This window comes from Ipomoea triloba, chromosome 13, assembly GCF_003576645.1.
Source record: "Ipomoea triloba cultivar NCNSP0323 chromosome 13, ASM357664v1".
Classification (NCBI taxonomy): Eukaryota; Viridiplantae; Streptophyta; class Magnoliopsida; order Solanales; family Convolvulaceae; genus Ipomoea; species Ipomoea triloba.
Window position 1 is genome coordinate 26,392,731 of NC_044928.1, and position 72,089 is coordinate 26,464,819.

At 32.4% G+C, this 72,089-nt stretch overlaps 6 protein-coding genes and 1 non-coding gene across 7 annotated transcripts; 4 read left to right on the forward strand and 3 right to left on the reverse strand.

Annotated features, from left to right (window-relative positions):
- Positions 1-8,620: 8,620 nt before the first annotated feature.
- LOC116001570 (nitrate reductase [NADH]) lies at positions 8,621-13,394 on the forward strand. The gene is made up of 4 exons (XM_031241454.1): positions 8,621-9,765; positions 10,340-10,480; positions 11,550-11,782; positions 11,877-13,394. Exons 1-4 carry the CDS (start codon positions 8,739-8,741, stop codon positions 13,212-13,214), a joined length of 2,739 nt encoding a protein of 912 aa, XP_031097314.1. The 5' UTR covers positions 8,621-8,738; the 3' UTR covers positions 13,215-13,394.
- Positions 13,395-26,729: 13,335 nt separating this feature from the next.
- On the forward strand, positions 26,730-27,865 carry LOC116002083 (histone H2AX). The gene is made up of 2 exons (XM_031242095.1): positions 26,730-27,013; positions 27,427-27,865. The coding sequence occupies exons 1-2, from the start codon at positions 26,807-26,809 to the stop codon at positions 27,646-27,648; spliced, it is 429 nt and encodes a 142-aa protein (XP_031097955.1). The 5' UTR covers positions 26,730-26,806; the 3' UTR covers positions 27,649-27,865.
- Positions 27,866-28,452: 587 nt separating this feature from the next.
- On the reverse strand, positions 28,453-36,013 carry LOC116002082 (dymeclin). Its single transcript, XM_031242094.1, has 18 exons — positions 35,608-36,013; positions 34,598-34,837; positions 33,662-33,725; positions 33,451-33,580; positions 33,221-33,365; positions 32,518-32,760; positions 32,347-32,431; positions 31,671-31,773; positions 31,398-31,523; positions 31,215-31,328; positions 30,796-30,914; positions 30,632-30,716; positions 30,458-30,550; positions 30,265-30,354; positions 29,704-29,823; positions 29,527-29,618; positions 29,383-29,440; positions 28,453-28,883 (listed from the first exon to the last, which is right to left on the reverse strand). Exons 1-18 carry the CDS (start codon positions 35,795-35,797, stop codon positions 28,800-28,802), a joined length of 2,181 nt encoding a protein of 726 aa, XP_031097954.1. The 5' UTR covers positions 35,798-36,013; the 3' UTR covers positions 28,453-28,799.
- A 4,041-nt stretch (positions 36,014-40,054) lies between these two features.
- Positions 40,055-41,353, reverse strand: LOC116000930 (subtilisin-like protease SBT3.14). Its single transcript, XM_031240804.1, has 3 exons — positions 41,157-41,353; positions 40,455-40,552; positions 40,055-40,335 (listed from the first exon to the last, which is right to left on the reverse strand). Exons 1-3 carry the CDS (start codon positions 41,339-41,341, stop codon positions 40,262-40,264), a joined length of 357 nt encoding a protein of 118 aa, XP_031096664.1. The 5' UTR covers positions 41,342-41,353; the 3' UTR covers positions 40,055-40,261.
- A 1,720-nt stretch (positions 41,354-43,073) lies between these two features.
- TRNAN-GUU lies at positions 43,074-43,147 on the forward strand. The gene has a single exon. It is a non-coding gene; the product is annotated as a tRNA-Asn (tRNA).
- Positions 43,148-46,682: 3,535 nt separating this feature from the next.
- LOC116002720 (ABC transporter G family member 25-like) lies at positions 46,683-54,943 on the reverse strand. The gene is made up of 3 exons (XM_031242886.1): positions 54,719-54,943; positions 53,613-54,459; positions 46,683-47,897 (listed from the first exon to the last, which is right to left on the reverse strand). The coding sequence occupies exons 1-3, from the start codon at positions 54,812-54,814 to the stop codon at positions 46,873-46,875; spliced, it is 1,968 nt and encodes a 655-aa protein (XP_031098746.1). The 5' UTR covers positions 54,815-54,943; the 3' UTR covers positions 46,683-46,872.
- A 15,693-nt stretch (positions 54,944-70,636) lies between these two features.
- LOC116002910 lies at positions 70,637-71,608 on the forward strand. Its single transcript, XM_031243093.1, has 2 exons — positions 70,637-71,356; positions 71,474-71,608. The coding sequence occupies exon 1, from the start codon at positions 70,666-70,668 to the stop codon at positions 71,347-71,349; it is 684 nt and encodes a 227-aa protein (XP_031098953.1). The 5' UTR covers positions 70,637-70,665; the 3' UTR covers positions 71,350-71,356; positions 71,474-71,608.
- The last annotated feature ends 481 nt before the right edge of the window (positions 71,609-72,089 follow it).

A 72,089-nucleotide genomic window follows, 5' to 3' on the forward strand; every position in this document is an offset into this window, starting at 1 on the left:
CAACACTAAATGTCTAACGTGCCATAATCTCAATGGGAACCAAGTGGATGGCAAAAGAGGGCAAGATTTTGTGTGTGTGTATATATATATATATAGGGGTGATGAGAGAAACTCGCAATTACTACTTGATGTGCACTAGTAAATTTTGCTCATGTCATCTAGTGTTATAGCTCACAAATTATACAGGAGAGTGAAACTATCGTGAGTCCCTTAATTAAAGAATTACCTACACAAATTTAGCTCAGTGGTTTAGTAAGCAGTATTTGAGAGAAAAGAATAAGTAAGTTTGCTAATTGATTGTCAAAAGGGACATAATAATGATCATTCATCCTTTTGAAAACTAATCATTTTAATAATAATAATAATAATAATATAGGTATCAGATAGAACAAGTCCTTAAGAGAAAATTAAGAAATAATCACAACCTTACATAGTTACATCTAGAACAATCATATGGATCAGATAAGATTAAAAGAAATATGGTGACATTTTCCTAATTATCGTCAACTTTACTATGCAAACTTGAATTGAATACTAAAATCTGCATTTCTCAGAATTTTCCAGAAAGCACATTTAGTTGTTATAGAATGCACATTTAGTATTAAAACATTGTACTTGCTAAAATGTAAAAGTGCATTGCACACAGGGTTTGGATTTTAATTTAGAGTTTATGACTAAGCTTTTGATTTTATTTGGTTTAGGGTTCACTTTTGATTGCTTAAGGTTTAACATTTACTATTTAGATTTAAAATTTAGCTTTTTCATATTGATTTTTAAAAATTTATTCAGGAATTCATATTTAAGTATTCAAGTTTGCAGTGAAGTTGACAATAATTATGAAAATGTCACCACATTTTTAAAAATATGATTTGATTCGTCTGATTTTTACAGATGTAAGCATGAAATTTGTTCTTAGTTTTCTCTAGAGGGGTGTGTTCTAAGGCGAGAACGGGCGCCCAGATGAGGAATTAGAACCAATCACAATCATCCATCTGTCCAAATCTAACGAATCAAATATAAATTATATATATATATATATATATATATGGGTTCCTGTGCGGTTCGCCTTCTCAGGTGCGGTTGTACGATTACTTAAGTGCGTGATTTTCCTTCTTAAGGTACGTGGTTTGCGTGTTTAAGGTGCGTCAATGTTGAAACTTAAAGTGCGTAAACCTAAAGTTTTAGGTGCATGATTTGTATGCTTAAGGTGTGTTAGTGTTGAAACTTAAGGTGCGCCATTTTAAAACTTTAGGTGCATGGTTTGTGTTCTTAAAGTGCTTTGTTTGTATGCTTAAGGCGCGTAGTTTGTGTACGTACTGAAGGTGCACCATTTAAAAAACTTTAGGTGTTTGGTTTGTGTTCTTAGCTTAAGGTGCGTGATTTGTGTATTTAAAGTGCGTCATTTTAATGCTTAAGGTGCGTAACCGCACAACCACACGAAAAGCTATATCCGCACCTGAACATTTCCACATATATATATATATATATATATATATGATTTTGTTTAAGAATTTTCCATGGCTGAGGACGGACCAAAATCCGAAACTACCTTTTCAGTGGTTGTATGGGCATATAAAAGTTATGAAGCATGCAGGTTGTGACTGGGGAAGTTTTTGTTATCCCAAAAAGGGATTTTTACTTTTTGACGTAAAGGCAAAGACTGGCAATCATAAGGTGTATATGGCTGCATATATTTTTACACATTTGGTTTCCGATTTGGACTTCACATTCTCATTTTTTGTGTGGTTACATGTGCTAGGGTTTATGTAAATGTAACAACAAGATTATATTATTGCTTGGGATTTAAAAAATAAAAAAATTATTAGGGTTTATAGTAATAGAGAGAAAATGATTTCTACTGTATACACCATTAGTGTATGCAAAGTACAATAGTGAGGTTTTTTTTTCTTCTTTCTTTAACTCATAATATTATTGGTTATACTTGTAGCTTTAATTTAATATTTATTTAAAATAAAATTTATCTTATTTTAATTTGTTGGATGGATAATATAAGTATATGGAATTTTTATTTTTATTTTAGAAAAGCTCTAGACATAGGGAGAAACTGGAATTGCTTTTTTCCTTTATCTCTTTTATTCTAATATTAAAAAAAAAATGAATGAAGGAGAGACTAAAGAATAAAAGGTACATTGGTTAAAAAATTCAAAGGCATATTCCAAAATAAATGGTATAAATTCATAGGGACAGCCACCATCAGAAATAGCATGATGAATTATATATTGATTTTAATCACTCATTAAGTGTGTTGTTTGTGTGCAAATGTCGTTTGAATGGGGAGGCAATATCTGGACTAGATTTGCTACAACTATTATCCAGTTTTGTCCTATGAAGCTTCCAACCAACCAATATATATTATTATTCTACTTATAGTGGCGGTACTCAACAAACATATATATCACTAGTTCCTAAGTTATTACTCCGTGTATATATATACCATTTAACTACAATACTACAGTACCCAGAGCTTAGATAGATAGCCGCCTATACGTTCGACTTAAGCGTAGTACCTTTTTACAACATTGCATACAACTACAATTGAAACCTCAATCATATCTGCAAATAAAACCTCTGAATTACTCTATTGCCTCAGTCGTTATACCATGGACCATGGATCGTGACTGATACTGCAGTTGTGTTGAACGGATGAATGTGCTTTGTTCCACGCAACTGCAGTTTCCTTTCAACACAACTGCAGTATCTTTTTAACACAACTGCAGTATCCGTTCAACACAACTATAGTATCAGCCATGATCATGGTCCACAATGCATTGTGGACCATGGTCCACCATATAATTTGCGCTATTACCTATCATTAATTACTATTCAACAACATTAGTAAGCTCATTATAAATTTATTATAGACATGTCATTTTAACCCACATACATACACAAAAAGACTCATCAATGATCATCAATACTACTCTTTACTTTTACTACGAAATTGTTAGGACATGTTTTTTTTTTTTTTTTTTGTTCCTAATTATCTACGAGAATATTCCTCTTTAATTTACTTTTATCACAAGTTAAAAATATTTATTTTGATTATATTGAAAATAGTCAATTCTATTTTATATTGATTAACTTTCATAACAAAAAAAGTATATTTACTATTTACTTATTTTAATTTTTACATTAAACATTAATTTAATCACACAATGTGCATACTAAAACTACTATATTTCTATTATTTTATGTGTGTGTGTCTCTTTTAAAAAATATATATATAACTCTAAAATTCTTCTAATATAATTTTGTTTCTTAACTAAATATAATAATATATAAGTATTTCTTAAATATATTTTCAAAATGATCGCAAAATATGAGGCTAAATTTTTTTTTTTTTTGAATAACGAGGCTATATATAAACTATAAAGTAACCAATGTTATCTTATATAACTTGGACTCTTGGAGTAAATGTAGCCTAAAAGAAAATTTACTTTTAGGAATCGTTTAGTGAAGGTTGTATTGAATCAAATATTGAGGTAATCCATATAATGTGACATTACTGTGATGCGGCACTTAATCAAATATGTTAACTCCACTGCAAAAATTAGCTCATGAGTGTATGTTTGGTCCTAATTTAAGTACCAATTTACGATTTCTTGTAGAGTCAATATGGGATCGTATGATCCCTAGATCAGCACCGGACGAATGGACGGCTTCATTCTGGATAGTTTTTACTCTAGACTCTTCTTGATTTCATTTTAGCCTTCAAGCACCAAGTAGCCCTTTTTCACCCTGCGTCAGCCTCTTAACGAGAGCGCTTAATGATATGATCATCAAGTCAAGATCCTAACTCAACCACAAATCTAACTTATGTGTGGAGATTTGACCCCAACTTAGTACCATACACTACACAATCTCTTGTGGGGGTGGCCTAGGAAATTGCTACCTGTGCTTGATAAATTAAAGTAGAGAGTGAAGCCATCTAATGGGCTAAAGGGCCGGGCACCTGTTGCTGAGAATAGCCCAGAGTGTGAGCCATCTAGGGTAAGCCGCCGCAAACATCGGCTTCTCAAAAGGTGGTAATGATACGATCCACATTACCTTCACAAGAGATTGTGAAGTGATACTTAAGTTAGAACCAAACCTCCATCCATGAGCTAACTTTTGTGTTGGAATTAAAGTTTTGGCTTGAGTGTTGTAGTAATGTCACATTACAAGAGGTTATGATGACTTGGTTATCTTATATAACTTGGGGTAAATGCAACCGAATATATAGAAATTTTTTTAGCCAGCAAGGTTTTCATAAATTTTTATATCATATCAAATTAATCCTCATTTAGTTCAAGTTATGAGATAACGTTATTATAGTGTGACATTACTATGATACGACACTTATGTCAAGATTCTAACTCCACCACAAAACTAGCTTATACATGAGCGTATATTTGACCCCAACTTAAGTATCACACCTCAACCTTGAGTGGCTTAATTGCTATTTTTTAAATAGTAAAATGATTTATTTATACTTTATCCCTAATTTTAATATTAAGCATTAATGTTGTGCACTTATTTTTGTGCATTGCGTGATCTATAAATAATACTTCGTAGTAACAATTATAAACACAACCAATCAGCCTATTGATAAGAATATGTCCAAACTTAACATTATTAATTCTCCGTGCGATTTAAACTCTTAAAATTAAGTGAAATAATGTTTTCTCATTTTTTTTTTAATACAAAAAATGTTATTTGTATTTATTTATTATTTTATGTAATATGTTTTTTTCGTGGCCACGGCTCTAAACCACTGCAAAACAAGAAACAGCTGTAACTGAAGGTCAGAACTGAGACGGGCTGTTGCCTACTTGTAAGCCATACATACATGTATACTAATTACGACCCCAACAAAATTCCAATTTCCAAACTCACCCCTCCCACCGTCCTTTCAGCTTTTGTTCAAAGAACACAAATCTCATGTCCGCCATCAAAATAGTTATCGGTGTTATTTGGTAAATAGATGTTAGATAAGTAGATGTTAGATGTTAGATATTAGCTGTTAGCTGTTAGCTGATTGAGCTAGTGTGTTTGGTTACTTCATAGCATTAGTTGATTGTAGAAAAATGTTTAGTAAAATAGCCGTTAGCTGATATTTTTATTTTTATTTTTATATTCATCGGGTCTTTCTCTGTCCATTTAACGGTTCAGGTCTATATCCGTTAGCTGATACTTGATTACATGCAAAATGGCTTTTTTAACAAGTTTATCGGAAAAGTTATTATGAGCAGTTTTTTGAATTTTAGTATTTTAGTATTTTGGAACAATAAATTGTTACAAAAAAACTAATTAATCAAACATTTATATTGAATGTTTAACCAAGTCAAACAACTAATAATGGTCAAATAAGTCAAAATTGGATGATAAACTAACTATGTTATCAAACATGGCCATTATCTAGTATTGATTACGGATTTGTTTCTTATCACAAAAAATATGATTACTATTTTATTAATAAATTGTCACATATCACTAAAATTTCAATTATTAGAAGGTAATAAGTGTTTAATTGGAACAATCTCTAATATCGACATTATCCAGGCCAGCTAATTAGAACCAACCTTAGTCATATGCAGTCAGGGCAACACCGTCTTACATGTTTCAATCCATAAGATGGGTCGAATCTTTAATTAATGAGCCAAATCTTTGATTAATGAGTCGGATCTTTGACCTCATTAATCAAAGATTTGACATGTGTCACAGAGTGAGACCCGTGAGAAGGCCTCACACAAGTTTTTGCTAATTTCTTAAAGAACAAATAGTATATATAATTCATTATTTTATACTTGATAATTATGTATTTAAAATTCATAGATTGATTTTAATTCCAATTAAAAATAAAATTTTAGAAGAAATTAACATCAAAATTTTGGTGAATAATTTTGTATTTAAATGTGCACAAAAATGTCACTTTTAAATTACATTTTGAATTGTATTTTTTTAATTTTTTTTGAATATTTATGCATTAAATTTTGACAAAAAATTATTATAATTTTTCTTTTTGTATAAAAAATGCAATAACTTGAAGTACAAATGATATGAATTTAATTACCTCAGTTATAACGATCTTTTGGATCACTTCTATATTTATCTTTGAATTTGAAAGGTCTTCCGAGATTATGCTTCTTATATCTATAAACATAAACATAGACCTTTATGCATCATTGCAGCAGATAGTCTAAATGTAAATATATATAATAATTGGTTTTATAAAGAAAAAATATTATATACAATTTATTATTTTTATACTTGATAATTGAAAATAAAATTTTAGAAGCAACTAACACCAAAATTTTGGTGAATATTTTGTACTACTGACTCGGTTACAATGTAGTATCTGTTCATAAACTACTTTCTCAACCTACTGAAGCACAAAGAGTCAGCATTGCCTCCCTGAGGCTTGAACCTGCCACCTCCATCATGGGGTGCAACCAAATGCCACTATCGGATGCCACTAGACCACAAGGCCATTGGCAGTGAATATTTTGTACTTAAATGTGCACAAAAAAATGTCACTTTTAAAATACATTTTGAATTGTATTTTTTAAATTTTTTGAATGTTTATGCATTATATTTTGACCCAAAAAATTGTTATATTTTTATTTTTGTATATCGAATACAATAACTTGAAGTACAACTAATATGAATTTAATTACCTCAGTTATAACGATCTTTTAGATCACTTCTATCTTTATCTTTGAAAGGTCTTCTGAGATTACGTTTCTTATATCTATAAATAAAGATCTATATTTCTCTCAAAAAAAAAAAAATAAATAAAGATCTATATGTAACATTGTAGCATATAGTCTAAATCTTTTTATATAAAAGAAATTAAATCCATCTTCCCCCTATATTCTTGTCTCTCCGATCTCCATTGTATCTCGGAACAAGAATAATGAAAGTCCAAATGGCCCCTATTTTTTACGGATTAACATTGCATTTAATTCCTAAAATATCACTGATTTTCAAATGCATTTTAAATTACTAAATACATTTCAACTCATTTGAGATGGTTCAAGTTCAATGGTAGTCCAATTCAATAACAAATCTTTGATAAAATCAATGATTTTTTTTGAGTATTAGTGATTCTATTATAACGTATAGCTACAGAGATGCTATTGGGCTACGAACTATTGGCTGATAAATATCAATGATAAATAATCATCACTTTATGCGGAATATTATCTTAAGGAAATTTTATAAACTATATTACATCCTTACTAAAATCATTCTATAATATTCGTTTATTAAATATTATTACTACCACAAAATTTTTATATTTAATTACTAAATAAACTCCTTATTAACTCACGATGTTTCAATTAATTTACATTTATTTAAAAATGAAAATAATGAGTTTTTTTTATTATAACACTTTATAGATAATATCACCGATTACAGGCTTACGTGTCGGAGACGAAGGGGAGATTTCTTTGTAGATAATAATCTAAAATAATTTTTTAGAAGTATGGGGCATGTGAGGGTTTGAATCTCAATCCCACTGGAAACATGTTGCGCGACTCACAATTTACTTCAAAAATCGGTGGTCTAAGCACTGACTAGGCCGTTAATTACCTAAAAATTGGTTAAGCACACTGACTAGGCTGTCTAGTCGGCCGATTAGCTATTATTCGTTTTTTAGTGAAATATTTCATTCAAACCGACATCGTTTTGAGCAAAATAATCCTAAATTTTTCAAACGTGAGATATTTTTTAGGTTAATATTTACTCCGTAATATTTTAGTATTAACTATTAACGTATTAAATAATTTATAATTATTAAGTTTTTATAAAATAATAAATAAATAAATACATAGAAGCCATACACGGATTAATCGGCCCCTAAATGTCCGAGTAGCGTCTAACGGTTTTTTAAACCATGGCTGGCAGTGACGGAGCTGCCCTGGGGGCAGTGGGGGCACCTGCCCCCACTCACCCCACCCCTACCCCATATATAGCTTTGTATGTATATATGTATATATATACCTGTTTTAGATATAAATATATAAAGACAAATGCATTAAACAAATTGTATGCTAGACAAGATGGTAAAATTGTGTTTTGCTGTAGCAAAGGTCGTGTGTTTGAATCCTATGGGAAGCACAATTGTTTATGCGAATCCTGTAGCTTCTTTAGTGATTTTTTTAGGTATATATATATAAGGTATATGTATCTTAGCCCCATGAATTTTTTAATATATATATATATATATATATATATATATATATATATATATATGTAATTTATAATTTGTTTTCTATTTGAATTAATTTATCAAATTAATTATGTTTCATATTTTGTTATAAATATTTATAAATATTTTTATAAAGTTTTGATATGTTTTATTTATCGCCTATATCCAACAATATTTATGATTATATTTGTTAAGTATTTCTTCTTCTTTTTTTTTAATATTTTGCCCACGCTGGAACAAATTTCTGGATATGTCCCTGATGGCTGGAACACCTTAGTATTAAAAGAAAATACAAATAAAATAAATAAATAAATAATAGTGGGGTCATGGACTCATGGAGAGCAGCCGAGAGCATACGAATCTCTATATAACGGCAGCGATGCGCACTCATAGTTTTCCGTGTTTCTCAACACACAATTGAGAATTCATATAGTTGAAGAGAAATTCCGTTTTACTTCCTATACTGAGAGGCCTAAATTAAAAGTCTCTCTTTCTCCTCCATTTTCCTCACCTCACCATTTCCATGGCGGCCTCCGTCGAAAACCGGCAGTTTAGCCACCTTGAACCGGGTTTAACCAATGTCGTCCGCTTCAAGCCACGCTCCGACTCCCCGATCCGAGGTTTCAATAATTTCCCCCTCAATTCCGAGCTCAAGTTTCCGAAAATCCCTAATGGTAACAAAAACGTTTCTGTCGACGATTATTCCTCCGACGAGGACGATGATGACGATAACTTCTCCGAGTATGCGGTGGCGATCCGGAAAGGGAAGGCGGAGCTGGAGCCGTCGATTCACGACTCCAGAGACGAGAACACTTCGGACCATTGGATCGTGCGGAACCCGTCGTTGATCCGGCTCACGGGAAAACACCCCTTCAACTCGGAGCCGCCGCTGGCTCGGCTCATGCACCACGGCTTCATCACGCCGGTCCCGCTCCACTACGTGCGGAATCACGGCGCGGTTCCCGCGGGCGCGTGGAACGACTGGAGCGTGGAGGTCACGGGCCTCGTGAAACGCCCCACGAAGTTCACAATGGAACAGTTAGTTACGGAATTCGCGTACCGCGAGTTCCCCGCCACGCTCGTCTGCGCGGGAAACCGCCGCAAGGAGCAGAACATGGTGAAGAAATCCATCGGCTTCAACTGGGGCGCCGCCGCCATCTCCACCTCCGTGTGGCGCGGCGTCCCGCTCGCTGCCCTCCTGAAACGCTGCGGCATCTTCAGCCGCAAAAACGGCGGCCTCAATGTGTGCTTCGAAGGCGCCGAGGACTTGTCCGGCGGCGGCGGCTCGAAATACGGCACCAGCGTTAGCCGGGAAGTGGCCATGGATCCGTCCAGAGACATAATCCTGGCGTACATGCAGAACGGAGAGAAACTCACGCCGGACCACGGCTTTCCGGTCAGGATGATCATTCCCGGCTTCATCGGCGGCAGAATGGTGAAGTGGCTCAAGAGAATTATAGTCACCACAAAAGAATCGGAAAATTACTATCACTTCAAGGACAATAGGGTCCTTCCTTCTCACGTCGACGCCGAACTTGCAAACTCAGAAGGTACAATAAAATCCAGTCAAATTGGTCAGGTTATTAACCACAAAATTATAAATTCAGAAGTGACCTATTAACATTCTTAATTTGAGTATATGAATTGATTTACATTATTATGGTACTTTGTTGACTGGTTAGTGGTTAGTGTCAGGAATTTACCCTTAAATAATGATGGTAGGATAAAAAAAAATTTGAGTACTATTGACTCTTACCATGTAGTATCTGTTCATAGCTACTTTGTCAACCAAATGAAACACACAGAGCCAATATTACCTTCATCGAAGTTTGAACCTACCCCTCTTCATATTAAAGTGTAACTTGGTGCCATTAGATTTAACTTCTTTACCTAAAATTTATAAAATATTGAAATTGAAAAGTATTTTGTTTTATAGTGATTGAGAAGTTATATATGGTGGCAAATGGCCAAAACTACCACATGACGTTTTGGGAACCTTGACTTGACTATGTGGTTTAAGATGATAGGGGGCAAAGTGTCAAATTCCACGTTTATATACTGTGCCGTATATATGGTTTTGTTATGGAATATTCTGATGAGGATTTGTATTGGTACGTGTTGCAGCGTGGTGGTACAAACCAGAATACATAATCAACGAGCTCAACATCAACTCCGTCATTACGACGCCGTGTCACGAAGAGATCTTGCCCATCAACGCTTGGACCACCCAACGTCCTTACATGTTGAGAGGCTACGCTTATTCTGGTATTTTTTTTAGACCTTTCCTTTTTCTATATATTTCTTTTACTTTCGGTTCGATTCGCAAAATATAATACATATTGACATATCGTTATTGAAATGACATAACACCAAAACAAATTAAAATTTCTGGCTCAGAAATTAAAGTTCTCCTTAATTCTATTCCTATTACTGAAGATCATTTCGTGCCACTAGATTATTAAGTGATTGACAATATATAAATTACTTTAAAATCCTATAAATGATTATGACCTATTTTACAATTTACCTTCTTGGCAAGACTTTAAAGTAGAGATCATTAAGTGGGTCCTTAATTTAGTGAAATTATGATACTGCTGTTAAGACTCATTTTACAATTTATTTTTCTGTTACGACTTTAAAGTAGATCGAGATAAGTAGATTCTTGGGATTGGAGTCTGATTTAATTAATAATGAAAATAGTGAATATAATTGGGTGCAATGGATTACTATTGCCAAGAAAAGATGGTACTTGGATGCCTCTTGGTGCTAGGAGGGTATACCTCTCCTAATTCTGAAGAGTCACCCCTGTGGAAAAATAAATAAATAAATAATGAATAGTGTAAACTACCTATATTTTCACCGAGTTGCTAGTTTTACGAGAACATGGGATGGACGTACATTAAATAAAGGAGTTGTGTTGGGGGAATCATTAGCAGTGACGACAGATAGATTTACTTGACCTAGTACAGTTCCAGCATCGTGGGTTGCTTAAACAAACCAACTTTGTCGCATCATTATTTTATGTTATCATAAGATCGATCAACTCTTCATAAGATGCTTTCATAGGTCGCTTTCTTATTTGTGGATCCACTCAAATTAAAAAGCTTGTTTGACAACCACTTAGCCTCCGTTTTACACTAAAACTATGTGCAAAAGTTTGTGATTTGACGGTGTGTATTTGGAGGCTGGAAATGATTATTAAATGACTAATATTATATTAATTATATTCTTACTTTTTACTCTTTACTAACATAACATGTTGGGATTGACAATAGAATAATAAGATTTTTATATCTTTAGGAGCGAAATTCACTTATTATTTTTTTAATCGCAGGTGGAGGAAAGAAAGTGACACGAGTGGAGGTGACGATGGACGGAGGCGAGACGTGGCTCGTCTGCGACCTCGACCATCAAGAGAAGCCCAACAAGTATGGGAAGTATTGGTGCTGGTGTTTCTGGTCACTCGAGGTTGAGGTTCTTGACTTGTTGAGTGCTAAGGAAATTGCGGTTCGAGCTTGGGACGAGACTCTTAATACCCAACCAGAAAAACTCATTTGGAACGTCATGGTAATTAAGCGGTTTGCTGTAATCTAGGCGTATAAGTGTGAGATTTTGATCGAAATTGATTCCCTAATGTTATTATTGTGTGAATATTGAATAGGGAATGATGAACAATTGTTGGTTCCGAGTGAAGACCAACGTTTGCAAACCACACAAAGGAGAGATCGGGATAGTGTTCGAGCACCCGACCCAACCCGGAGCCCAATCCGGCGGGTGGATGGCCAAGGAAAGGCACCTAGAGATTTCCTCGGACGCGACACCCACACTTAAGAAAAGTGTGTCGTCGCCCTTCATGAACACGGCGTCTAAGATGTTCTCAATGTCGGAGGTGAAGAAGCACAACACCGCCGACTCGGCTTGGATCATCGTCCACGGCCACGTGTACGACTGCACGCGCTTCCTCAACGACCACCCGGGCGGCACGGACAGCATCCTCATCAACGCGGGCACGGACTGCACGGAGGAATTCGACGCCATCCACTCCGACAAGGCCAAGAAGCTTCTAGAGGATTACCGGATCGGCGAGCTGATCACCACGGGGTACACGTCGGACTCCTCCGCGTCCTCCCCCAACAACTCCGTCCACGGCCCGGGCCACCTCGCCCCCATCAAGGAAATCGCCGCCCCCAACGCGCCCCAGCGGAGCGTGGCGCTAATCCCGCGCGAGAAAATCCCGTGCAAACTCGTCGACAAGATATCCATCTCCCACGACGTTCGCCTCTTCCGCTTCGCCCTCCCGCAGGACGACCAAGTCCTAGGTCTGCCGGTCGGCAAACACATCTTCCTCTGCGCCGCCATTGACGATAAGCTCTGCATGCGAGCCTACACCCCGACCAGCCACGTCGACCAGGTCGGCCACTTCGATTTAGTCGTGAAAGTTTACTTCAAAAACGTCCACCCAAAATTCCCCAACGGCGGCCTAATGTCCCAATACCTCGACTCCCTCGAACTGGGGTCCACCCTAGACGTGAAGGGCCCACTCGGCCATATTGAATACCAAGGCCGCGGCAAATTCCTCGTCCACGGAAAACCCAAACACGCCAAAAAACTCGCCATGCTGGCCGGCGGGACGGGAATTACGCCGATCTACCAAGTCATGCAGGCGATCTTGAAGGACCCGGAGGACGACACGGAGATGTTTGTAGTGTACGCGAATCGGACGGAGGAGGATATTCTGCTACGCGCCGAGCTGGACGCGTGGGCGGAGAAATATCCCGACCGGGTTAAGGTTTGGTACGTGGTTCAAGAATCCATTGAGGAAGGCTGGAAATATAGTACGGGTTTCATCACCGAGGCCGTGCTGAAAGACCATATTCCGGCGGGGTCTAAGACCACGCTCGCGTTGGCGTGTGGGCCGCCGCCGATGATTCAGTTCGCCGTTAATCCCAACTTGGAGAAGATGGGGTATGACATCAAGGATTCTTTGCTGGTGTTCTAGATGCATGGAGGCAAAATAAAGCAATCATAGTTGCATGCATGGCCGAAAATGGCGATAGAATAAAGTTATTTTTTTGTTTTTGTTTTTGTTTTTGTACATATATTGTACCATTTGTACGCTGTGACAACTTGTATTATTAGTATGTAGTAACTTCTTTTCTTTATTTTTTTATTTTGTCAATATTCCTTTTTTCTTTTTAGTTTTGTTAATAGTTGTTCCAATGAAGACGATCGTCTTCCATTATATTACTCTATTATGAAATTTAATTTGGTATTTTTTGTCTTAATTAGAAAATTTTTCTTTACCATCATAAGTTTTATACAAAACATCTTATATATATATATATATATATATATATATATATATATATAAAGTAAAAAAAAAATCGAACTTATAAGTATTTACATCATTGAGAATTGATAAGACCCGCAAAATAATTAAACCAATTAGGTAAAAATCAAACATGTGGAGACCAAAGAGGAAAAATGAATAATTACTCAAATCAAGAAGAGCAAATAAAAGACTCCCTCAAAAAGTTAAATTTAAAACTTTTGAGTTGCCAAGCTAACTATCAAACCAACTTTGCTAGAATTATTATTCCATGTGTCATACCTACCACCTAAGAGCCGACTAGCTAAGTTGTCCAAACGGGCTAGTTGCTTCCTATTGACATTTAAAAAATCTATAATAATAATAATAATAAATGGTTAACATGTAATTTTATTATTCAATTATTATAAGAGTTTACTGGGAAGAGAGACTGTACTTGTCACGTACCGTACAATTAGGTAAAAGGTTTGAATGATATAATTACATGTTATTCACTTTTATTAAATGATTGAATAAAAATAGTTAAATGGAGAACTAATTGTTGCAAGTAAATGAAAGTGATGTAATTAGACAAAAATAAATATGATTAAATATTGTAATATGACACTAGCGAATAACTAAAAATGAAATTTGTTCATTAGTAAGAACATCTCCCATGTGTATTTTGAGGGAAGAATACTACATGTAGAGAGAGAAAACATATGAGTTGGTACTGCAGACTGCAGTGATTACTACAACAATATAATGAAAAGGAATTGGAAGAAGAACAAGGGAGATAGAATATTATAGAAGACAAGATAGATGGAGATAATATAGAGAAACACAAATTAAAGCGGGAGGTATATAATATATAGAAAGAAATATAAAATTCTATGAAAAACTTTTAATTATTATTAGTTATACTTGTGTGAACGGTCTCACGAATTCTTATTCGTGAGATGGGTCGAGTTGGATCGATATGAAAATGTAATTTTGAAAAATGTAATACTAATTACTAATTAATTAGGACTAAAGTGTGTGTTACTTAAAGAAAAAATGTAATATTTTTTTATGTAAAAATATTGCATTTTTTCTTATAAGTAATATTGTTGGCAAGTGTTTGTTACTTATAAAGGGAAATTATATTTGAGGAAAAATATAATACTTTACAATCAAAATGTATTTGAGAAAAAAATATAATACTTTCAAAAATGTTATTACACTTTTCCATATAAGTAATAAACATTTTTTTTCATTATTAGTATTACATTTTATAAGTATTACATTTGATATTAACTCAACTCATCTAACGCAAGTTTTTGCCATTGTTATTTTGATTACCAATTAATTTTTTGTTACCCTACATATAAAGTGTATTATTAATTATAACATTGTATTTAATTTTTAAAGTCTATTAATTCTAATAATATAATAACTGTTATTATAATATTCATTTAATTCGAATAATATAATAATTTATATCTATATATTTAATTATTCATGTACAAACTGCAAAGTAATAAACTTTTTTTTAAATGTTTTGTTTTAAGATGATAGGAAAAAGAAAACATGATATCTTCGACGAGAAGTAATATTGGCGGCGCCCAAAAGAGTACGTGTAGATAGATGCATGCATAATATAATTGGAGAAATGCGAAGAAGTTAGTTATACGTAGTATCTACATACTATACGTGTCTAGCTACCGAAGTGAAGAGGTTGCCCAACACGTACACCCCGACTCTCTCACAATATACTACGGAGTAGCAAATAATATAGGTATCTACATACCTATATTATCCTCTCGGTCCAATAATACTGCTCAGACTTATTTTTCGTATGAATTATTATTTTTTACGTCATTTGTGAGATTTTTAGAGACCAAGGAAATTTCATTGAGATCTGAGAGTGTGTATTAAATAAATTTTGGCCCTGTTTGGTAAATGGTTGTTAGTTGATTGGGTTGGCTGTTTGAGTTAGAAAGTATGATTTGTTGATAACATTAGCTGATTGTTGAAAGTTGTTTGATAGATTAACTGTTTAGCTGATAGTTGTTTGGTATAATTTCTTTTCTCAAAAAGCTAATTGAAAATGCTACTTTGAGTAGCCTTTTGAATTTTAGCATTTTGGAGTTACAAAAAGCTTATTAACCAAACAACTAATAGTAGTCAAATAAGTCAAAATTGGCTGATTGGCTAATTATTTACCAAACAGGGCCTTTATCTTAAATTTTAACTAATAAAAAATTAAAAAAATAAATAAATTGTTTATAGCTAATCAGTTTAAACCAACAGGATTAATAAGTTAGGCCGACTCTTAGCTGAAGTTGTACAAGAGTGTGTTTGAAACTAGGAAAATGATTTTTGAAAATTATTTTCTATGTTTTAAGTGTTTGGCGACAAGAAAAATTTAAAGTCAATATAAAACAATTATTTGGTCAATGAAAAATAACTAACATTTTCAAGAAAAATGACTTCTCCTTTTTTTGTGTACTACTGACTCTGTTACAATGTAGTATATGTTCATAGCTATTTTCTCAACTTACTGAAGCACAAAGAGTCAACAGTTGCCTCCACTGAGGCTCGAACCCACTCCATCCATGTGGGTGTGTAAACCGGATGCCACTAAAGTAACCAATCACCCCGTGTCGCCACCACCACCCACCTCCCCATCACCCCACCAGGCCACCCACCTCCACCGCCACCACCCGCATCTCCACCATCACTACCAATCCAAGACAAATTTCTGGAATGCAACCAAACATGGGAAAGAAAAATATTTTTAGAAAATGACTCATTTTTCAGAAGTTATTTTCCTACTCTCACAAACACATCCTAATATAATAAAACTTGTTCGATATACACTGCCCATTCGAATAGTGATGGTGGGTTTGTTATCAAAAAAGAGAAGGGACATGGTGGGGGAGATGGATCTTAGGTTGGTGTGTCTGAAGCGTGAACATAAGCAGTAGTGGTGCAAGTGGGCGGGGCGGGGGGGGGGGGGCCGAAACAAATAAAAAGCCACACGCCGCTAAGGTGAGGCAGGCAGGCAAGGCAGTCCCCCGCCCCGCCCCTCTTTGTTTGGAAAGGTCGCTCTTACTCTTACACTTCTCCGCACCACAGTGCCTTGACCTTTCCTCCCCTCCATTTTTAATTGCCTCTTTGCTTCTTTCTCTTTTGTCTTCTTTTTCTATTTTATTATGCATTGTTTTTTTGTGAAAAAGAAATGTTTGTTTAACAACTCTGATCTAGTTATCAATTTGGAGTTGCCTTACTCTGCTGCTAAATATGCCTTCATTTTTTTATTACCCACCAAACCACCCGTCACCAAAACCTAGCTATACCTAGGGTTTTCGTACATTGTTTATTTGTTTGTGTTTTTAATACTCCCTAGATTCTGATATGATTCATGGTACGTCACGTTATCATTGGATGGCAACTCAAAACAATTCTTATTTCTATTCTAACGTGCGCTGCACTGTAGTTTCTGTACATTATATGTACTCCTCGTAAATCGGTGAGGTTTTTTTTTTTTTTTTTTTAATCGCACAATCAATCCACCAGTCAAATCCTAGTCTACCTTTTATCACTATTTTGGCCGCCTCCAGTTATGACTTTTAAGTAAGGCGACGAAACAATTACGCTAAGCTTCGCGGCAATGAGTTTTTTTTTTTTTTTTTTGAAATAGTTAATGCATGTTATAATTTTAATTTTATTTAAGTTAGTATTAGTTAGGATATTTAAGATTTAACTTGGTTATAAACTATAATATTATATTGTTCTTTACTAAGTAAAAAGTGAATCGAAATTTTTGCTTTAATTCTATTCACGAGATTTCACATACAATACACACCAGACAAATATCTAACGTTGCAATAGGAAGTAGATATTTTGATCTTTAAAAGAGAACTAGCTAGGTTTTTGCACATAAACAGACAATTAATGCAAGAAATTATATATATATATATATATATATATATATATATATATATATATATATATATATTTATTTATTTATTTATTTATTTATTTATTTATATAGGTTGGTCCAAGTAAAACCACATGTACCATGTAAGAAATATGAATTAATCTCATATATTTATTTAGGTTGACAATCAAATGTTAGGAAATTGAAATGACATTTCTATAATTATTACAACGGTGATTTCGAAAACACTTGATAATGCATCTACGGATAATTGATAATGCACCCATGTTTATAATACTACACTCGTGTATATACACTATTAGTTATCCACGAATTTACTATCATAATTATGAAAATATCATCACATTTTTTCACCCTTATCAACTAAATGATATTAATATGCACTATTTACATGAGACATTTGTTCTCATATATGATTCTTCATCATATAATTATGTGAATTTGTAAAATATTTAAATAAATATACATAAATATTAATTATTTACTAGTTTCTTTTTGAAAAATATTCTTTTAAAATATTAAAAGTAAATAAAAGATTTTATGATGTTTTTAGAAATTTGTTGGAGAAAACATTTTCAAAACACTGACTCTTATGAATTTCCGTGGAACATAGAAATGGGCAATTCCATCCCTTATAATTAAGGTCATACAGATATTAAAGTCCAAAAATTAATTATATGTACTCATCAACTTTGGTTTAATTCCTTAATTGGTCATTTTTAATTTACTCCTTGTAAATAGCTGAGGTTCTTAGGTATCAAGTGACCCCTAGCCTCCACTGATGAAAATTTTGAAAATTTTTGCTCTATCTTTTCTAGCTGTATAAACATCTTCTATGTGATAAATGTTAATTAAAATTTGTACTTTTTATTCTATTCTTTTTTACCAAGTATTTGATACTCATTCCGATTCCGATTTACATTTCTATTCTCATTCTCATGTGCGTACCAAACACACCTTTATTTTGACATTTAAAAAGGGCAATTCAACTATAATATAGTCTATAGATATTAGAATCCAAGAATATGGAAGGGATGACTTTTGCAAATTAAAGCAATATATACCTAAGAAGAAAATGCAATACTGAACGTAAAAAATACTGATTATTGTAAATTAAAAGAACTAATGTCATGTTTATAAATAGTGAAAATAAAACTATTATATATTTATATTAAAAAATATTACCGTCCTTTCTATTTTATATAATACTCCTTTGTTGACATTTTATAATATGGTACTGTAGGTTCCCAAACTAATCCCATCCCTATATACTTAATATTAGATTCTTTAATTTCTTTAATTTGAATATCAATTATATTACTTTTTCCAAGTCAAAAAAACTAAATGCACACTCTATGAATTTTGATTATAGGTAGCAAGATGATGGACAAAAATTTATCATTCCTAGCTATTGGATGCTTAAGTTTTACTTTTGACTTTGTTATTTGGTAAATTAAAGTCTTCCATTATATGCATTTATGCAAACAACATAAAGAATCAACTTATGTGAGCTGTACATAATTCAATCTATCGAAATTTAATTGAATTAATTTTATACAGTGAGATACAAATATCAGTATAATATGATTATTTTTTAATGAATCATAATATACTAAAAAGATAATTTGTGTTTAATTTCTTCTTCTTCTTTTTTGATTACTATTGACTCTATTACAATTGGTGTTTATATAGTCTGAATATGAAACTAGTCATATTACATAAAGAGATCAGATGAAATTAGAAGTAAAATTGTGTGTCAGGATCAAGCACTGTGACTAGTAGCGAAAGCAAAGGGGGAAAAAAAAGAAAAAAGAGTTTACCATTATATCAAAAGTTATACTTAGTAACGAATACATAATTTTATTTTTTATACTTGTGTAGCCGTCCGTACGTATCACATTTCAAGTGACATGGTGTGGAATTAGTCTTTCCAAGCCTTCACCCTACATTATGAGGTTTTGTTTTTAAACACCTTTTTTTTTTATTAGTAATACATTTTGTTTGGCCTTAAAATCCTTTGGTGGCTAAACTAATACATATACTAATTGAAAATGTTTGTTAGGGGAGGCCAAGGCTACGTAATACGTATATGTATGTATTTATTTATTCATCTTTTGTTAATAGGGATAATATTTTCACTATATAATACTTTCACAAACCAACAAATTATATTAGCATTTCTACCAACCCAAAATTAAATTCATGATTGTAGGGTCCATTAATTTTCATTTTTCAAATCATTTTCTTATAGTTGCAATATTATCTTTTGAATGTAAATTTGCCCTTCAAGTCATGTAAAGTCGGACGGTTAAAAACTTAATGATAAAAATTGTATATTATATGTATGCAAGAATGCAAGGGTATAAGTGAGATTTGACTAGACTAGTCTTATCTACTATGATACGGGGATTAGCGTATGTAAAAAAAATTAAATTAAATTATCTTTTCACAAGTAATTAAGAACATTGTTGAACGTGTGTACACTCACAATCGCATATGTAGTTTAACCTACTAAAAATACTACCAAATCATTGATTCATAGCAGTTGAAAGATGTGTTCCGCCTCAATAAAATGTCTAACATAACATAATCGTGAAATCTCAAACGTGTCATGTTATAGTATGGACTAATCCAATAACAATATCAACAACAACAACAATAAGAAAGTTAAAATTAACTCGAGTAATCTAGCTGCCCACATAACCCTCAAAACCCCCAAAGCCCTCATAACCCTCAAAGCTCTCATAACTACTCTCAAAGCCCTCATCATAACCCCACAAAGCTAAGCATCCCCAATTTGACCCCTAAAAAGATATATCTTTGGCATTTATCAAATGTTTCCACACTTTAACCTTGCTTGAGAAAATCGAATAGAACCACCGACAAGGCAGATGCTCATTCGTGTTGAGGTTAAAGAAGGCAAAAACAATTGATCAGCAACAAAAAAATGGCATCACGTTAATAGAAGCTCCCTCAAGCCCTCAAAACCCTTTGACATCTATCCATTTAGAATACTTTGAAGTCTTTGTGTGCAGCATGAGCTAAGAAAATCCTATTGCTTTTGGTTTGAGGGTTTTGATGGTTATGAGGGGTTTGAGGGTTATGAGGGCTTTGAAGGTTACGACAGAGGGCTTTGAGGGTTATTAAGGTTTGGAGGTTTATGAGGGGTTTGGGGGTTATGAGAGTTTTTAGGGTTACGAGGGCTTTGAAAGTTTGGGGGGGGCGGGGGGGTCATGAGGGTCCTCATAACCCTCAAATCGAAAGCTTACCGAACACGAACACGAGTAGTTTACCGAAAATTTTGTTCGTTAACATCCATATTTTTGAGGAATCATCTATCAATTGGATGATTGATAAGCAAACTAATAAAAGTCAAACTTGCACTGTTCAACCCGTATTGAATTCAGATCAATTTCATAGTTATGAAAAATACTATATAACGTACATAAAATTAAAATTATAACCCAAATCCTATAAATTACTCCAACATCCCTCAAAAATGGATGTGAAACACATCAAGTTCAAGATAGGACAGAAACCTTCTATCCAATTATATATGTTAGGACTCTACAGTGTTCTAGGTGTATGTGTTTTTCAGTCTTTGTACTGTAAATTTGTGTGTATTGTAAAACTATTACATTTTGTGCTGTAAATCTATGTGTATCGTAAAAACTGTTTCAGAATACAAATTCTCATCTTGTATCAATAATCTAGATTTCCTCATGACACGACTTTTCTTGACTGTAGTGTGGATCGTGTGTATTGTAAAACTGTTCCATAATTCACGTCGTTCTCTTCATATCCACATACAACTCAGATCATATAAGCACCACAGCCACATCCATAGAAATATCCAAACCATTGATTCGACCGCAACATTGTTAACCTCCACAAAACCCTCTTCCTAAAATGGAACCCTTTCTATTATTTAAAAAACTAATTATAAATCAATCAAATCCATGTTTATTATCTGCATTTAGATTATTCGAATTTCTTTCTTAGAAACCCTTAATTTCGTCACTACAAATTTTCTATTTGCCGGCCATTTGACATGCGAAACCCTTAATTTCGTACGCATGAATTGAAGGTACCAATAATATAATTTGTGTTGATTGAGGCGCTTCATGATAAATTTTTCAAAGATTCTTTAATTTGAAGCCGTACATCTTTAGATATTTTTTATTTTTTGTTATCTTTATTAGAAATTTGAATGCGACATTCAAAATTTTTTTTATTGAAATATGTAGTAACTAGTAAATTATACAATATAATATAATACAATCTCAATTAATTAATAAATATCTTCGGAAACTACAATATTTAGACCTAGCTAGTTGCTCATGCCCACAAGGTTCTTACCAACTCTGCGAGATTTCCAGAGGAGAACCAAAAAAAAAAAAAAAAAACATAGAAGGAGAAGAAAAGAGAGGTTCAAGCAACCACGTGGATCATGGTCTTTTTTTGTTCGATGATTCGGAGATTCAAATCCATGATATTTGAATTATACATTTAATTTATGTTTATATATTATATGCTCAACACGTCTCCTTATTTGTGGAAAATCGGTTACTTCTCAAAGCAACACGTGAAGCATAGTCTCATAGTATCTTTTTATTAGGTGAGTATGTGGGTTCGAACCATAGTCTCTTTTTATGAGGTGAGTACGTGAACTCGAACCTTGACCTTTAGCATGAAGTTGGTTCTGATACCAAATTGAAGCATGCGTTCTATTTCAATTAATTAAAAAGCTAAACTAATAGTTAGAAATTTATATTTATATTATATATATAATCAACAGCGAAATCAACTAGTTATTTTTGTTATAGGCTGAGTTGACACCACTTATTTGCCGATTAGCGCTAGGAGCTAACAAATTCTACAAGACCTTCTGGCATTATAATTATAAAACTAAAACTATTTGGATCTTTTTTTGAGTACTACTGACTCTGTTACAATAATATCTGTTCAAAACTATTTACATCTAAACATAATAATTAAATTAGTTTGTGATACGCTGGATTATGATCAATGTTCAAAAATATAACAAGTTTGAAGGATAATGGCACAAATCACAAACTATATATGAAAAATAATATTCCAATTTTTTCTTCAAATAGAGGTTTCCTAAATTTTTTTTTAATGATATGGCATTAATTTATAAATATAAACAAGTTGATCATAATCTATTCCAAAAAGAAAGTCAAATGGTACATTACTTAGATATATAACCCACTTGTGCTTAATCAATTAGAAAATAAATATATATACACACATATACATACAAGTTGGAAAAAGCCTCCTAAGATGTTGGGGGTGCTTAACATTAATTTAATGTTAATGAAAATTAATATTTGTTTAATTAGCGCATAGTATGTGCAAAGCTGTCTTTGATTCAAAGACAAAACTGATTTGTGCTGTCACTCTCCACCAAACTGTGGGCTTCTATTCTATGATAAAGAATGACACCCTCTTCCACTTTTTAATTAATTAATCTCTTAATTTTTATTTTTATTTATTTTTCTAAGAATCTAAATGTCAATTTGGCTGGGGTCACAATCGTCACTTTATTTAGTTGTCCTTTAACCCATTGGATTTAACCAAGTTGTGTTCCATCTTGTATTGTATTGTCAAATGCTAGAAGCCAGATATCATTGTCACTACTCTATGATTTTTTATTTTTTATTTTTCATTTTTGAGTTTATTTTCTTGACGGCTACATACAAAGAACGATTCCAATGCGGAGAGAATATGTACTTGCAAGTTTTTGTGGTTTTTATTTGCCCCATTTTGGTCCTTTTTTTTTAAAGTCATATAAAATATATTATTATTATTATTATTATTATTATTATTATTATTATTAGAGTTAATTTCTTTTTTGTCTTTAGATTTATAGATAATAGTTCACTTTAAGTCTTTTATATCAGAGCATCCACTTTTGGTCTTACTATTACTGTGGCATGGTCATTTTTAATTTTTTTTATCAACAAAACAGTTTAAATATCGTTAAATACAATGGTATTTCTTCAATTATGGATTTAAAAAAAAAAAAATAGAAGTAAACATAAAAAATATAGTTGTTCAACCTACTTTGTATGTATATATATATATATATATATATATAAGATTAAAATGTATTTGTATTTAGCGACATTTTAACAATTTTATTAATAGATGACTAAAAATGATCATACCACAATAATACTATGATAAAATGAGGATATTCTAATAAAAAAATGATTAGAAATGGACTATCACCTATAAATCTAGGACCAAAATGAAATTAACTCTTATTATTATTATTATTATATAATAATATAATATGTATGTATACAAGTAAGACTTTTTAGTGAAATGAATAAATCTCTTTGCCAAGTATCTTTTGGTCCAATGGCATTACTTTCACTTTCTATGAGGAAAATTTTAGACTTTCATGTTCAAGTCTTATCTCAATCATGGTTAGTTTTACATTGAACATATACTTACTAGTTACCACTAATAGGTTCTTCGGTTTATGAAAAAGGTTGCAGCGATGAGGTAAACCCGACAAGGCCAATAATTACATGTGCCTAATCAAACATATTGACGAAGAAACAAATTTATCACCCACTTGATCTAACTCGTCATGATTTTTGAATAGTGACAGCAAATTTTTCTCGTCATCTAAAAAATAATAAAAGAAAAAGAAAAAGAAAAACAACAAATGTTGTTGGGCTGATTTTGTTTGTTTTGCCAGTTAGCTAAGTTGTGGGTTGTTATGCCGTGGACCCAGGTCCACCTTGCAATGTGGACCTGAGTCTTTATTCACATACACTATACTCTACATTCACATACACTATACTCTACGTTCACAATTTGTAAACTCCACATTCACACATTACAGGATTATATGTTTAGTACTATACTCTACATTCACAATTTGTAAACTCCACATTCACACATCCAAAACTCTATATTCACAGGTCCTATACTCCACATTCAGATATTACAGGGCTACAAGTTGCTAGAACTTCTTAATTCTATTACAGATTCACACATGCATAGCTCTATATTCACGATTTCTATACTCCATATTCACAATTTGAAACCTCCACATTCACACATTTTTGAGCAACTCTAATTCACACAATCATAAATCTACATTCACGATTTCTATACTCTACATTCACACTTTGAAACCTCTACATTCACACATTTTTGGACAACTCTATATTCAGCATTACATTTACTAATTTAAAATAAAAAAAATAAAAAAATAAAAAAAAAGACAAAAACGACGTAGTTTTAGACCCAAGTGGACCTGGGTCCACAGCATAATTTGCCCTAAGTTGTTAGTTTTCTATGTTGAAATGGAAATAGAGCTTGCTGGCCCAACTTCTGGGTTATTAAATTTGGGCCAATAATATGCTAAACTTCATTGTTAAAAACCCAATTATATTCTTAAACTAGTTACTTTTGGCAGGCTGAAGTGTCCTTGGGCGAAAGGGAATCAAATTGCTCTGAGAAGCCATTTACTACTTTCCTACTAATTAAAATTTTTATACAAGCCAAAGAGCTTGTGGTCTAGTGGCACCCGGTGTCCCGGTTAACACTCCCACATGAATGATGGGAGTGGGTTGTTGACTTGTTGTGCTTCAGTAGGTTGAGAAAGTAGCTATAGACAGATACTACATTGTAACAGAGTCAGTACTATTCAAAAAAAAAATTATACAATAATTCTAAGAAATGTATTTATTAGCTATAACGTAAAATAAACCGGGGTCTAGAAATTTGCTATGGTGTATATATGTGTGATAGAGTGAACAAGGAAAAGATGTTGATCAAGTATTTGTTAGGATATTCTTATCCCTAGCCTGCAAGTTTATCTCACTTTCAAAAGTGAATTCTACATTCACATCATCAAATTTGAAATTTCTTTATTATTGTCTCTGTAATACTCTCACACTCTAAAACATTTTATTATTATTAGTAAATAATACTCCGTAATAATAAAATATTTTCAAAAACAACTTTTGCTGTCATATTTGGCAGCAAGCTACCATGCAAACAATTGTTATACAGTGGGCCATGGTCTACATAGTGTTTGTAGACCATGGTTACCTTGTCGAATGAAATCGTAGCACAATTAAAATGATATTTTAGTGTTGCTGTATTGAAACTAGTGTGTATGGAAAATAAAATTAAAAAATAGAGCTCGTTTAACAACATATATTGTCAAATGAAACTATAGTATAATTAAAATGATGTTATATTATTGTAGTGTTTTTATATATGACTAGTACGTGTGCAATAATCATTTGCACATAATAGTCTTATCGTCACACACATATATATACACGCATAAATATTTTATCATAACTAAAATCATTAAATAAATGCATTTTATCATATTAGAATAAGATGAGGCAAACCTCTTCGGAGTACGGTTAGAACTCTAATATGATATTTTAATAATTCATTCTAGTTGTACTCATATGCTTGATCGTCCATAATCACGATTATTGTCACAACAACAACCACGACTCTTTGTATTTTCATTATAATATGACATGCCATTCACTTCAAGGAATGATATTGAACCAGTGGGACTAGGACGTGCCTCATGGTGTTTCATCAACGACTCATTATTTTGTTCAGTCACAAGAATGTATGAAATCAATCAGGAATATTTTGTAAAACATTTCTCTCTATATTTTAATTTCATGTTGAAGCACCATATTGGATGCATGAAAAGTAGGGAAGGTTTTCTTGAACATATCCTTATCAGTATTTTTTTTCTCCACATGATAACAACTGAGAGCTAATTTTAAACATAACATAATTATATTCGCTCACAGTTTTAAAATCTTGCAATAGTAAGTGAAGTTAGTCTAAGGGACTTCCGAGAGGATTATTGTCCTATGGTGATCATATCTTTCTTTAAATTTTCTAGCGTTCAAAGGATATTCTTACGGTGAGATACTCTTCTTTTAACTCTAGATCACGATGATGATGAATGAAAATCTTCTGCTAAAAATAAACAACTAATATATTAAATATTTTTCTATAACAAATTAATAATATCAATTAACACAATCAACTATTAGCAAACAAATTAACATAACCGTAATATTGAGAGGAGGAGTTTCCAGAAACGTCTTCCCGCGCATTGAAAAATTTGCGGGCACTTGGGTGCCAGGCTGGCGATCCGTGCATCCCTGTATCTACGGACCACAATACTCAACCGATTGCTATATATACACTTCTCTATTTTCTTCTACCCAAGAGGCGAGAATTTCTGTGGGTTCGACTCTAGAATTTCAGAGAACCGAGCGTTTCAATTAGGGTTACGTAACTGAAAATGAGTAGCGGCGGGGGTGCAGGGAAGGGCGGCGCTGGTAGAGGCAAGGCGAAAGCCACGAAATCGGTGTCTCGATCTTCTAAGGCGGGGCTCCAGTTCCCGGTCGGCAGGATCGCTCGATTCCTCAAGGCTGGAAAGTACGCCGAGCGTGTTGGTGCCGGAGCTCCGGTTTATCTCGCTGCTGTTCTTGAATATCTCGCTGCTGAGGTTACTTCCGTGCCCTTTTTGATTAAGCATTCAATCTAATTGATCTCGATTGATATACGTCTCAGTGTGATCTCTTATCCATTATTACGGCTTATACATTGCGTTTTATTCCCAATTTTCAGTGTTTTGTGATTTGGGACTTAGGTTTCAGGGTTCACTTATTATCTTTCTAGGTGATTAGTGAAATTTGCATCCATCAGATTGTGTATCGGATAAATTTGGCCTTTTTTTGCCCTATCAAGGATCACAAAATTAAACTAGCTTAGGTTGCCCATTCATTGATTCAAATCAAATCAATAATGTCAATTGGCTTCTTACTGAAATTTGTAACTTTGTAGTTCGATGAATTGGTTGTATTGGAATGCAGGTTTTGTTAGTGGAGTGTTAAAAATTGATTTGTTGATTGTATATAGGTGTTGGAATTGGCTGGGAATGCAGCAAGGGACAACAAGAAGAATCGCATAGTGCCAAGGCACATTCAATTGGCTGTGAGGAATGATGAAGAGCTTAGCAAGCTTCTGGGTGATGTAACTATTGCCAATGGGGGTGTTTTGCCCAATATCCATCAGACTTTGCTGCCAAAGAAGGCTGGCTCTGGAAAGGGTGAAATTGGCTCTGCTTCTCAGGAGTTTTAGGGTGTTTTTTTTTGTTATGCCCCTTGGTAGGGGTTAAGTGAAGGTGAAAATGGAAGTTTATGTATATTAGCTAGCTACTATTGAATGGTTTGAAATCAAGAAATGCAATGAAATTGCAATTTTGGCTCTAAATATATTGTTCTCACATCTGATTAGTGTTCATGGAGGTGCCTTTTGTTTGGATATCAATTGCATTTGTTTAATGTGTTGATTGGAACTTCTTTGTGCAAATGCAAGATTATTTGTGGTATTTTGTTGGTGAGTGTTTATGTTTCTTGTGATAGTGGTATAGCACTGGACATTGTCTCAAAACCTTAGACAATGCTAAGACAATTCGGACCCACAAAATAACGCTGAAAAGTTATTTTCAGCATTATTTTGTAGTTTCCAGTTTATTACGGAGTATATTTAATAATGGTAGTTTTTAGTTCAAATTATAAATTATACTCCGTAATAGAGTACTGAGTTCATTGATTGATTAAATGCGAGTAAATTGCACTTTTTGTCTAAGATAATTATAAAATTAAAATTTATCTTTAATGTTCACTTTTTGTTTTTTATTATTAATGTTACACTTTTCATTCTTTTATGATCACTTTTCGTCCCTGAGTTGTATTAAAATTGCAAATATCATCATAACTTAGAGACGAAAAATTGCAAATATCAACATAACTTAGAGACAAAAAATGAGTATAACCAATATTTAGAAACAAATTCTACAATAACCCTATAATTTAGAAACGAAAAGTGTAATTTTTTTATTAAATATCCAAACTAAATTCATCCATTAATTCTGGGGGTTTACTTTTAATAGTAAATGCATAATGCAGCCTCGGTTGAGCCAAAAGAAAGGTCGTGTTAAATAGCACAACAATGGCTATAAATTTATATCACATGCCTACCAGAAAACTTTTAACGCCCCTGAAAAAGACTAGCCCTAAACTTTACCAACACTCTCATTCATTACACAGTTTACACTGGTAAAAAATCTCAACAAATTCAACTTTAAGTAACCACCTCTACACTCTTGAGCTATAAACATATTAAAGAATAAGAAGAATACATATCTAAGACGATGTATATATATACACATGTATATGCGTATATATATACATATATACATACAACCAACCAACTTTAGGGGCCCACGATCATTCAACCCAGATTCCGACATGTCTACTTCCATCCAATTCGCCATTTTGTAGCTTGCTTGCATCTGAACCAGCAAATCCATCCTATTTCAAGCAAAACAATAAATTCTTTGAAGGTAATTCAAGACCATGCTTTAAGCAAAGCAAATAAATGTTGTGTGCATTAATCAAAGCCCACTGTATATAGATAGAGAACAGAGCTGTTCTTGAAAACCTATTGTCGAAAGGGGAATATCTGTAAGACTTGCTAGTATACCTAGTAGGGGTATGGGGGATAATTCATAGGGGCATACTATGAGATGAAGTTGGAAGAAGCATAAAGCAAATGCAAAGGCATATTCATAGGATAAAGCAAATGCAAAGGCACATGCATCTTTCAATGTTAAGCAGTGTTGAATTATGTTGGAGATGATTCTTGAGGCATGTGGGCAAGGTTATAATTGATCCTGATGTAGTCAGATTGATGTGTTCTGAGCAGAAAATGGAGTCCAGAATTGCAATCAAAGTTCTTTTAAGAGCAAATACTAAAAGAGATTTAAGACTAAGAAAGCACAATAAACCGAGGAAAATCAAGAGCACTTACTTCCACAGGGAGGTCAACTGGAAAAAGATTTATACTGCTAGGAGAAAAATCCAAACCACTGCTAACAAAAATTAGAATAGATTCATTAGGTTGAGTAGCAATAAAAGTGCTTAGTGGTACAGTTGCTTTGTATACCAACCATACCTTCGAGACAGAACCAACTGCCATACATAAGGTATGAAAAACTCCTCTGGATGACTCTCTTGTTCATAAGTAAAGCGCATTTGCGTAAACATCTGTCAAACCAAATTTTTTATCTATAAGAATTATTATGCAGGCATTCCAAATATTGGAGACAGTTATGTGTGCATCTGCTCTTACCTTCATGCCTTCACCTCTCCAAGATCGGCAATTAACAATTATGATCTGAAGTACTTTCTCCACTGACCATTCACCAACTATATTTTGTGCATCCATGCGGCTGTTAAAAAAGTCTAAGACCTACACATTCGAAAAATCATTGAAACAAAAATAAAGCACACTTCAAGCTAAATAACTGATATTCAAGTGGGGACAATATATAACTTAACTCAACTATGCTATACCCTATTACTATTTACTACTACAACCATGCTCTCACTCTCTCAGACCAGCACATCTACCAGTCTACATTGAAGTATTGAACAATGAACATGCTCAAAACACCTTATATCAATTCTCCCCATTTGTCATCCTTAGGCATCAACTATATCTTGTTTCAGATAAAAGACAAGTTAATATGGTCTTTTATTTTTTGTCTTCCAACACGTTAACACATTCATCTTAAGATACTAATATCAGCTGGCATCTTATAGACATATTGCATCTTCAAACTCTCTACTTGGTAGCCAAAGTATAGCTGGTCTTTATGAGAATAATGCATTAAGATAAACCCAAGCATACCGTAAAAAGGTTATCAAGCAGCTCATTAAACCGTGGATGACTCTTAAAAGGATGGAAAACCTCCTGCCTATGCAAAATTGCATAAACAACCTGCCAGGTAAAAAAACCAACCAAGATAATTGAAGCAGGGGACGTACTATTGTATATATAAAATAATATGCTGCACAAATAGAATATGAAAAAATAATGATACCTCAGGATTTCGAGGGAGTGCATAAGTAAGGATTGCATTCAGTATTTCTAAAACAATCCTCAGGAAGTCAGTGTATATATGCAGCTCAGCTGACTGCAACAACAAAATCCACCATATATGAGCAACTCAAAAGGCAAGCAAGAAAAAGGAAATCCTGATGGAAGTTTGCCATACACTGTCCTCTGGTAGATTGTCTCCTATGGATTCACCATTGGAAAAACTCATCTTGTCATTTTTCATCTCAGCTAATTTGTTGTACCTAATTCCAATCATGCCAAAGCAATAGTTAACAAATAGTATTTGAGAATCAATCAGATACACAGAGATAGGATACCTACTTGCGCGAAAGCATATCAAAAAGGCTAACCAAACGCTGTGATGCATAGGCACTAAGGCGATGGACATGAGGTGCCATATTTGCCAAAGTTGCTAGACAATTTGTATGGAGATAAACATCCTGTTCCAATCAAATACATTAGAAAACAGCGGTTGGAATAGGTTTTTGATGCCATATGTTTCAAGGCTTAGTTTCTCAGATGATCTACATCTACACAAGATGATATGAAAGGGAAGCACCAAATCTTTGTCAATAAAAAAACAATACAGGATATTGCAGTGAAGCCTAAATGAAAAGTGGTTTTACCCCAGAAAATAAAAAAATATTAGCAAATATGGAAACAATCCCAAAGGATAAATAAATGAGTACCATGAGAGAATCAGGAACAATGAACCAACAGAATGTCTTATTATATCATACCCGAAGTTTAGATAGATTATAGTTGATAATCCTTGTCAGGATTATGACCATGAGAGAACCTAGAGATGTCTGATGAAGGACACGCTCTTTGTACCATGGGACACTCTGCAGCATCTGCAGAAAAATATTTGATCAACATGGTATTCTATTAAGTAACTAGGGAGACTATGGGAGTTCAATTACCAGTTTGTGTATGCTAGCATTGAAAGAGGAATCTTGACTGAGTATAAGAAGGATAATTAGGACCATGTAGATTTGGTTGGGTGCCCTTCTTGGAGCATTATACAGTGTTTCCAGCAAAGGCATCAACTGTTAATTGATTAGAAAGACACATATAATAAGTTTTTGTAGCAATAATGTCAAGCTTAGCAACTGGGAACAGACTAGGAAACATAGCAGACAGCAACTTCCCTTCTCATAAGAAGAAGAAAAGGGAGTAAAAATGCTTATGCATACCAGGGTATCAAGATCTGTCCTGACCAAAACATATTCTAGAAAATCTGAGTTCCCATGGACAAGTGAATAAAGAAGGAGAACAGAAGTCTCATCAGCCAGGCACCTAAAAGTAAAGTATCCATCAGACCGAACTGCTAAAACCAAATCACACATTCACACATGCATGTTATTGATCAAGCACTTGTTCAAGATGCTCAGATCTTAACATCAATGTCTTCAACCGTAAAGCACCCAGAAATGGATTTAAAAAATATTAATGCACATATGTACAACTATTGACAGATAACAGCAAATGAGCAATGCGTAATTTAACAACGAAGCTGCTACTATTAAACATAAACAATGAGTAGTTAAAAGGAAACAAAATCCAGAGCACCTCAAGACATTGTTTAAAAGCAGAACATTATATTCTACAACAGCAAAGTCTATATGTTATCAACAATCAAATTTTAATGAAGATTTTTCCCATTAATTGTGTTTATGAGACCACAGATATGAAGTGGAAATGAAATTTTTAGTAAAGCAGCTCAGGAAAGATCACTTAAAACCATTAAGACAAATGAAAAACTGGAAACAGGTCCAACTATGTAAGCAGGAGTATCAAAAGAAAAAGAAAAGTTAAATATGGATGTTTCTTCCTAGAACTGCTTATACTGGATAAATTCAGTGGACTTACATCCCAAGGGTATCAAAAAGAGAAGCAAAAGGCAGTCTCACAAGTGGACCATTTTGTGCAGTCCCTTCTATATCAACACGATCAACTGCATTTTTGATAAACTCAGAAACATAGAACATTTTATAGCATAAATTCAGAGAAAAAAACATAGGCATCAGAATATGATCCTACATTCAGTATCCCGAGCGTTATCCAAGGCCACGCAGTAAGGATTTTCAAAAAAACATGTTTCTTCCTTAGGAAGAGGATCTGAAATACTGTAATCACTTTCATCTTTTCCAGGGTCCACATTGAGACACTTGCGGTAGTGAGTAAGAATAAGTAAAATATTCAGACTGCTGTCCGCCAATGGACTTTTAGAAGCTTCAGCACTGGAGCTGGCAAAGTAACTTAATGGCAATAGCACAAGGTTTGCTGCAAATCAATACAAATAGAAAAAGTTTCATTAAAGTGAAGATAACCAATGTGACTATACAGACTAGTAAAGTCAATGAATCACAAAGTTATTGTTAGAAGGGGACATTAAAGTAGAGGAGCTTTTACAATTGAAAGAGGTAAGAGAACTTCAAATACTTGTGGGAAAGTTTACTGTTCTAATCTATAACTCTAATAGGACACCAAAACGTTTTATGAAACTAGGTCACACATCGTACATTGATATTAGTAGGTAAAATATAACACCGAAGAAATCAAAACATGCATAGACTTCTGCAATAATCTGAGAGAATCCACAGTGCATTATGGAAAAGATAAAACCAAATAAAAGTCCAGCTGTATGAGCAACAGAAATGTAGAGGTAGAGGGTGGGAGGGGGCACAAAGATACCAAACTACCAAAGTATAGGGAGGGAGGGGGAGGTGTGATATTATCCTACCAGCTACAGAGCCAACTCTCTGTAAAACACCAGGCTGATTTCCTTCAGCAAATATCTGATAAGATAAGGACTTTGCAGGGAAGCGTGGTCGCGTGATGTAATTATGAAGCAGTTTTTGAACAACCATATTCACCAAAGAGCTTTCCTGCATAAGAACAGGAAGTTAACAATGAATAATTTCTTGTTTTAATTTATATCCCATTTGGGGTAAAAAAAAACACTCATATTACCTGTAGCATTGCAGCATCAATGAAAGGATGAATATCACTTGGGCCAGGTGATGGCCCCGAAAGGAGTTGTGTTGACATGGCAACAAGCATGAAGTTAAGCAGTTCATAGTGCAGAAGAAATGAGTTGGTACTTGCAGGAGAAATACAATTATCAGCAAAGAAATAATATTAAGTAATCCACAGAAAAATGATAGAAGAACCCATGATATACCTCACGTCTACTTTTCCAACAAAGCTAAACACACTATGGACAACGAGATGCTCAATCCTCTGATCTGTAACAAGAGATGTTGAAATGAGCCTATACATTTTGAAGGTTTTATTAGATCCATACCTGGATAATTCCCAATCTATTACTGAAAGGGTTTTAGAGATATCTTAAATCATGTTTATAAGTTCTAGAAATAATTTGATAGGCAAGACATTATGTTATTACAAGTAGCAGAAGAGGTGTGCAACCTACAGACATAGAAATGTGCATATAAAAAAAGAGCTATATAGACCCTCAATTCTTAATAAAAACAAATGAAACCCATAAGTAGCAACCCATTTTCCAGACCATGAAGACTCCTACAGCGCAAACCAAACAAACTAGCATCTATAACCAATTTCCATACCATATCTACGGTCCCCATGATTTCCTTCACTCTTGTTCTTTTGCTTCTTTTTTTTTTTTCGTAATCCAATCTATATTCCAACAGCTTAAGTTCTGTTATTTTTATTTTCTCATTTTCCTAGTCACATGCCATTGTCCCACTTTTACTATGTTCATCACCTGACCAAAAAAAAAACAACCTCCAAAAAATCTCTGTATTCCTTCACTTATTCCCATTCTTTTTAAAAATTAAAATTCTGCTCTGTTCATATTGATAAATTTAGAAGCCATTGCATTTTATTAGAGTATATGATATTTCTAATATTTATTTCCATTCATATTTTTCTTAAATTCCAATGCTAATAAAATCTCCGCGAACTGTACTTTGGCAAAAAACCTGGCATATTCTTTTGGATCACTTTGATTGAAATACAATTCTCAATCATTTTCATGTCTATTCAGTAAACTCTCAATATTGAATTGATAAAGCATGGTAGCTACAGCATTATGATGTTGAAGATCAATAATTAAGCTGTGGAATGAGCAAGTCACCTGTTGAGAGATTATGTGGTATCTCCTCGCTTTCATTTAGAGATATGTACAATTCTTCAAAGTTATCAGTATTGGCATTCTCAATCAGGTATTTCAGAAAAATAGATGAGATGTACACTGCATTGAGGGCTTTCATAAAAGACAACGAAGGTACATCTGATGCAGAAACACACTCTTGCAAACACCAACTTAGATGAACTAGGATCTTGGCAAGGTGCCTCGTGTTATGGTTGTTCTTTGCTGCAGAAAACAATAAAGGTATTCAGAATGACAAGTCAGTGTGTTCTAAACTGTTTTTCTGGTTTATATTCAACTTATTCAGACTACAGAGTACTGATTTCAGATTTTGTCCACTGTGAGCAGATTCCATGATATGATCCCAAGGAACTAAATTTTGATCCTCAAGTCTCAGTTATGATAAGTACAGGTGACATAGTAGTAGATACAAATTACTTAAAGTTATGGAACTTTTCCTCATTTTTTTCCACATGGCATATGCAATCTTAAAGGGATGACTTCGTACATGTAAAGCAAATGTTACAGCTACTGCGACAAAATGTGGTATGAGAAAAATCGTTAAATTGGCACTTTGACAGCAGCGACATTATCTTTAGTTTGCTTTTAGTGTACCTCAAATATTAATTGTTAATTATTGATTTCATACACTCACAAAGTGCACAAGCCAAACGTATACACAATGCCAACTACTCTGCTATAAAAAATATCATCTTAGCATGTGATCTCAGAGAAATGAATGGCAAACCATTAACAACTAAACTACTATTGTGAATTGTGTCTGAATTGTTGAGTAGTCAAAGTAGCTTGAAAAATCACCAGGCCTTAAAATGAAAGCATAAGTAAGGTTATCAGACTACAAGTCTACAGCTGCTCTGCCCTTTCAGAATCAAATTACAACTCCGAACGGAAGAACAATCTCGTAAACAATTAACAAAAGGTACAGTAACGAAGGAGAAAATTGTATTATTTGAGATTTTTTTAAAATGATGTACCGAAGAGGCGGCAAGCTTCGTGAACACGGTCGGTGGACCAATGGAGGTAGAGTGGGTGCAGGAGAAGCTTCTGCCAGTAATCCGAGGTAAGCGGATATGATTTATCGCCGATAAACGCTCCAATTAGGTACTCCGCCGTCTCCTGCCGCACAGCGCCGGTGAACCGCGGCGTTGATGGCACCGCCCCCATTCACACCGCTATATACGCGTATGTATAACGAAGATATACGATATTACTGTCTCCAGAACGAAATTCAACGGATCCTTCTTGCGAGTGAAGTATAAGCTCGGAATGACATTTCAGCGACGACTCGCCGGAGCTATGGATCTGTGTGACTGTGTGTGTATGTGAGAGAGAGAGAGAAGAGAGAGAGAGCTTGGAAATGAAGGTTTTAGACTTAAGACGAGGACCTTTCCCCCGAGTGAAATTCTCCTTGGATTGTAAAGCAAAATCTTTCAAACGATTTATTCAATTACGTAACTGCCCTTGTGTCTTATTTTTCTAGACAAAATTAGAAAATTTAGAGATTAACAAAATATTCTTTATTGAGAATAATGGAATACCAAAACTGGAAGTTAAGGTTGCGTTTCAGAAAACAGTTAAAATTCTAATAATCTATGTGATAATATTATTGTTGTGTGGTTCACCATTTTAATTATTTTAATAGTTATAATTTTCGGTAAGAAGGGTAAAAATGTAATAGATGATGAACTACTCTAATTTTATCGTCACTATTTTAACTACTTCAACTGACAATTTTTATATTCTTCTAAACTTACTTTAAGGCTACAAGTATTATTATATTTTGCTCTTTTCATACAAAAAATAATTCCATACATTTTTGCTTGACAAAGTAAGAGTTATCATAATTCTTAAATATTATTACGATCATTTTTATCTCAACAAATTAGAAAGTGAGAATAAAAAACGGGTGTCATATAAAATTATTATAAAAATATTTAATTGGGTGTATATAATAATCTTTGACTTATCATTAAAAATATTTAAATCTTTTAAATTTTACAATTCCATACTAAATAAATTTATTTGTGAAATTGGATTCTTGCTAATATTATCTCAATTGAATTCGATGCACATACTTTTCCTAATCTGATTTATTTATGTTATGTAATTTGCAAACTATTATGTGGTTATTATATATTTTCCTCGTGGTCTAGTGACACGAAGTGGTTCTCCCAAATGAACTATTACGTGGTTACAATATTCATTATAGAGATTTTATTTATTTTCATTCAAAAGGATGTATGTATATGTATCATTACTGTGGAGTGTGGAGTGAAGATTTTGGATTTAAACCCAAATGAAAAGCATCTAGAAATTCTGAGCATATAATATAGTTTTGAGACAACATAGTTAATGAGTTTCCTTTGAAAAAAAAAATAATTATAGCACTCAATCAATATTGTGTAACCGCTAATTTTTAAAAATGAGAAATATATCATAGATTATGACAATGTGTTAATAGTAATAAGTCAATTTATCTTTTAATAGTGTTCATATTCTAATGTCATAATAATATACTCCGGTATTTTATTTTTCACTAGTTGAGACATTGTCATAATACAAAATTTGCTAGTAATTGAGAGAACTACGCTAAAATTATGAATTTTGAAAGTCAAAGACTAATTTGAAATGGTTAAAAATAATTGTAGGATTAATGCAGGAAAATATAAAACCTTAAATATAAAACTATAGTATGTGTGTATATTGTCAACAATAATAATAATAATAATAATAGTATGTGTGTATTTTATTTATTTATTTATTTATTATTATGGTTGGTACAGAAAACGTGGCGCGCATAGACATAATGTTTCCAAGACGTGATCAAATAATCTATATATTATTTGGGGTTTTTCTTTTTCTTTTTTTTTTTCCTTTTCAAAAACAAAAAATAAAAGTATTCTATTTATTTATTGTTATTATTATTATTATTCGATGACGATGAAAACATACCTTTACTATTTAAGGGTTTCATTTTTTTTTTATTAATTGATATTATAACTTATTTATTTATTCAAACTAGACTCGATTAAATTAATTGTATCTTATAAATAGCAGAACAATTAAATTTTAATTTCTTGTAGTCTTCTAGAATTTAAATATATAGTCTTCATATATTTTCTAAAAATCATAAATTATATTACTCCGTATGAGATTAGTACATAGAGTTTATTCCATATTTTACCCTTAATCATATATAGTGATTTTTTACTTTTGATGTTTAATTGTTTAAATTTGATTTATTTCATTTTTAGTCTTAAAATTTTAAAAATATTTTACTTTTGATTCAAAGTGTTTTTTTTAACACTCGGGACTCTTTACAATATAAGGTTGTCCTCAACCTAGCAAGTCTTCCATTTGCTAGGTGAGGTGGCCATTGATATGGCATTTTATTTTATTTTTTGTTTATTTTTTTAGGCCAGGTGTCTTGCAAGCTTTCTTAATTAGAAAGCTTGCTAAGAGCATCTACATCAATGGTTAATGCATGGTTTTTGTCAACCCAAATAACTTGAAGATGGTTCTTTGTTAGTGTGGAAGAGAGTTATTTTGTGGTTTTTATTTCCTGCAAACATGAGTTTATAATGCGCCTCACAAACAAAAAGAAATGAGAGGGGCGCACATTCTCTGCCCCCGCTTGCGCGTTTACTGCAGGCCTGCAGCCTTTATTTTTGTTCTTTTTTATTTATTATGTTTCAGTTTTTGTATTTTTTGTTTTTCTTCTCTTTATTTTCTCTTTCCCTATTGGCGTATTAAAAATCGTGAAAGATCTTAAAATGATAAGGATGCTCTAAAACTGACAAAGGTTGCCGCATGGTAGCTGCGGCAGCCTTTGTGTACTTTTTTTTATTTTTTTATTTCTTATTAGTTATTATATTATTATTTGGTTATTATATTTATAATATAATATGAAAGTGGGACCACTTTTCAAAGTGAGAGAAATTGAAGAATTTACAAATTTAATGATGTGGAAGTGAGACCCATTTTAGAAAGTGAGAGAAATTTATGGGTTAAGGATAACCTAATATATGTTTTAAACTTTCACAATTATTCTCAATTTAAAAATCAATGTCCATACATCATGATTTAATCTTATGGTCACCCATTTGAAATTGTAACACATGTGTCATTTGGAATGATACAAAGTATTTTTAAATATAGTAGAGCATGATTTGGTGAAGCTTTTTCACAAAATTAAGACATTTTAGGTCAAAAGTGAAACATTTTGTAGAGTCAAAATTTTAAAATAAAAAACCAATGCCAATGATTAAAAGTGAATCTTAGTTTCGTCTAAATAATTTAGGGTTTAGAAAGATTTAAAGAATAAATTTTTAAAAATGAAACAGACAATCACTAGTAGTAGTATATATTAGCAACAAGGGATAGAAATTAGAAAGGGTAGTTTAGTCTAAATAATTTAGGGTTTAATTTGCCGGCCGCTTGCGGTTTTGATGAAAGTGATGAAATGGCAGATTGGTATAGACTTTAGAATTTCGTCGGCAGAAGTCCACGTGGCGGATTCTCCGGCTCCGCGATTTTTCTTTTTTTCTTTTTTAAAATCCTGATCGTATACTCCGTGTAAACTTTGACTGCTCGAGACCTTGACTGACGATCAAGGTTAGCTCAATAGAGACGAACCTCAAACCAACTTGGCAGAAATATGAACCAAAAAAAAGAGGAAAAAAGTGAACACTTTTTGTCGTGACTTAATTCATATGGTACTAAAATAACGTATTTTATACATATCACGGAAAAGAGGGAGTAATCTAATTTATTTTATTAGTAAGAGGATTTCAATTTTTAGTATAAATCAAATTCTATGATATGATTTCACGTTAGTTCTATGAAAATTGTATATATATCACTTAAAATCAAACCAAACATCCATCTTTAACTAACTTGAGTACATGCTAAGGTTGGTGTGTAGTGATAAATTAGCGATAAAGAACTTTGTTTTCCTCCACATGAATCAGCTTCATCAGGACCCCTTCGTTTACACAAACTATGTTGCCACGACACACACACACACAAAAGGAGAACGAGTGATAATGCAACATTTGATATGTATAATAGAGATGATGATAATATAATGTAGCATATTATAGGTGTAATAGAGATGATGATGTAGCATATATGGCAGTTACTTGATGATTTATGATAATAAATAATCAAAAAGGGTCAATTATTCTATTTTCTGAGTTCATGGGTTTATTTTAGAAATGTTTGAATTAAATGATTTAATTGTATTTTTCTAAAAGTTCCTAACGACATTTATTTCTTTTGCAAATATCAAGTATGAAGAATCAAATTAACTAATCCGGTAAAACTCAAGAACTAAAAATGTAATTCTCTCATGCATCTACAAATCACAATCATTAAAACATGGGTAAAAAAACCCCAATAAAATCCTCAAATATGATGGCATTTTCATGGAAAGTTTATTCCCTTTATTCATAGTAATTTTTTTTCCTTTGTATTGGACGAACTAAAAATAAACACGTACATTAACATACACACACATATATAGAATATGTTATACATTTTTATTGTGTAAATAATTAAAACCTTAGTATTATCACTATTATATTCTCTGGAAATTCCCCATTCCCAACCGTGCTTATTAGTGGAAATTCAATTCCCCTCGTCTCGTAGGGGCGGCAATGACACTATTTGGTCCTTTTCAACGGATATAACACCGGGATATTCTGCAAAGTATTAATTAAATTTATTTAATTTGGGATATAAAATAAATTATATTCACAAACAATTAAAAGAATAATTTTACACTCTATTAATTAATTAATAAATAAGTATATATGCTTACTGGAAAGACATTTTGCTTGTTGATGGGTGAGTTTAGCTGCAAATCCTTGCATAGAGAATTTATAAACATAGACCAATGCCTTCTTCGCTGCCTTCTCACTTCAACACCATCACCAACCACATAACAACAACATTATAATTGGTTATATTCGATACTATTAAATTTGATGTTGATCGGTAACAATACCATTAAAAAAAAATCTTCAATATTTTTTAGTTAAGAGTTATTGCATTTATTAATGTCAAATTAAATATGAGTAAGATCAACCGAGCTAAACAATAAAAATCTTAGCTTGGCTCGACCCACATCGCCCAAAAAGTTAAAAAAAAAATTGTTTAATTTATAATTATCATATTTATCTATTTATTTTCATTATAATAATAAGTTACAAGTTAAAAATTATTTATTTACATCTTTTTATTGTAATAATTATTAATCTTTGTAAATATTATAACTTTCAACTTATAATTTTATTTAAAGATAAACAATAACAATTATCATCATTAAAATAATTAATGTTTTATTAGAAATAAATTAGTAATATATTTATGTTTTTATTTTCAAAAAACGAACCAATCAAGACCAACAAAAAGAAAAAACAAACATTTTTACTTTATGTTAGTGTCAAATTTTCAACATATGACCAAAATAAATAAATAGAATAGCACTGACGCGACAATACAAATGAGCAATTATATATACCTGCACAAAAGTGAAGTTAACATTCTAACATAAACTGTGGTAGGATCTCCATTGGGTTTCTCAGTAACAACCATATAGACTTGTAAGTCGGCTTTGGAAGATGGTGCACCCAACGAAATTGGTTCAGTTGCAATTGCGCTTATGATAAGATTAAGTAGCAAGAAGGTGAAAGTTTTGTGAGACATAGTGTGAGATTTAAGAATTGTGATTTTTGGTAGCAAGCAATATAAACCATGCAAGAAATGGCTTAAGTATTTGATGTGATGATGTACTTTTAAAGATTAGGAATTTGAAGAATATGAAGTTTAGTGTATTAAATGAATTAGAGTACATTTAAGTACATAAGGTTATCCCCATTAGTTATTTTTGTTGAGTTTTTGGAATAGTAAAATGTGATGGTGAATTTTTAACAAATGTGAGGGTTTTTTTTTTTTTTTTTGGATTTTTTTTCTCCTATAAGTTTGAGGATTTTGGCAGGCAAGTGTGGGGTCCACTGTGAGAAGAGAACCGTGCCTCACGTGCGTGAAATTACCAAACAATATAATTTGAATTCCTACTTTATTATATGTTCACCAAATTACAATTATTTTCCATCCTAATTCCTTCATTCCAACCAAATAAAACACCTCGTAAGAAGATACTAAGTATGAAAAGGAGATGATTAATTCAATTTTGACATGAGAATGAACATTTCAATCATGAAATATTGATTGTTTATTAAATATATTAACCTTGGAGTTCACTTGCCACCAGCCTGCACTTTCAGGCTGACAATATAGTGGAGGTTAAATCATGGTGACTTAACGACCCATTAGGTGGAAATACCAGTTCTTGGTGTTTACAAGGAACCCATCATCACATTGAGTGTAACTCACACACTACGACTACTAGGGGTACATCCTATGTCTTTGCTCACAATCTACCACACATACAAGAACGTACTGAGTTACTCGTGCGGACAGAAATATATTAACCTACCCACATGAAATATATTAACATACATCAAGATCTTATTTAAGTGGTAAGAAATTGATGATACAATCTCATATCAAATTAGGAGAATATAAAGATAAAAAGTAGGGAAAAATATTTTTTTTTTTAAAGAAAGAAAGAATGAATGAATGACTTGTATTATTATTCTGGTTCTCTCTCTCTTGAGATGACGAGGAAAACTTACAACCATTATCACTAAGTAAGCCTCATTCCCGTGTAAACCTCGCCAGCGTCATTATGCATGTTCACTTCTCACTTAGTATAAATAGAGCACTCTATCTAGCTAGTGTGAGGGGGGTTGGAGGTCGGAGGCTTCTACTCCCAAACCTGTACCACGCCAACCAAAGCTTCTTGACGTGGTTAGACCCCTAGTGGGCATCTTGATCTGACCTCATCACTCGCTTCTTAATTAGTTAGCTTCCCAACTTTATACTCACCCTTAATTAGCTTCCCGATCTCATCATTCCCTATTGTATTTAATTTGTATTTCACTAGTATTAATTAGAGTCGGCTAGAACATGTATTATTCAACATTAATATTGAATTTTGACCTAGACCAGCCTAAAAAAGATTCGTGATTTGTTCCCTTTCAAATTGTCACGTAAAGTATCTTATCTCGTACACATTTTATATTATATTACGTACATATTTACGTTATAAAAAACTAAGGGGATAACAAAGTCTTAGCATTGATACTCTAATGTCCTTTTGTCCGTAATCTGATGTGCGCCGCTAGCCAATCAACAAATAAATTGATCTCTTGATAGATGACTAATCCTATAACTAATTAAATCCCTACCAATGAGCTTTCAAATGGTGGGGATAACAAGAGTAGCTTGTTCTACGGGCCAAACAATAGAGGGTGACTGTTAACTAAACGAATAGAGATAATATAATTAAAAAGACCACTAAATTAATGTGTTGGCTGGAATAGCTCAGTTGGTTAGAGCGTGTGGCTGTTAACCACAAGGTCGGAGGTTCAAGCCCTCCTTCTAGCGTTATTTTTTACTACTTTTTCATTTTGAACTACAAACTCCATCTATATAGATTCCAAACTGCCAATGACAATTTATTCCGGTGCCCCTATAGCCCTATGCTAAAAAAGAAAATAGATGAGCAAACAAATCACTTTCCTTTCCCTCAAATGATCAAAATACTTTTTAGTATTTTTATTTTTGGTAAAAGAAATAAAACAATTTTTCTATTTATTTTAAAAGTCAATTTATTTCGAGAAGTTATTGGTAGTTCATTGTCAAATTCAATTTGTTGATTATAATTATGAATTTTCTAATATATAGGTAATAAAAATCAATTAATAAATCACCAACTATGGTGCATTTTCATGGAAAATTTCTTCTCTTCATATAAAGTTTTTCTTTCTTTTTTCTCTCTCTATAGTGGCAGAACTAAAGATAAACATAGCTAGAAAATATTTTTGTATATTAATGAGCGTAAAAAAAAAAGTATTTTATATTATGCTGTCTGGAAATTTCCACTCCCAAAAGTCCCAATACTGCTTATTAATGTTGAACATTGGATCCCAGGTCAACGTCATAAGATGGCACTAGTTGGTCTTCAAGAACGGATAGCACACCGGGAAATTCTGTAAAATTATTAATTAAAATTATGTCTCTAATTATATAATATTAATTTCAAAAAAATTACATGCTATTAATAAAAGTATAAAGAAAAAAAAAGTATAAAGACTTACTGGAGAGAATATTTGCTTGTTGAGGGGTAAGTTTAGCGGCAAATCCTTCCAAAGCAAATTGATAAACATAAAGTAGTGCATTTTTTGCTGCTTCCTCACTTCAACACCATCACCAAAAACATAACATAAATTAAAATTGTAGCTTACTTTGTAGTTGAGTGATACTAACATATGACTTTAGATTATAGCTGTCATAGGTTTTATATTATTCGTACTCGTTTTTTCTAATGTACCAGAAAAATAAGCGTAGTTTATAATTATATTATTATTTTTTTAAAAAAATATGACTGGTTATTTACTTCAAAGATTGAGATTAAAAATTAAGTTGTATACTTGCTACAATACAAGTTTTATTCTAAAAATAGAAGTAGCCCTTGTTAAAAATTTTGCTATTTTGGTTGTGCATATGGTGGTTACAAACCTAAAATTTTTATCATAAATAATCTTTATGACCACTTTGAAGATTTGAAAAATTTCTCACCGCTATTATTGACCATCCACAAAAACAATAAAGGTTGTTGAATGTTTAAGGATTATTTCAAAGTCAATAGTGGCACATGATGGAAGCTTTTTACATTGTAATTTTTCTTTTTAAAATCTTTATTAATAAAATTATTCTTAAGATTAAAAATTATCATAAGCATACATACCTGCCCAAAATTGATGTTAGAATTTTAACGTAGTTTATTTTAGGATCTCCACTAGGTTTCTTAGTCAGAACAATATAAACTTTTGTAACATCTGGAGATGGCGCAGTCAAAAAAATTGCTAATGTCGCGGTAACGTTTATAATTAGATTAAATAGCAAGAAGGTGAAAGTTGTGCGAGACATAGTTTGAGATTCAAGAATAGTGTTTTAGTCTAACAAGCAATTAAGATAGACAATGAGAGGGAGAAATGGCTTAAGTTGACTTGTGAATGGTACTAAGAAGTTAGGTATTTAAAGATTATGAATTTTAAGACTGAAGTTTAACATATTAAATGAATTAAAGTACATTAAACGTACCTAAGCAAGTCAAATTAATGAAGTTTAAGATATTAAATTAATTAAAGTAAATTAAACATACAAGGAGATAGAGTAACAATATGATTTATGAAGACATAAAAATATGATAAGGATATTATTAATTCAATTTAATATGAAAATGAGCGTTTTAATTATAAAATATTAATTGTTTATGAAATATATTAACCTTAATTGAGGTCTTATTTAAATGATACAAAAATTTGATCTAGAGGTTGAACATCCTTGAAAATTATTATAAATAGGTTTTATATTTTTGTAATTTGTTAAGACTGAATTGAATTAAGGATGTGCTTATCTCAACATGATTAAGTTGATAATTGGATTTCATGTTTATTAATTATATATATTATGCTAAAATGTCTTGTTTATTAATTATATATATTATGCTACAATGTCTCCTCAGTTCTCATGCAATAATTATACCATGGACTAAGGTGGACCAATCACAATTTATATATTGAATATTTACAATTCAATTTGTGAATATTCAGTATGTAAATTGTAAACATTCAGTAGGTAAATTATGAACATTCAAAATGTAAATTGTGTATTTTGAACCGGGGTCCATCTTGGGTCCACATAATAATTTGCCTTCCTCATGTGTATGGGCCAGACCCATGATATTTCGTATGATTATTTAGGTCGAACCCATATTGTTTTACCTGGGCTAGCCCATAATAATTGAACTAAGCATTTATTTTATTTTATGTTCAACAGTGGTGCTCATTGATGGGTTGTTTGATTTTTTCTTTTTTTCTTTTTTTCTTTTTGATACATTATATTTCTAAAAAAAAATGAATTATTCACATGTACAGATTGATCTATGATATTAATTCTGAACTAACCTAACTAATTGGGCTTTGCCAAGCACTTTATGCTCAAACGACACCTGTATTGGCTGTATAGCTCTCTTTGAGGGAAGGTCACTCTAATTGCGCTTTAATGACAATTCTAAATCATTGATTGACATAGGTTTTTTTTTTTCTTTTTTTTTTTGGCAAATTATTATGTAGACCACAGCCCAAAACGACGTCGTTTTTTGATATTTAAAAAAAAAAAAAAAAAACCTTGCTCCACGCGCGTGTTATAATAATGAACATTTTGAGGTAAGATAATGCATTTTATGAGTTATAATAATGTATTTTATATGTGTTAGAATAATGAAATTTCTGGGGTAAGATAATATATTTTATGAGTTAAAATAATGTACTTTTTGTGTTAGAATAATAAAATTTTAAGGTAAGATCAAATAATGTATTTTATGAGTTAGAATAATGTAATTAACTAATTATGTGTTAGAATAAGTGTAATGCCGGTTAGAAAGTGTGATAGGGAAATTTTAATTTCTATAGAAATATGGGAAAGGAATATTTAATTCAGATACATTGGTCATGCTGGATTTATGATGAAATTAAATCTGATTTGCAAAACGACATTTAATCTGTTTGTGCTGAGGATGTCTACATAATCCACTCTATTTGTTTTTTAATTGCTTAATATAATGCTCATTGAAAGTGGGTACCGGTTTTAATTTTGGCGATATTATAATTCAGTACAAGATTTCTAGGCGCTGATGATGATTACATGGACTACTTCTTTTAGCTCTTTTTTGAAAAGTTCATTATATTATTGGAACACAGGTTACCATTGTCTTATTCATGATATTTTTTATGCAGCAAATCTTGCGGTGGATTTGAGTCTCAGTGGAGGCAATATTGACTCTTTGTGTTTCAGTATGTTGAAAAAATAGTTAATAAACAGATATTGCATTGTAAAAAACAGAACAACTAGCTAATTAAGGAATTACTCTTTCATTATAATTTATAATACAATTACACAAATTAGCCAGCTCAGCCACGTAAATCAGTGACCCAAATTTTTTTCTCAGTAGTCAGCCAGGGATCTGCAAGCAAGCTAGATCCAGTCATAAACATCTACTATCTACCATATGATCATCACCATCATCAACATTTAACCATAGCCTTTTAGGCTTTATTAAACCGCCTCAAAGCCAAATAAGCAATCAACCTATACCCAAAGAACATTATGAGCAAGATAACCACACTTGTGGCAGGATGAATCTGGCCCTGAATATCTTGCTCAACAAATTTGCAGCCATCCCTGTTGCTTCCATGGCCTGATGATGAGCATTTGAGCAAAGAGGAGACCCCATTGCCATCCCCATATTGGACAAAGACAAGAAGTTTGTAACTATAGAACGTGGTGGAGATGTACTTGATCCAAGCCAGGCAAGACGGGACTTTGTGGACGTAGAACCCGCCCGTTAGGACGAAGGCGAGCATGGTGACGGTGACCACGGTGGAGGCCTGTTTAGCGTCCATGATTATGGCCCCGAGGGCCAGGCCGAGGCCCTGGGACACGACGACATAGCCCAGCACGACCAGCAAGGTGAGCACGAAGGCGAGGATGTCCGGTTTTAGGCCGGACATCCAGTATAATATTGTGAGGAACAATGTGGGGAGGATGAGCTCCATGGGGAGGTCCCCGGCCACGCGGGCCAGGAAATAGGAGGGGAGATTGTACATGCCCGAGGCCCTCTCCTTGAGGAAGACGGCCCGGTCCGTTGGGAAGGCGAAGACGGCGTTGAAGGACGGGAAGACGCCCCAGAAGATGGAGATGAAGAAGAGGAGGCCCAGGCGGTCCTGGACATCTAGGTAATCGGAATGCCACCACATTGCGCCCGCCAGGAGGGCGGCCGCCACCACTTGGAAGACCCGGAGGGAGTTGAACGTCTCGTGCCGGCGTTCTTTTAGGCCTCTTTGGAGGAGAATGGTGAGCTGGTTCAAGAAACTAGAGAAGCCATTGTTGTTGTTGCATGGAGGAATATTATGGGTGGCTCCATTGCTCAAAATTGCTTCTTTGGGTGTTGTTGTCTCCAAACATAATGCTTCTTTTACCTTTGGAGCTAACAATGTGTTGTACGAGGAGATTAAGGTTTGTTTCACGTTTGGCCTCTCCCTTTCACTCACACCATCAACCTGGCAAACTCCTGCATGTATAGTTCAAATCAAAAGTTCAGATACAATCCAGACTATCATATGTATTAAACTCATATAAAAGTGTAAATTTAATCTCTGAGTTTTTCTAAAGTATCAATTTGCAACATTGCCAGGGTCAGTTTTACAATTGGGGCAACCTTAACAACTTGGTCAGACTGTTAGTTTGCTAACATTAGTTCTAAGTTTAACTTTGAATAGAATTTTTTGGATTATTTGTCATGTAGATCGCGTCACAATGCGGGATTTATCTTAAGTAGTGTTGGTAGATTTCTCTAATTAAAAATCCCTTTTATTAGTTTCTATATTGACAAGAATGTCACATTGTAATGTCTAAATAATTTAAATTGTAAGTATTCACTCAACTCTAGCTATTGGAGTCAAATTTTGTTAATCATCTAGACGAATCAAAGATATATCTATACCAACAAAACCTTAATCTAATATTAATCTAGTTTTCATTTCCAAATTGGTAAAACTGCCATTTGACCAAATCATCATTTATAATTAAAATTAAATGGGGTATACAAATATCTAGATCTCAAGGATATTTAATTTTTATAAAGTTATTGATATTATATTATATATTAATATATTAATATATTAATTAAAATGAAATAGTGTCATATATCCACTAACGTCAATATATATCTATTTCCTCAGTGTGGTTACTTAAATTAATATTATTCTCATTAAAATTGTCAAAAGAATAAACTAAAGTTGTCCTAGCCGTGTATAGACGCATGTTCTTCAAGAGCTAATTAAAGCTGTCCAATGTTGGTGCCAAAGCTGAGACTCCACTACAAAACATATATAATGCCCTATTTTTAAATTTTTTTTTAAAAAAATAACCTAGCAAGCAATGCAAACCCAACAACCCGATAGGACTAACTTAAGTATCTTGATTTTTTTATTGAGCTGATCTTTTCGATCTTAACCCAATAATTTTTCAGTCTTATCGGGCTGACAATTTAAATTAAAATCTATCTATAGCATTAAAATCCAAAAGGGTTGTCATTACTTTCTATTTCTTTGCTGCTGATGGAAGGCTATGGGCCACCATCATCAACATCTCCCACTTTCTGCAAAAAACACTATTCAAACCCCAGAAAAAGCAAGAATTTTCAATTATTGGATGGGTGAATTGAATGGCATTGATTTGCTAGTTAACACGTGGTGCTTGAGAAAAGTTGCAGACTCATAAAGTGAGAAGGCCGGTGTGGGAGAAGATGATGGAGTTGAAAGGAGGAAAATGCATAAATGGAAGAAAACATTGTTTTTGGACCAACCATATATGTATAAGATATGCTATTTATATTAACTATTCATCTAAGAAGTTGTAGTATGTAGCATAATTATGGCCTATTGACATGTGTAGTTTACTATAGAATGTTGCACAGCGCAGCTTGTCAGTCTAGACATATACACTTGTTCCCCTCAACCCACTACAAACCCAATTTCATAACCAAAAAATTAAACAAATCCTTTGTACCTAAACTTTACAACTCATATAATCTTAACTTATATGATTCTACATATTTGGGCACGTGGGGCCATAATGGGTAAAATACTGATCTATTTTTTTTTGTACTACCGACCCTGTTATAATGTAGTATCTGTTCATAATTACTTTCTCAACCTACTGAAGTACAAATAGTCAGTACATTCTCACTAGGGTTCAAACCCATGACATACCTGTCTTATTAGGGTTTGAGAAGGTTGAACACATTGTATTATTAGACTCATTATCATCATCCCTATTCATTTAAGCTTTTTTATCTAGCCTGATTTAGTGTCATGTGACCAAAAAAGAATCATCAATAAGTAATTTATTGATGATTTGTCATTGGTGTCATCATATCATATGAAAATGGTTTTTTAGAAGCACTCAACTTCTCATGCTATCCTACGCAAGCAATGCTGTCACTTTACTTCTTAAATCCTAATAGTCATCAAACAGTACAACCAATGACAAATCAAGAAACCATAAAACTGTTTCTTATGTTTATTAATTATTAATGCCTATTAGGTTTGGACAGGTGTAATCATCTTGGACAAAAGTAGAAAAAAATTATAGTGCATTATTCCACTTCCATTATGGTAATCCTGGACTAATGACATTTAATTTTCCCACGTTGCTATAATTCTGTGTGATAAGGATAGAAACCAAGAATTAATCATGGAATTAGCAGGGAAAAACATTAGTTAAGAGGTTTACAAAGTAATTAATCAACGTAGTACTGTTGAGGATAAACACTTTGTGTGGTTCATGATGCAAAGTTGAATTGATTTCTTTTTTAACTTTAGGCATGCACTACAGCAACCAACAATAATACTTTTGTGTTGTTTATTCATAATTCATTAGAAAGAGTTGTTAAAATCTTATATGAAATTTTATATATGATACCTAGCTACAAGTTAGGTATCATGTCTTATATTGAAGATTATTGCTTTTTCTCTTAATTTACCAATATAAACGCTAATACTTAAAAGCGTTATAAAAGTTTCCTAAGATTCAAATTGACAATCTTAAATCTGAAATCAAATTCCTAGCACTCGTAATCCTCACACTCCCAGACAAGGAATAAATGGGGCAATCGATCAAATCATCATCCATCCCTAGTGATGGCATGCACCATCTCAGATGTGTTAAAATATAAAAGGGGTAAGAAATACTTTTATTATCTCATAAAAAAATAGTCAAAAGATATAGAATTTTATAGTACCTACAACTCTACAAATTAAAGCATCGTGTCTGATACTGATTTTTATTGTATTTTCTTTCCTTATAATGAATATAAAACGTAATGATTCACAATATTATTCCTCAATATTTAAATTGACGATTTTAATTCAGAAATCAAGTTCTTGACGCCCGAACTACTCACCATCCTAGACAAAGAATGGGACATTCATTAACTATATATATATATAGTAATATAGATATATATAATCTTAACAATCAACTCATCCATCCCTAGTGATGGCACATCTCAAAGGTGTTGAATCATAAGAAGAGGTGGGAGATGGAAGGTGCACCATACCAAGTGCAAGATATATAATATTATATATTATCATATAGGTGTATAGATCCTCTTATCATGCTAGAGAGAACCATAACATGTCACTTTCTAAAACATTCATGAATGAATAGTCAAAACTCAAACTCATTAAAATGCACCTTTTTTTTTCCTCAAGCATTATTAGTTAGATTCCCAATTCAATAGTATGTAAAACCCTAGTTTATCATAGTGTGCTTTTCAAATTGTAATAATTATTTGTAGTCATTAACACATGGTTGGGTCCCCCATTTAAAAAAAAAATGAATTTCTCATTAGAAATTTGGAATGCAGACTATATAGTATGCATCCAAATGCTACTTTTGACCTCAATAAAATATAAAATTATATATTTTATTCACATTAATTTAGAAAAGTCATGGGTGTTTTCAAGGAACCTAATGTATATAGCTAGCTAGGTACTCATTTATTTCTCTAATTAATTTACTCATTTAGATCTTACGATTCCACAATCTTCTGTTACGAACCCGTTCCTCAAACCTATGAACAAATAAATTAAATAAATATGTTTTCGAGACTTAATATTAAACTATATGCTTTTATACACAGATTAGAGTCAATTTCAAACACAAGATCAGAATGATTAAAGTGTTAGATCGCTTTCCACGATTTCCCAGATGCATCTTAACAATTACTGTAATTAGTTGGCATTATGGAAAGCTAAAGGGACACGTGGTGTGCTAAAAGATAATTTGATCCACTAATAGTATTTCCCCACCCAATTTCGATTCAAAGATGTGTACGTAAGTAATCAAATTCTATCCACCATACCATGTTCTTTTCCCCACATAAAGAAACCCACTTTTCATTCCAATCTCCTTAAACAATTCACCGCCACCACACACAAAAAAATTCCCAATCCTTTTCTTAATTTTTCTAAGCTCTCACAAGTGTCTTACATTAAACACCTATAAAGTCACGTATCCTTAACATATTCTATGTCGTGCTGATCAGATAATCCTAAATTGCCATAATGTTGAAAAAAGTATTAATGTATATATTGTTGGACCAAGCTAGCAAAGCCATGCTCAATTTATAAAAACATTTCTTTGCCCTTTGGTCCATACTTTCCCATTCTCAGCTATATGTACAATAAATCCCTTTCACTGCCACCACCACCACCAACACCTAAGGACCATGACTAGGACTAAAGTTGTGTAAGTTGCTTTCTATGCCGGTTTGAAATGATATCAGACCCTAAAAATAGTCAAATATGTGAAAAATTAATATATTATCGAATTTTTCGGTGTCCTATACTGATATATCTGCACCTCCTTAAGGTAAGACTAATTCAATCGAGTCTCGGTCAGACCCTATTCAAGGGACAACTCTTTAAAAGTAGCAATCTTTACTGGTTAAAACACTCCTGTAAAAATTTTATACTTCTAATAACCTAAACATAAATTGAACCGCACATAAAACACTACTAAATTTAGAACAATTATATTGAATTCCAATGACTTGTGGTCTAGTAGCATGAAGTGGTTCCCACAAATAGGAGGTTATGGGTATAAACCTCAGTGAGGTGGTATTGACTCTTTGTGCTTCAATAGGAACATATTTTACATTATAACCGAGTCAAAAATACTGAATTGAATCTATTGGAGATAACAATCCTAAGGTTGTGGTTTTTGGTTGCCCATGCATATATGCCAAAATTCAACACTATTAGTAAATTCTAGTCAACCAAGTCAACTCTATACATAAACTAATAACAATGAAGCCTGAGATGTGACATAAATCGATTTTTTTTTTTTTTTTCAGTTTTGTAACTGATAATATCATGCCAGGCCACAACAAAAGCTTGCCATATTAATATCTTATACGTTTTATATTTAGAAAGAATCTCGATGGTATATTTATTTTGGTACACTTATATATGGCTATACAAATAATTATTACTACGTTATGTAGTTACTTACTATGTATTTAGATACTTTTCGTCTTAATTTTACTTTATAGAAACGTGTTTACTATCTTTTTAAAGAATTTTTACGATACTTTTATTGCACTTTAGGTTGATCTTGATGTTTAAATTAAAAGAATTCCTATACGTAAATATATAGTGTTGCGTTTTAAGCCACGGCAACCATTTAAGGTGTCAAAAAGTTAAAATTTAAAAAAATTAACGTTTAAAAGGAAACAAAAATAAAAGTATCAAACACTAGTCTTTCCACCTAAATGTACTATTGTGGGTAAGTTATATCATAGATCATGGTCTACTTTGATTCTACCTGTTTATGTACCTGTAAACACATTGAAGGCAACATGATAGGTATAGACAAATAAACTGTTAACTGCAGGTACAAAATAGGTTAATTGTAGACACATAACATGTTACCTGCAATTAATAATTTATGTGCCTTCAATTTATTTACATGTACCAAAATTGTTAACTGTTGGAACAGAATATATTAACTGTAAACACAAAATTTTTGGACGACCATGGTCCATTGTATAGCAATGGACCGTTCTGTCACCATAATTTACGACATCTACAAATCCTATAGACCGGGATGTGTTGTTCCGGGATTAGGGATTTCGTCTTTTGGGCAAGGAATTAAAACACAAATTGGCAAGTTAAAATGAGCATAGTGAAGATGAGAAGGGGATTAATTAGGTGCGTACCATTAGCGAGGTCGAGGAGGAAATCGGCCGGGTTCATGGGAAACGAAGGAGAGAATCCAACCGACTCGAAATACGACATTGCTTCGTTGGCTTTACCGAAATACAAGCACCTTCCTTCGGACAAAACCAGAACCGAGCTGAACATCTGGAAAACCCGGCTCGACGGTTGGTGAACCGACGTGACCACGGTTTTGCCCTTCTGAGCCAGCGAGCCCAAGGTGGAGACGAGCCGGTGCGCGGCGGTCGAGTCCAGACCGGATGTCGGCTCGTCCAGGATTAGCAGACTCGGGTTTATTAGCATCTCGTGCGCTATGCTCACCCGCTTCCGCTCCCCGCCGGAGACGCCCCGGATGAAGCTGTTTCCGATGATGGTGTTCTCGCATTTCATCAGCCCCAGCTCGGCGATCACGGCGTCGGCCACCGCGGTTTTCTCTCCCCGGGTGAGCGAACCGGGGAGCCTCAGCCGCGCGCAGAAGACCAGCGTCTCCCGAACCGTCAAGTGCGGGTAGAGGATATCGTCCTGGGTGACGAACCCGGTTCGTTTCAGGACCGGTCTGCTGAATTTCTTGTTGTTAGCGAGGATTTGTCCGGTGAATCCGTGTCCATTTATCCTCCCTGCAAGCGCATTTAGGAGCGTCGATTTCCCGCTCCCGGACGGCCCAAGAATGGCTAGGATCTCCCCCGGAGAAACCATCCCGGTAATCCTGCTCAAAATCGTCCGCTCCTGAATCTGGGCCATTGAATTCTCAAGATCAGAAGAGGTGGGCCCGGCAGAAAACATCCGCTTCAAACTCCCACCCCTCGTCCCGTTATTTTCCAATTTTACCCTATAGCTCACATCCACAAACTGCACATATAACATCCATAAACAAAAAAAAACATTAGTAATAGTAACCAACTCAACTTCAAATCGATAAGTCAATTATTACATAACTCCAATTCATTCGGGCCCAAGTCCCTGACTTATAACCCGCAAATAGTCTAGTGACATAGACACGAGACTGATACGTCAACTTCAATTCAACCCGAAAATCCCAATCAAGATGACCAGAAACACTATTATTCGACCCGAAAATCCTAATCAAGATGGTCAGAAACACTGTTACCTTAAGAGTAATGGGATAAGATGACATGATGAAGGGAAAGCTATGGGAATTAGGGTGTTCTGCAACAATGGCTGGAGCTTCACTTGGAGTTGGCATTATCTGAATTGAGGTGAAGGGCAATGATGGAAGTGAAGATATAGAGGCAGGGATAGATAGGGAAGTTTGGTGCGAAATATGAGAGAAAGAAAAGAGTGTGATGAGAGAGATGAATAGAGGGAGGGATTGATCGAGAGATGAAGGTGGAAAGGGGGGGTATTTATCTGTGTGTAGTGAGCACTTACCAGGTGCTACGTGGCGGTTGGCTACTGAGCCGGATGGCCACTAAAAGAAACATTAGTGCTTATTTGCCTTTTGGGTTGACGAAAGCCCCTGCGTTAGACCATAACTATATATAATAATATAAATAATAAATCTACAATTTAATTCTTTAATTGGAGTAAAATATATCATTTAATAATACTATCGAATTATTAATTTAAGATTTTAAGTTCAATTTTTATTGGAGTCTATTTATTAATTTTCTTAGATTGAGTCAGTCAGCTAAGATCAGAAGGTACCTTTAGGTATGACAAATTCATATTTTATGTAATTTTTTCTTCTTGTTTTTCTTTTTCTTTAGATTTGTTTAAAAGTAAAAAGAAAATTAGAAAAAATGAAAGAAAGAAAGACAGCCACCATTTGAACATAACTCCCTTTAATTTCCAAATATCTTTTTTCTTAATTTCGTTGCTATTTCTTAGGTGAAAAGATGCCACATACACTATTGTCTTCTGTTACGCGATTAAACCATGTTATTAAGGTTGCTCTATAATAATTGGGCACGCTATGGAGTATGATAAGTAGAGAAACAAATTGCATTTCACTTTTTCAAATTTTAGTTATTACGGAGTATGTAGTTTATATATATCATCAATATATACAATACACATTCATATATTTAGAGTTCAATTTCCTATCTCATCCGTTCATCTATGATGATCAATGGTTAAAATTAAGAAAAAAATGTAATGTTATTTTCGTAATTAAGATGGTACGGTGTATTTGACAACTCTTGATAATGCATCCACAAATAACTAATTTAATAGTGCGCACACATATATAAGTGTATTGTTATAGACTCTAAGTACATTGTTAGTTATAATCAAATACAGTATTAAACATTTTCAAATGCACTGTGGTAATTATAAAAATAGCACCATATTTTCCTTTAATTTTTAACTATTAATCATTTTAAATGGATGAATAATATTAGTCTTCATATTCTCACAAGATTGCCTATGATGCAAATAGTATCACAATTGCACATATAAATATTACAATATATATACATATATATTATAAGTAATAATTTAATTATTTCAAATTGGTATATGGTATTAAATATGTTGTAATAAGTGTTATGATGATTTGTAACAATCAATTATCCTAGATTCGACTCGTGAGACTGTCTCAATGTGATTCTTTTATAATTAATGTTTGATATATTTTTCCATGTTGACTATTTGATTTCATTGGGTAAAATATTCCTTCTCTTGATTAACATTGAGGAAAGTGGGTAGTTGTTTGGTTGTATTTTTTTGTATTGTTTCTTTTACCCATTTATATTTTGAAAACTTAAAAAGTGATATAAAATTCAATGATTATATAAATAATATAATTCAGGCAAAGCAAATTTCATGCTCCGATTTGAGAGAAGAAAAAGAAAGTTTATTAATATAGAAACTAAATAACCTTAAGGATTACAATAATTAAGGTTACTAATTTACAAGTGCATGTTTAGTTGGAGTATCATGGCTATGGTTGGAAGATTTATTATCCTAGCTGTTTTGCATTGTTTGTTAGGTTGACAATTTCCACTTTCAAGATTTATTTTTTTGATCACTACAAATGACTTATTCCGCACGTTTCTCTATATATTATTGCAGTTACCTTAATTAGCTCGGCAAGTAAAATTTATCAAGAACATCCCAAGGCTATGAGGCTTAATTAGCTCGGCAAGTAAAATTTATCAAGAACATCCCAAGGCTATGAGGCTATCTGTACATGCATCTATAATGAGTGTCAGGGTCGATCCTATTATTTTATAAGTTAGCTAGGGTTGTTCGTTCCTATACTGATCTTTTTATTTGGCTTTCTTTGATCTCTAGTTGTATTGAACATTTGATTTAATGAATGTCTAGTTTTGGTTTTCAGAAAAAAAAAAAAAAGCCCTTAATATATGAAATTAAAAGATTGTAAAAAAAAAAAAAAATTAGATTAGTCTTGAAGTAGTGCCCATTCAAGCTTTGGGTTTTCTATATGAAGTTTAATTTAATTATAATTTTTTTAAAATACTACCGACTCTATTACAATGTAGATCTATATATACAAGAGTCAATACTTCCACTGAGGTTCGAACTTTTGAACTCCCATTTAGGGTCCAGATCTCTGGTTTCTGACAGAAACAAAAACTATGGATGCGTTTACTAACTGAAAATTTTCTCTAATTTGCTGGAAATTTTGAAAATTGGAGAACAGAAAACAGAAAACATGTTTACTAGCACAGTTTTCTATTTTGAAAACAGGAAATAATTTTTCAGTTTTTTAGAAAACTGAAACACTATAAAAAACGGTTTTCTAAATGAAAAACAGCATCATCTATTATCTATTAGACTATATGTCATTATAACCACATTCTCACAATTATCTACTTACATATTTATTCATTACTATGATTACATTTATTATCATCTTCTTTTACTTATCATTATCTTCTATCTTTTCTATTTACATTATTTATTTAAACATTACTTATTTGATTGTGCTTAAAATTATACATCATTCACATTATCTAAATTAAAAATTGAAATCTATACCACACTTTATATTTTGATTGAACTCAATTGATTATTGATTTTGGTCCAGATATCAGATATCGAAATTTCACACATATATTACTATATTAGAATTCAAAATAAAAATTATATATTACATACATGTCATTCAAATGAATATATCCAAACATATTTTAAATATTAGCTCAAAAAATATTAATATTATCTAAACTAATTTTTTTGTGAACTTAATAGGTTATTGGTTCAAATATATTTATATTTATGTTATATACATATATAAATTTGGTCCGGATATCAAATGTAAGGTCTAAAAATAACTCGAAATTAAACTTATTGTTAATTTTATAACGTTAATTTGAAAAAATAAATTTGAAAAAATAAGTGTTAGTAAACAAGTTTTCTAAACCGAAAACAGAGAATGAAAACTGAAAAATTGAAAAACAGAAAACAATTTTCTGTTAGTAAACAGACCCTATAGTTTTCATCGGAAACCTTGGTTGTGAGCTTATGGCTGTTGGAGGAAAATGACTTCCGCTAAATTTTGGCAGAAGTCATTTTCCTCCAAAACAACCATATTTTCTCTAGTCAACGGAAAATGTTTTATGTTGACTTGATTTCATGACGCATCCAAATACTAAAAACCCAAAAACTAATTTCAAAAAATATGGTTTCCAAGCACACCCTAATACTACAATCTTATTAGTAAACAATCTATAAATCCAATATGCTTTTTACTATTAAAAAGAGAGAGAGAAAGAAAAAACTTTCAAGAAACTATTCCATCCCTGATAAAAGATGGGAGTAAAAATTATGCACTTTTCTTTATTTGTTATATTTAAAATCTCTATTTATTTAATTTAATTTTTTAATTAGAGAAAAATCATGTACCCTACTTTTCCCTTATTATATTTGAAATCTATATTTACAAAATATTCTCCTTTTTTTTTTAACTAAATTCAATAGAAGATGAATTTTAAATGGTATAAGTGTGTAGCTATCACTTAATATATTTTGAATCATCTAAACAAATAACAAGAACTAAAAATAGCGGGAAAAAGCAATAGTCAAATTAAGTATCAAGATTAAAATCAATCCCAACTAAATTTAGAAAAAATATGGTGCGTCAGACCGGGTTGGTCAAGTTTAGCTCCTGCTCGATTCGTGATGTTGTGGCCGAGTTCAGTTCTTGTTCGATTCGAGACGTAACAATGTGACTTACCATAGATCGATATGGTTAATGTCCAAACCAGACAACTAAATAACTTTGTGGTACAATAACCTATATTATTAGTTTTAGTTTAAATTAAGGGAATAAAATATTAAATATAATCTTTAGTCAAATCATTCATGCATGCTATATTTCTTGATGACTTGATCCAATATATCTCCACATTTTCCCAAACTTTTGAGCTGTCCTACTTTTCTGTTTTTCTAATACTCTCATTATAATGTACATTGCACTAATACTCCAAAATTCTTATAAATTATATTTTTAAAAAAATTGTGATTCCTGCAGAAAATATAAACTAAAAATCTGGATGTAGAAAAGAATATACGGATGAGGCAAAGGTGGTTGGCTAACAAATTAATTATGTTCCGTGATCAGATTCTCTCAATTAATTATTTATGAAAAAAATCATACTTTTAAATCCTTAATTATTGCCAAGTTACAAATTTTGTTAATCTTTTTTAATTTTTACAAATATGATCCTCTAATATAGTTAAATGAGTTGTAAACTCAATTTCTCGATTATTTGAAACATCAAACTCCATTTGTATTTAATACTTATGAGAAAATATACACGGAAAGTTATAAATATTCTTTCATAAAACCATATAAAAAAGAAAGTATGACGTTTCAATTAGTGTAACTAAATTCAAAATGTTTTTAACCGTTAATTAAATGTATAAAAATTAATAATAAATAACTACATTTATAACTAGAGATGTTAACGGGGCGGGAGCATACCCCATCCCCACCCCTGACTTTTTGGCCCATTCGGCCATTCCCCATCCCTCCCGTTCCCGTCCTTATCCCCTAGGAAGGGAAAAATATCCCCACCCCAATTCCATGGGGATTATTCGGGAGCAGGCACCAGGGAGTTGGGTTCTCCTTTGGATACTGGGGTACAATTGATATCTCTATTCATAACTCTGCAAACATATGAAGAATCAAAAGGGCGATTGTTTTTTTTTTTTTTGAATTATTTATATGTGTTTTCCCATTGGTAAACTATAAGTATTATTCTATGGGCTTTAGGTCGTCCCATTGACTGATAACATCCATCACATGACCATGTTAGTCAACCATAAAAAAACGTACTTTTGTTTTTTTGTTTTTTTTTTTTAAGGTAAACGTAGTTATTCCATTAATTCATAACATAAAACGTTTACATCAACGATCAATGAAATGGTAAACCATTCCTTACAGTCAGACATAGAAACAACTTTTCTAACTATGCTATAGAAAACTTGAATCGCAGACTGTTTCATAACTAGGAAGCTATGTTCCTTCAAGGAGCTTAAAGCTTCATCAAAGATCTGGGTCTTCATCATCATTCTTTTTTGCTCGCCCCCAGGATAAGATCAACACTTGCCGAAACCAAACTAAACGATTTATGCTAATGATAATGAAAAGCTCGTGAAAGTAACGAGAGGAAAAAGTCCGTGAAAGTAACGAGAGGAAAACACAATAATAGAGAAAATAAAAAGTGGTAAAGCCAAAGTAGGGTTGGGAGTTCAAGACTACCAACACAAATCCCAATATCTACCTACTATTATTTTATTAAAGGGAAAGAAAACGGAAGAAGAAGATCTGTGGCGGTGGTCGGAGGCGGACGGAGCTGCGACGGTGGTCGAGGCGGAAGAAGAGTGAGAGTAAACGTAGAAGGTGACCAAAACCGCCGGCTCAAAGCTCCATTAGAGCTCCGGCCGGTGACCGGCGGTGGAAGCCGAAGTTGAGCAGCAAAGAAAAGCTTTTTGTTTTAGAGAGAAAAGGGAGGCAGCATTAGGGTTTAAAACGTACTTTTGTTGATCAGCTGTTAATAATGATAATTATTATAATTATTATGGATGGAAATTGATTTATAATTCGGAGTATTCCACACACCACAATTTTTTTTTAATAAATCAATTGAATTGACTACTTACCAAAAATAGATGCAAGATGCGTACTAATTAATATGTTAAAAACATGTTTTAAAAAATGAGTTGTTGAGATACTGAATTGAATATTTGGTAAACATAAGTACATATTTAATTTTCTTTCCAGATAAAAATTACTTATAACATTGAATATATTTTTTTTTTGAATATTTAAGTTTGAGAAAAGTGACAATTTTAGTCCATTAGTCATACCTAAATTGTAGACTCGGCGCATGAATTATTACTCTATACGAAAATTTTCCTTTAATTATGTTGAAAGTGACCGTTTCAATCCATTACATATAAATTTTATTAACATTAACAATTCATTTTGAATTTCCAAATTACTAAAGGATAAACTGGTCATTTTGTAAAATTTTCCGAAATTCCTTCTATGAGTATGCATATATTCGCTACTCTTATGCAAAACATTTGCTAAATATTGTCGTTATTGATGAGGAATTTGAGAAGCAAAAATGAAAAGCAAAAGATTACTTCGGATTGAAGATACACCAAATTGTAAATTTAATATGTTAACTTATTACAAATTTTCATTTTGTTGTATGCTCTTTTTGATATCTAATTGAGTTTATACCTTAATGAGTAATAAATGCAATTTAGTGATGATAATATGCTAATTGATTGTGTGTAGAGGTTTATAGTGGATTAATATTTTAATCTAAATAGTATTTTAGATTTAGTGAAAGTTAGGTCAATGAGATAATTATTTTTATTGGTCTTTATATAAAGCAAATAATGAAAAAAAAAAAAAACATACGGAGTATATTATCTCGCATGAAATATTGGAATTAGCATACATGGAGAAATGGCTAAAGCATGGAATTGAAATTAGTTAGTAGTCTTGAATGTGCTAAAATAATTGAGAACAAATGGTGCAAATGAAAAATGAATTCCTAGTGGTTTAGTGTTTTTTTTTTTTAAATATTAAAACGATATGGTGGTTTAAATATGAAGCACTGAGAGAATTTGAGAAAATTTTAGGAAATAATCAATATGTCTTTAAATAATTTAGAAATTTAAAATAAATGGTTAATGATAACAAAATTTATAATCAATGGATTAAAATGCCACTTTCAACATAATTAAATTGAAAATTTTGTATAAGACAATAATTCATTGACTTGAGTCTATAATTTGTGTATAACTAATTGACTAATACCGCAATTTTCCCTTTTAAGTTTCATATAACTTAAGATTCATTTTATGGGCACTTGTTAAAAAATATTTACTAATTTAATTTACAAGTTTTGGTTTAGTGGATGAGAAGTATTACTTAAGATTTGCTTCCACGACAGGGTGGGAGTTCAATTCCTACCATGAACGTTGGGGGTTTGGGTTTACCTATTTATATGATGGAATTTCAGTCTATTTAGTTCTAAATGTTAAGGCACATATTGCAAGGGGGGGGGGGGGTTAACTCACTTTATATTTTTTTTTAAAAAAGATCAAAATGTCCTAGTATTTAATGCTATTTAAACATTGACGGATGACCAAAAATGATCATGCTACAATAATATTAGGACCAACATGGAATATTCTGAAGAAAAAGAAAAAGACTAATAGTGAAATAATGCCTATAAATCTATGATCAAAAATAAAATTAATTATTAATTTTATTTTAAAAATAATATAAAGATATATAACTAATTATTTTTTAAAATGGTATGAAGATAGTTGATAATGTGCAAGTGAAACCTTCCATGTACAAAGAAATACATTGTGATTGTCCAAAAGCTTAGAAAGCTGTCCTAGTTGGGACATTAGCTATCCTAATGTACTAAACTTGCATCATTCTTGATTTCTTATGAGAGCTTGTCATCCTAGGAGACACTGGCCATTTATAAGCAGTAGCCCATTATTGCATTCGTGGACTCTACTTTCAATTGAACCTGCAAAGTATAATCTGTAAAGCCCACTTCTTCTTGCATTTTAATTTGGAGTGACATTTTTGTTTAGGTGTTGGCATTGGAGGCAAATTATAGCATTGGTCAGGATTTACTTTGCATTATGGGCCTTCATTGAAAAATGATACTCAAATTATATATATATATATATATATATATATATTGAATGTATATAATATGTTAATTATAATAGGTACATAATCTATTAACTGAAGACATATAATATGTTAACTGTATGCATATAAAATGTTAAATATAATAGGTATATAATTTATTAATTAAAAGTACATAATATGTTAATTGCATGCATATAATTGAAATCCAAGGTCCACATATGCAAGATAAGCGATGGTAAATTGTATAAGGAAAATTATTAAGTGAACTCGGGTTCACACTTACAATGTAAACCTGTGTTTAAAGTACATAATCTACATACTGAATGTTCATAATTTATATATTGAATGTTCACAATTTGAATTGTAAACATTCATTATATAAATTATGTATTTTAGAATCGGATCCACCTTACAATATTAACTCAGGTTCATATAATATGCGATGGTACAACTATTGATGGTAGAACAATTGGGCTTTGGTACGTACACGTGATTTGTAATTTCACTTTTTGTTTGGAAGGCCTTTAGTAATTACTAGTTCTTTATTTACTTATTTCAGTTATTTGTTTATTTATTGTGTCAAAAATGAATTTGTAATAATTGTAATCCAGTGGCATCAAACCATTCCCTTTATACGGGAGGTGGTGGGTTCGAGCCTCAGTGGAGACAATACTATCTCTTGTGCTTCAATAAGAAAGATAGGTTGAGAAAGTAGTTGTTGAGAAAGTAGTTATGAACAGATACTGCATTTAATAGAGTTAGTAGTATTCAAAAACAAAAAAGAAAAAAAAAAAAAACTAAAGTTTGAAAAGTTGGCAAGTCTAAAAAGTTGATCCAGGTTTTTCTTTAAAGAAGAGTTAAATTCTGAAAAGTTGACAAGTCTAAAAAGTTGAGTCATGTTTTTCTTTTGAGTTATGTTTTTCTTTAAAGAAGAGTTAAATTCTGTAAGCGTGATATTGATCTAATTCAAATTTGTTTTACGATATTAAATATATTTGGGTGTTGTATATCTAAATAAAATTGTAATTAGTAATAAATATATTATTTAGTTTTTCATTTCTCAAAAAAAAATGTTAGTAAACATACATACATTTCTCCAATTTAAATTTCTTATCTTCCGTCTTTAATTATGTGGCAGCCTCAAGTCAAAACTTGACAATGAAGAATAATCAAACATAAGACAACCAGCACCAAACACCATAATTAATTAAAGTAAAAAACTATATTATTACAATTAGTACAAAACACCATAATTAATCAAAGTAAAAACTATATAATTACAATTTAGAAACAGGCCAGGGGGACATGCACTTGATCACGAGACCATAACCATTTCAAAAGATTAGGACATTTAATTAAAATATGGCTTCTGGCTCTTATTAGTAGTAGTTGTTATTATTATTATTATTTGGCATGTGAGAACTTGATGTGAGATATTCCTAACTCTTCATCTTTCTTAATTTCTTTTGCAGTTTTATACGTATAGTGTGGTTAGAAAATTTTATTTTATCATATCTTCTAATTGCTAAAGTGGTCAAAAATTGCTAACAGTCATAAGTATTAACTGGTCTAATTATTCAAATTTTTTATGACTTTTCTTAAAGTTGGTGTTACAAATCAATTTACTATTAGTTCGAAATAGCGATGGACATTTTTTTCTTAATCTTCAAAGTGATTAGAAATGTAAATTTCAACTATAAATTCTATTTCTTATTATTTTTCGATGATGAAAATATTATATTTTTCAACTGTACGTGTTAATGTATTTAATAAAGAATGAGAAAGATCATATTATATAATTTGACTTCAAATTTACAACACAAAAAGGTGACCACACCTTTTTAAAATCTCTTATATAGAGTCCACATTACACCTTAAATTCCACATATAGTGTAGGTGATTTTAATATCCACGTCTAATTAATTGTCTTGCACTATAATAGTACATACAGAGATTTATTACACGATAACAATGGCATGTCACGCATGCATCTACCTACATCAACAAATATATACTTTCATAAACACCCGAAGGGGTCAGTGAGTAGATCGAATATAATTCTCATTTTAAAAGGTTATAAATTTGATTTTTTTTTTCTTAGCATTCTCTCGAGTGAGTCTGTTGCGGATTTTCCTCGTCACTCAAAATATATGTTTTTGTAAACATACAATAATCTTTTGTTTTTTTTTCGTATTTTAATTAATCTTCGAGTGAAAAGTGACACTTAACAAATTTAATACATTTATAGCTCAATATTAAAAATTAAACAGTAAATTTGTGTGAAATTGTCTCACGTGAGACATGTAATACTTTAATTTTTAATTAAAATATAATATTTTTATATACACTCATAAAAATATTACAAGTATATTTTAACTAAAAAGTATTACGTGTCTCAACAATGCAATAGACAATGACAAAAATAATTAAAATTAATTAGTGCAAAGTGTTTGTGAACTCTTTTTTTTTTTTTTATTGACGAGAGAAACTCGCAATCACTATTTGATGGTGTGTAATGAATAAATCTCATAGTGTGACCTTACTCAACAAATGACCATAATAAGATAAACTAGGTTAGGTTGTTCATACGTAAATATTAGTATATTAATATACACGCATAGACTAACAACAGTCATTCACTCGTGAAGAAATTCACACACGAAATAATAATAATAATAATAAATAAAAGAGGAAAAAATTATGTTAATTGGTTTTTAATGGACAAATTACAAAAACTCATGTAATCGTGTGCTTCTGCATTGCACTGGAATTTGCACCCGTGTCTCTATTTTGTCCTCACCCTCTGCTACAGAATTTCCGTGCTCCTCAGCTTCCACTATCAAAGCACGTATTTTTCAGAGGGTAATTTCGGAAAGTGAAAGTCGTCCATGCATAACCGGGTTCGCCACTTGGCCAACCAAATCCGGTCCAAGTTGGATAAAGTGTGAGCTAATTTATTTTAATTTTAAATTATTTCCATTTATGTTTCTGTAACATAATTTCTATGTTTGGTTTTCAAGTGTATATATATACACACCCACATTTGATATACTCATATACTTCTTTCAATTTTGTCACATTTGACCACTTTAGTCAAATTTTTCAGTAAAAATAATTACGTGGTATTTGATTCAAAGAATAAAAATAAAGAGAATAGAATATAACCCTTAAAAAAATTGAATAGGAACCTAATAATTCTAAAATAATTCTATATATATATATATATATATATATATATATATATATATATATATATATATATACATACACATACAAATTTAATAACAGCCAATAAAGTTAGACCTCTAACGGAACTAAAAAAAATGTTAGTGAAATTGTTTATATATTGAAATGAATGGTTCACATTATTTTTATTTTAGTAGTTGGAATGTTATTTTTCTTACTTTATCCTCTATTATATCATTTACTTTTTTTAAATACTCCACATTTTAACGAAATATTCTATTAACTATTTATTATTCTTAACTTACTCATTGATTTTCATAAGTGATGCCTTAGGTTCGAACCTCATTCCGGCCAATCAAAATTAACATAATTGTTAAACATATACTATGAATATGTTAGAGTTTATTAAAAAAAATACAATATAATATAAAACTTAACATCAACTTTGGTCAATTAATTAGAATCACGCATTGCGTATTGATGAAACGATACACCTAATTTATAGTATATATTCAACACATATGAGAAACAATGTCTATTATCGTTGTCTTTTTGGAAAAGCAGGGTTTAGTTCTGTTTTTGAAAGTGCATTACACCAAGGCACTAAAATTGCAGTGAAGCAATAATTCATTTATGGCGAAAGTGGCAACAAGAAGAAGCATGGATCACGCTAATTAAACTGTGATATATTAGGAAGTTATTAATAGTAAGTGATTTGCCAAATACCTTGTGATATGATGATATCATTAGTCATTACTTTTCATAAAGAAGATTTAAGCTTTTGGGTTGACATATTGTTGAATAGATCTTATAAATAGATTAAAATATACTCAATAAAATATACTCCGCATTATATAGTACCTAAAACATTCTTTAGACCGTATAAATGTACATCTATATTATCCCTCCTGGATAAATATTTTATTTTACTTTCTGTTACATGTTTTGGAGGAAAAAAAAAAAAAAGAAAAAAAAAAAGAAAAAAGAAGAAAGATACTCCGTATCATATGCTGTCTGCTTTTAATAAATGAACCCCCTCCCCCATTATTAAACCTTTTTTTTTTCCTTCCAAGAAGAAAACAAATACTCCGTATTAATCTTTTTTTCCCCTCTTGAAGGGAGCAAAACAAAAATAAATAAGTACATATAAATTTAGAGTACAAAACATCAATAAAATTTGAATGAAAAATAATTTAAATCTCCGGTATAAAAAAAAATCAAATCAACGATATAAAAGTGAAGCCGTAAATCATTATGATAAGTTGCATTTTAATTATCTTTACTTACATTTGACTCTTATTATTAATTTTTTTCATCCTATCCTATCTTGTAACAATAATAATTGGCATGCAATATGTAATAAATATGTATACTATTTTATATATATTCAACGATATAAATCAAAATGCCACATGTTTCATGGAATTTGTTGACATTAATATCTCCCAATAATTGTTGCACCTAATTCCTGGCTCCATATAGTACTATATACAGTAGATTAATTAAAGTCGGTGCCACTCAAGGCCATATTATCCTTCCAATAAGATAAAAACAAATAAACAATTCATTAAAAAAATGTGACTTTTGGTTAGGTATTTTTATATATTATTATCAATTCTAACTTTAATTATCTTATTTGTTTATTTTTATTTACTATTCCAATGTTGGATTCAAATCTTTCCATAATCATGAAAGACATTCTAACATTCCTCATGTTGTTCTCAACTTTTGATTATTGAAATAAAAAATAAAGAAGGAAAAGAAGAGGGAAAAAAAAAATCATCCTTCAAACATTCTATGAAAGTTTAACACAAGCACATGCATATGCATGTATGTATCATGTTTGCCACTATTTTTTTTCAATTTATCTATCTTGATTACGATTTCTTTTTACCGTCAAACAAAGATATTAGTTTTATTAAAATACATTTCAATTACTAAATATTTAATTTCAATTACAATTCCGATTCTAGTGTTTGAACCGAATACCTCCTAAAATACATGCTATGTGTATGTGTTTGCAATTCATGTTGGAAAAAATATTAAAAATGACATTATAAGTGAGTATTTTGTGGTACGGATAATGGATGAATAAGAAATTGATTCTCAAAATAAACTCATTTGAGTTGGAAAATGAATGTGGAAATGATAAGTAGCATTTGTCTCATATTGAAAATACAAGTGGATTTGCACAACTATATATACAAGCTAAGAGCCTTTTAGAAAAAGTTTGAATTGTATAGCAAATATGCTCTTTCCTACGCCACGGCATAAGTTATGCCGACTTTCCAAAAATATTTGCCAACATTAGCCATTGTCCAAGTAGTAACCCTTTAGACCTTGACTGCTCGGTTGGAGAAATTACGTAAGTAGTAAATTTTGAGTCCTCTTTTTGTAACTTTTTGGGTACTCTTCGTGAGTACTGTACGAGCACTGCTCGAAGCTAAGGTACGATTCGGAGTATCGTTTTGCAGTGTATTAATTATGATCCTAATGAAATTAATTTTGAATTAATTTCAATTTTAAATATTAGAATTAAGTTTTAGGTAAACGCTTGTCGGTTTTGAAGGTTACACATACTGGTTTTAAAATCAGTGTAAATGCCATGATAAATGCTATTTAATCCCTTCTCCTATATAAACCTTAGTTGAGCGGCAAATTTTAGTACCAAGAAAATTAGCTACTCATGTTTTTCTTTGCAGAAAACTATGTTCTTCCTTCTTCCAAATTTATTGTGTTCAAATCAGTGTTCTAGTTCGTCGGGTTCAAAATGTTTACAATGACCGGAGGAGGTGAACTCAGTCACCCCCGCAACCTGACACAAAAACAGCCTCACCAAGCTAAGAGCTTTCCGAATACTCATCGCTTCCGCCTCCTTAACACTGAAACTACCAACTCAAACCACGGCTTTGGCTGCAATAAATCTTCCTTCATCATCTCGAATAATCCAACCCATACTCATGACAGAATTGTTTAAATCCATGGCTACATCCGTATTTAGTTTTAAACGCCCATATTGGGGTGGATTCCACTGCTCTGTATCATGTATACTTTGAGCTCTTGGATCATCAAAACCATTAACATACTTCCTACTGTTCCACATAGATAGAGTTGCGTGCAACATAACATGCATGTCATAAGGGGTACCCTTCCAGACAAAGTCATTCCTACTACACCATAAGTTATTTTTTAAAACAGAACGTATGGTTCGTGTGGATGTGTCCACACTTTTTACAGGATAGGTGTTTTCATGTAAACCCTTCTATATGTGTGTATATATAATTTAAAATTACTTTTTAAAAATTATTCAATTAACCTGGCGGGTTTCACGAACCCGGCTATTGACCATACACTAGGCGCAACAATACTATTGATACCACATTTCCCATTTTAGCCTTGTCATATTCTCCTGCATGCAGTCGTTTTCTTAATTAATATTTTTAATAATTAATGTCTCCACTCTTAATCACATTCACCAAATTGTAACGAAAATGACATCTTTCGACCAAGACAAACAGTATTCAAATATTTATATCTACATATGATATTATTGTATGAAACTATGAATTAATTAAATATTTGCAACATTTTTGTCATGTTTTGGCTAAATAGTTTATTAAAAAAATTTAAATTTTTTACTTAAGGTTCTTTTCCAGCTCAAAACCAATGGGTATATTCATTGTAGTAACGCATAACACTCTTAAATAAACGAAAGCAACAACTTCTTTTTTAAAAAAATACTTTTACATAAATTAACTATAGATTCCAACTATACGGGGGTGGTGGGTTCGAGCCTCATCTATTTAATAATTAAAAAAATTTGAAGGTCAAATAAATTCTTGAACTATTTATAAAAAGTAAATTGCACTGTTAAATTATAAAAAGTTTCATATTAGTGCTCAAACTCTTAAAAAAAGTGCAATTAGAACTTTTTTGCATATAAATTACTTGTTATGGCATATTATGTTGATGTGATTTCATCATGTAACTTTTTTGGTTTTTTTAAACATGGATGCCACGTGCAATGCATGTCAACGCAACTTATAATTTTCTTTAATTTTATTTAAATAAAAAATATATTTTTTTTAAAAATTTAAATAGTATACATCACTCCATGTATACAAAGAAAATTAAAATGTAAAAGTTACATCAACATTATAACCTGCAACAATATGCACTTATAAACTATATATATGTAAAAAAGTTCTAATTGCCCTTTAAAATAACCAAAAAAAAAAAAAAAAGAGTTTGGAGACTATAATGTGAAAACTTTTGTAATTTAAGGGTGCAATTGACTTTTCTTACCTAGTTTGAAATGTTATTTGACCATCCTTCTATAAACAATACTCAACGTCCTAATTTATGTGTCTAATTTAATTACCGAGATTTGGTTGGACTTAATTTTAATTCAGTTTTTATAATATTAAGTTTAATACTAGTATATAAAATTTATATATTTAGAAAATACATCAAAAAACTATCAATCATACCAAAAAATCAAATTTAAAATAATTAAAAATACTAAAAAAAAAATAAACAATTAAAAAGAGTTGGTTTGACACTTTGATTCATGAATATTAAACATGACAAATAAAATAGAATATAGGGGTAGTAACTATGGTCACTCTAAAAAGTAGTTCTGCAAATATATATATATATATATATATATAATACATCTGTGATAACAATAGATACAGTGTTAGCAAATATTATATTATATATATAGGTAGGAAGAAAAGGCAATGATGGTAACAGAGCACATAAAGAGCTCCTCTCATCACTCTGCACAGACAATGGCTTCCACTACACTACCACTACCATACAATTCTACTCCGGCACACCAAATTCTAGTCCCCACTGACAAAACTGTCGGCACCGCCATCTCTCCGCCACCGCCGCCGCAGTCGTCTCTCTCTTCCTCGCCGTCGCACTCTTCCACCTCATCATTTGGATCCCTCTCATTCCAGGATTGCCAGTCGAGTCCCCCGGCCACGCCGCTCCGCTCCCAAGGCGGCGGCGTACCATTTTCGTGGGAACAAATCCCCGGAATTCCCAAGGAATCCATCGCCGGCGACACCAGCCGTCACTCCTCTTCGCTCAGCCTCCTCCCATTGCCGCCCTGCTCCGCCGATCCGGTCAAAAACCGGCCGCCGTCGCCGAAAAAGCTGCTTAGCTCCAGCTTCCGTAACGACCCGTTTTTCGCGGCGTTAGTTACGTGCTCCAAAGACGACGACCGTTATGCCGAAAAGAACGGTAATATATGGAAGAGCGGCTCTAAGGTCACCAGAAGCATTAGCGACCGGTTCGGCTTCATAAGCTTTTATGCTTCGTGCAAAACAACATGTGCCGTTTCCGAATCCATTGTCTACTTCCCAAGATCAAGAAACTACGATCATCAACTCCTCAACCGCCGTGAGCGCCGGTGAACATCCGGTCAGTCCAACACTCATGTCGTTGAATATATAAGTTAGAGGGTTTGTGCCAATTAGCTATGAGTAACTCAGTCTGGTTTGGTAAGGTTGCAATGTTATGTGTTATGTTTACTTGCAGGGCCGGATTTTAGGGCGTGCAAGATGTGCGACCGCACAAGGCCCCAAAATTTTGGAAGCCTTTAGTCCAGCTCTGGCCTAATAGTTAGTTTATGTATTTGTGATTATATTGACACAAAATTAAGTTTTTTGCATTGTTCTCTTTGCAACTTTTCTTCAATTCGCACTTTATTTATACATAGGGTCTCACTTATTTACCGACACAGGGCCACGCAAATCAAAAAACCGGGCCTGTTTACTCAGAACACACCATCGGACCAGCTACATATTTCCCAAGAAACCAAACAATATATATAACTTACAAATAATAATATCAATCTTGCAATAGTTTTTTATTTTCCACATCAATAGCTAGTGCCCCGGCCCCCTGGCCCGACTTGAATTGTCTGAGCTTGAGCTGTGTATTTTTTGTTGAATATGATAATATTATATTCCCAGTTGATCTTAGGGTGTTGTACTTCTTTCTTTCTTTCTTTTTTTTTTTTTTTTTTTTTAATGAATGGTGTATGATGGATCGGAGTTAATTACTTGTAACGTGAGGACAAGTCATCAACCTGTCCAAATTCCATAAGATGTGTAAATCTTACAGTGAAAAGTTTTATTTAAATTGTGTTTTC

What these genes read in the sequence shown, in the direction of transcription:
- LOC116002720 (XM_031242886.1), bottom strand. Translation starts at nt 54,814, where the DNA reads ATGCCAACTCCAAGTGAAGCTCCAGCCATTGTTGCAGAACACCCTAAT. An exon ending in CTTATCCCATTACTCTTAAG is followed by an intron (nt 54,460 to 54,718) that starts GTAACAGTGTTT and finishes TTATATGTGCAG; the next exon opens with TTTGTGGATGTGAGCTATAG. An exon ending in CCTCCTCGACCTCGCTAATG is followed by an intron (nt 47,898 to 53,612) that starts GTACGCACCTAA and finishes CTATACATGCAG; the next exon opens with GAGTTTGCCAGGTTGATGGT.
- LOC116002083 (XM_031242095.1), top strand. Translation starts at nt 26,807, where the DNA reads ATGAGTAGCGGCGGGGGTGCAGGGAAGGGCGGCGCTGGTAGAGGCAAG. An exon ending in TTGAATATCTCGCTGCTGAG is followed by an intron (nt 27,014 to 27,426) that starts GTTACTTCCGTG and finishes GATTGTATATAG; the next exon opens with GTGTTGGAATTGGCTGGGAA.
- LOC116000930 (XM_031240804.1), bottom strand. Translation starts at nt 41,341, where the DNA reads ATGTCTCACAAAACTTTCACCTTCTTGCTACTTAATCTTATCATAAGC. An exon ending in TTAACTTCACTTTTGTGCAG is followed by an intron (nt 40,553 to 41,156) that starts GTATATATAATT and finishes ATGGTGTTGAAG; the next exon opens with TGAGAAGGCAGCGAAGAAGG. An exon ending in ACAAGCAAAATGTCTTTCCA is followed by an intron (nt 40,336 to 40,454) that starts GTAAGCATATAT and finishes AATACTTTGCAG; the next exon opens with AATATCCCGGTGTTATATCC.
- LOC116002910 (XM_031243093.1), top strand. Translation starts at nt 70,666, where the DNA reads ATGATGGTAACAGAGCACATAAAGAGCTCCTCTCATCACTCTGCACAG.
- LOC116002082 (XM_031242094.1), bottom strand. Translation starts at nt 35,797, where the DNA reads ATGGGGGCGGTGCCATCAACGCCGCGGTTCACCGGCGCTGTGCGGCAG. An exon ending in TAACGCTCGGGATACTGAAT is followed by an intron (nt 32,432 to 32,517) that starts GTAGGATCATAT and finishes TCAAAAATGCAG; the next exon opens with TTGATCGTGTTGATATAGAA. An exon ending in ATGCTAGCATACACAAACTG is followed by an intron (nt 31,329 to 31,397) that starts GTAATTGAACTC and finishes ATTTTTCTGCAG; the next exon opens with ATGCTGCAGAGTGTCCCATG.
- LOC116001570 (XM_031241454.1), top strand. Translation starts at nt 8,739, where the DNA reads ATGGCGGCCTCCGTCGAAAACCGGCAGTTTAGCCACCTTGAACCGGGT. An exon ending in CGAACTTGCAAACTCAGAAG is followed by an intron (nt 9,766 to 10,339) that starts GTACAATAAAAT and finishes TACGTGTTGCAG; the next exon opens with CGTGGTGGTACAAACCAGAA. An exon ending in GAGAGGCTACGCTTATTCTG is followed by an intron (nt 10,481 to 11,549) that starts GTATTTTTTTTA and finishes TTTTAATCGCAG; the next exon opens with GTGGAGGAAAGAAAGTGACA.